Here is a 72089-nt window from a genome sequence, read left to right as displayed (position 1 = left end):
GCTCCCTTTGGTTCCCCTCTGTTCTGCATTCTTCAACACGGTTCCCCACTTTTCCGAACAGTACCCCCTGCTCCCTTTGGTTCACCTCTGTTCTGCAGTGTTCCAAACGGTTCCCCACTTTTTCCAATCTGTTCCCCCTGCACCCTTTGATTCACCTCTGTTCTGCAGTGTTGCCCACTGTTCTCAACTTTTTCCAATCTGTTCCTCCTGCTCCCTTTGGTTCCTCATTGTTCTGCAGTGTTCCTCACGGTTCTCCACATTTTTTCCAACCTGTAGCCCCTGTTCCCTTTGTTTCCCCTCTGTCCTGCAGTGATCTGCACGATTCCCCACTTTTTCCAATCAGTTCTCCCTGCTCCCTTTGTTTCCGCTCTGTCCTCCAGTGTTCCCCATGGGCCCCACTTTTTGCAATCCGTTCCCCCTACTCCTTTGGCTCCACTCTGTTCTGCAGTTTTCCCCATGGTTCCCCACATTTTGCAATCCATTCCCCCTGCTCCATATGTTTCCCCTCTGTTCTGCAGTGTTCCCCACAGTTCCCCACTTTTTCCAATCAGTTCCCCCTGCTCTCTTTGATTCCCCTCTGTCCTGCAGTGTCCCCCATGGGCCCCACTTTTTCCAATCCGTTCCCCCTGCTTCCTTTGGTTCACCTCTGTTCTGCAGATCTCTCCACGAATCCCCACTTTTTCCAATCTGTTCCCCCTGCTCCCTTTGGTTCCCCTCTGTTCTGCATTGTTCCCCACGGTTCCCCACTTTTCCAAACTGTACCCCCTGCTCCCTTTGGTGTCCCTCTGTTCTGCATTTTTCCACACGGTTCCCCACTTTTTCCAATCTGTTACCCCTGCTCACTTTGGTTCCTCACTGTTCTGCAGTGTTCCTCACGGTTCTCCACATTTTTTCCAACCTGTAACCCCTGCTCCCTTTGCTTCCCCTCTCTTCTGCAGTATTCCCCAGAGTTCTCTATCTTTTCCAATCCGTTCCCCCTGCTACCTTTGGTTCATCACTGTTCTGCAGTGTTCTCCACGGTTCTCCAAATTTTTTCTAATCTGTTCCCCCTTCTCCCTCTGGTTCGCCTCTGTTCTACATTTTTCCACAAGGTTCCCCATTTTTTTCCAATCCGTTCCCCCTGCTTCCTTTGGTCCACCTGTTTTCTGCAGAGTTCCCCACGGTCCACTTTTTCGAATCCTTTCCCCCTGATCCCTTTGGGTCCCCACTGTTCTGCAGAACTCCCCACGATTCCCCACTTTTTCCAATCTGTTCCCCCTTCTCCCTTTGGTTCCTCTCTGTTCTGCATTGTTCCCCTCGGGTCCGCACTTTTCCGAGCTGTTCCCCCTGCTCCCTTTGGTTCTGCTCTGTTCTGCAGTTTTCCCCACGGTTCTCCAAACTTTTTCTAATCTGTTCCCATGCTCTGTTTGGTTCCCGTCTGCCCTGCAGTGTCCCCCATGGTTCCCCACTTTTTCCAATCCGTTCCCCCTGCTACCTTTGGTTTCCCTCTGTTCTGCAGTGTTCCCCACAGTTCCCAACTTTTTCCAATCGGTTCCCCCTGCTCCCTTTGATTACCCTCTGTCATGCAGTGTTCGCCATGGGCCCCACTTTTTGCAATCCGTTTCCCCCTCACTTTGGTTCCCCTCTGTTCTGCATTGTTCCCCACGGTTCCCCACTTTTCCAAACTGTACCCCCTGCTCCCTTTGGTGTCCCTCTGTTCTGCATTTTTCCACACGGTTCCCCACTTTTTCCAACCTGTACCCCCAGCTCCCTATGGTTCCCCTCTGCCCTGCAGTGTCCCGCATGGTTCCCCACTTTTTCCAATCCGTTCCCCCTGTTCCCTTTGGTTCGCCTCTGTTCTGCAGTGTTCCCGACGCTTCCCCACTTTTTCCAATCCGTTCCCCCTGCTCCCTTTGGTTCCCCTCTATTCTGCAGTGTTCCCCACGATTCTCCACATTCTTTTCTTTCCTGTACCCCCTGCTCCCTTTGGTTCCCCACTGTTGTGCATTTTTGCACACGGTACCCCACTTCTTCTAATCTGTTCCTCCTGCACCCTTTGTTTCCCCACTGTTGTGCATTTTTACACACGGTACCCCACTTTTTCCAATCTGTTCCCCCTGCTTCCTTTGGTTCACCTCTGTTCTGCAGAACTCCCCACGATTCCCCACTTTTTCCAATCTGTTCCCCCTGCTCCCTTTGGTTCCCCTCTGTTCTGCATTGTTCCACACGGTTCCCCTCTTTTCCGAACAGTACCCCCTGCTCCCTTTGGTTCACCTCTGTTCTGCAGTGTTCCAAACGGTTCCCCAGTTTTTCCAATCTGTTCCCCCTGCACCCTTTGATTCACCTCTGTTCTGCAGTGTTGCCCACTGTTCTCAACTTTTTCCAATCTGTTCCTCCTGCTCCCTTTGGTTCCTCACTGTTCTGCAGTGTTCCTCACGGTTCTCCACATTTTTTCCAACCTGTAGCCCCTGCTCCCTATGGTTCCCCTCTGCCCTGCAGTATTCCCCATGGTTCCCCACTTTTTCCAATCAGTTCCCCCTGCTCCCTTTGATTCCGCTCTGTCCTCCAGTGTTCCCCATGGGCCCCACTTTTTCCAATCTGTTCCCCCTGCTCCCTTTGGTTCCCCTCTGTTCTGCATTCTTCAACACGGTTCCCCACTTTTCCGAACAGTACCCCCTGCTCCCTTTGGTTCACCTCTGTTCTGCAGTGTTCCAAACGGTTCCCCACTTTTTCCAATCTGTTCCCCCTGCACCCTTTGATTCACCTCTGTTCTGCAGTGTTGCCCACTGTTCTCAACTTTTTCCAATCTGTTCCTCCTGCTCCCTTTGGTTCCTCATTGTTCTGCAGTGTTCCTCACGGTTCTCCACATTTTTTCCAACCTGTAGCCCCTGTTCCCTTTGTTTCCCCTCTGTCCTGCAGTGATCTGCACGATTCCCCACTTTTTCCAATCAGTTCTCCCTGCTCCCTTTGATTCCGCTCTGTCCTCCAGTGTTCCCCATGGGCCCCACTTTTTGCAATCCGTTCCCCCTACTCCTTTGGCTCCACTCTGTTCTGCAGTTTTCCCCATGGTTCCCCACATTTTGCAATCCATTCCCCCTGCTCCATATGTTTCCCCTCTGTTCTGCAGTGTTCCCCACAGTTCCCCACTTTTTCCAATCAGTTCCCCCTGCTCTCTTTGATTCCCCTCTGTCCTGCAGTGTCCCCCATGGGCCCCACTTTTTCCAATCCGTTCCCCCTGCTTCCTTTGGTTCACCTCTGTTCTGCAGATCTCTCCACGAATCCCCACTTTTTCCAATCTGTTCCCCCTGCTCCCTTTGGTTCCCCTCTGTTCTGCATTGTTCCCCACGGTTCCCCACTTTTCCAAACTGTACCCCCTGCTCCCTTTGGTGTCCCTCTGTTCTGCATTTTTCCACACGGTTCCCCACTTTTTCCAATCTGTTACCCCTGCTCCCTTTGGTTCCTCACTGCTCTGCAGTGTTCCTCACGGTTCTCCACATTTTTTCCAACCTGTACCCCCTGCTCCCTTTGCTTCCCCTCTGTTCTGCAGTATTCCCCAGAGTTCTCTATCTTTTCCAATCCGTTCCCCCTGCTACCTTTGGTTCATCACTGTTCTGCAGTGTTCTCCACGGTTCTCCAAATTTTTTCTAATCTGTTCCCCCTTCTCCCTCTGGTTCGCCTCTGTTCTACATTTTTCCACAAGGTTCCCCATTTTTTTCCAATCCGTTCCCCCTGCTTCCTTTGGTCCACCTGTTTTCTGCAGAGTTCCCCACGGTCCACTCTTTCGAATCCTTTCCCCCTGATCCCTTTGGGTCCCCACTGTTCTGCAGAACTCCCCACGATTCCCCACTTTTTCCAATCTGTTCCCCCTTCTCCCTTTGGTTCCTCTCTGTTCTGCATTGTTCCCCTCGGGTCCGCACTTTTCCGAGCTGTTCCCCCTGCTCCCTTTGGTTCTGCTCTGTTCTGCAGTTTTCCCCACGGTTCTCCAAACTTTTTCTAATCTGTTCCCATGCTCTGTTTGGTTCCCGTCTGCCCTGCAGTGTCCCCCATGGTTCCCCAATTTTTCCAATCCGTTCCCCCTGCTACCTTTGGTTTCCCTCTGTTCTGCAGTGTTCCCCACAGTTCCCAACTTTTTCCAATCGGTTCCCCCTGCTCCCTTTGATTACCCTCTGTCATGCAGTGTTCGCCATGGGCCCCACTTTTTGCAATCCATTTCCCCCTCACTTTTGTTCCCATCTGTGCTGCAGTGTTCTCCACGGTTCCCCACTTTTTCCAACCTGTACCTCCTGCTCCCTTTGGTTCCCCTCTGTCATGCAGTGTTCCCCACGGTTCCCCACTTTTTCCAACCTGTACCTCCTGCTCCCTTTGGTGCCCCTCTGTTCTGCAGTGTTGCCCACGGTTCCCCACTTTTTCCAATCTGTTACCCCTGCTACCTCTGGTTCCCCTCTGTTCTGCACTTTTCTACACTGTTCCCCACTTTTTCCAATCCAATCCCCCTGCTTCCTTTGGTTCACCTCTGTTCTGCAGAACTCCCCACGATTCCCCACTTTTTCCATCTGTTTCCCCTGCTCCCTTTGGTTCCCCTCTGTTCTGCATTTTTCCCCACGGTCACCCACTTTTCCGAACTGTGCCCCCTGCTCCCTTTGGTTCACCTCTGTTCTGCAGTGTTCCAAACGTTTCCCCACTTTTTCCAATGTGTTCCCCCTGCACCCTTTGATTCACCTCTGTTCTGCAGTGTTGCCCACTGTTCTCAACTTCTTCCAATCTGTTCCTCCTGCTCCCTTTGGTTCCCCACTGTTCTGCATTTTTGCACACGGTTCCCCACTTTTTCAAAACTGTTCCCCCTGCTCCCTTTGGTTCCTCACTCTTCTGCAGTTTTCCTCACGGTTCTCCACATTTTTCCAACCTGTACCCCCTGCTCCCTATGGTTCCCCTCTGCCCTGCAGTGTCCCCCATGGTTCCCCACTTTTTCCAATCCGTTCCCCCTGTTCCCTTTGGTTCGCCTCTGTTCTGCAGTGTTCCCGACGCTTCCCCACTTTTTCCAATCCGTTCCCTCTGCTCCCTTTGGTTCCCCTCTATTCTGCAGTGTTCCCCACGATTCTCCACATTCTTTTCCTTCCTGTCCCCCTGCTCCCTTTGGTTCCCCACTGTTGTGCATTTTTGCACACGGTACCCCACTTCTTCTAATCTGTTCCTCCTGCACCCTTTGTTTCCCCACTGTTGTGCATTTTTACACACGGTACCCCACTTTTTCCAATCCTTTCCCCCTGCTACCTTTGGTTTCCCTCTGTTCTGCAGTGTTCCCCACAGTTCCCAACTTTTTCCAATCGGTTCCCCCTGCTCCCTTTGATTGCCCTCTGTCATGCAGTCTTCGCCATGGGCCCCACTTTTTGCAATCCGTTTCCCCTGCTCACTTTTGTACCCATCTGTGCTGCAGTGTTCTCCACGGTTCCCCACTTTTTCCAACCTGTACCTCCTGCTCCCTTTGGTTCCCCTCTGTCATGCAGTGTTCCTCACGGTTCCCCACTTTTTCCAACCTGTACCTCCTGCTCCCTTTGGTGCCCCTCTGTTCTGCAGTGTTGCCCACGGTTCCCCACTTTTTCCAATCTGTTACCCCTGCTACCTCTGGTTCCCCTCTGTTCTGCATTTTTCTACACTATTCCCCACTTTTTCCAATCCAATCCCCCTGCTTCCTTTGGTTCACCTCTGTTCTGCAAATCTCTCCACGAATCCCCACTTTTTCCAATCTGTTCGCCCTGCTCCCTTTGGTTCCTCACTGTTCTGCAGCGTTCCTCACGGTTCTCCACATTTTTTCCAACCTGTAGCCCCTGCTCCCTATGGTTCCCCTCTGCCCTGCAGTATTCCCCATGGTTCCCCACTTTTTCCAATCCGTTCCCCCTGTTCCCTTTGGTTCCCCTCTGTCCTGCAGTGTTCTGCACGATTCCCCACTTTTTCCAATCAGTTCCCCCTGCTACCTTAGATTCCGCTCTGTCCTCCAGTGTTCCGCATGGGCCACACTGTTTGCAATCCATTCCCCCTGCTCCTTTGTCTCCACTCTGTTCTGCAGTTTTCCCCATGGTTCCCCACATTTTGCAATCCATTCCCCCTGCTCCGTTTGTTTCCCCTCTGTTGTGCAGTGTTCCCCACAGTTCCCCACTTTTTCCAATCTGTTACCCCTGCTCCCTTTGGTTCCTCACTGTTCTGCACTGTTCCTCACAGTTCTCCACATTTTTTCCAACCTGTACCCCCTGCTCCCTTTGGTTCACCTCTGTTCTGCAGTGTTCCAAACGTTTCCCCACTTTTTCCAATCTGTTCCCCCTGCTACCTTTGGTTCATCACTGTTCTGCAGTGTTCTCCACGGTTCTCCAAATTTTTTGTAATCTGTTCCCCCTTCTCCCTCTGGTTCGCCTCTGTTCTACATTTTTTCACAAGGTTCCCCATTTTTTTCCAATCCGTTCCCCCTGCTTCCTTTGGTCCACCTGTTTTCTGCAGAGTTCCCCACGGTCCACTCTTTCGAATCCTTTCCCCCTGATCCCATTGGGTCCCCACTGTTCTGCAGATCTCCCCACGATTCCCCACTTTTTCCAATCTGTTCCCCCTGCTCCCTTTGGTTCCCCTCTGTTCTGCAGTGATCCCCACGGTACCCCACATTTTCCAAACTGTTCCCCCTGCCTGCTTTGGTTTCATACCGTTCTGCAGTGTTCCCCACGGTTCCCCCAGTTTTTCCAATCTGTTCGCCCTGCACCCTTTGATTCACCTCTGTTCTGCAGTGTTGCCCACTGTTCTCAACTTCTTCCAATCTGTTCCTCCTGCTCCCTTTAGTTCCCCACTGTTCTGCATTTTTGCACACGGTTCCCCACTTTTTCAAAACTGTTCCCCCTGCTCCCTTTGGTTCCTCACTCTTCTGCAGTTTTCCTCACGGTTCTCCACATTTTTCCAACCTGTACCCCCTGCTCCCTATGGTTCCCCTCTGCCCTGCAGTGTCCCCCATGGTTCCCCACTTTTTCCAATCGGTTCCCCCTGCTCCCTTTGATTGCCCTCTGTCATGCAGTCTTCGCCATGGGCCCCACTTTTTGCAATCCGTTTCCCCTGCTCACTTTTGTACCCATCTGTGCTGCAGTGTTCTCCACGGTTCCCCACTTTTTCCAACCTGTACCTCCTGCTCCCTTTGGTTCCCCTCTGTCATGCAGTGTTCCTCACGGTTCCCCACTTTTTCCAACCTGTACCTCCTGCTCCCTTTGGTGCCCCTCTGTTCTGCAGTGTTGCCCACGGTTCCCCACTTTTTCCAATCTGTTACCCCTGCTACCTCTGGTTCCCCTCTGTTCTGCATTTTTCTACACTGTTCCCCACTTTTTCCAATCCAATCCCCCTGCTTCCTTTGGTTCACCTCTGTTCTGCAAATCTCTCCACGAATCCCCACTTTTTCCAATCTGTTCGCCCTGCTCCCTTTGGTTCCTCACTGTTCTGCAGCGTTCCTCACGGTTCTCCACATTTTTTCCAACCTGTAGCCCCTGCTCCCTATGGTTCCCCTCTGCCCTGCAGTATTCCCCATGGTTCCCCACTTTTTCCAATCCGTTCCCCCTGTTCCCTTTGGTTCCCCTCTGTCCTGCAGTGTTCTGCACGATTCCCCACTTTTTCCAATCAGTTCCCCCTGCTACCTTAGATTCCGCTCTGTCCTCCAGTGTTCCGCATGGGCCACACTGTTTGCAATCCATTCCCCCTGCTCCTTTGTCTCCACTCTGTTCTGCAGTTTTCCCCATGGTTCCCCACATTTTGCAATCCATTCCCCCTGCTCCGTTTGTTTCCCCTCTGTTGTGCAGTGTTCCCCACAGTTCCCAACTTTTTCCAATCTGTTACCCCTGCTCCCTTTGGTTCCTCACTGTTCTGCACTGTTCCTCACAGTTCTCCACATTTTTTCCAACCTGTACCCCCTGCTCCCTTTGGTTCACCTCTGTTCTGCAGTGTTCCAAACGTTTCCCCACTTTTTCCAATCTGTTCCCCCTGCTACCTTTGGTTCATTACTGTTCTGCAGTGTTCTCCACGGTTCTCCAAATTTTTTGTAATCTGTTCCCCCTTCTCCCTCTGGTTCGCCTCTGTTCTACATTTTTCCACAAGGTTCCCCATTTTTTTCCAATCCGTTCCCCCTGCTTCCTTTGGTCCACCTGTTTTCTGCAGAGTTCCCCACGGTCCACTCTTTCGAATCCTTTCCCCCTGATCCCATTGGGTCCCCACTGTTCTGCAGAACTCCCCACGATTCCCCACTTTTTCCAATCTGTTCCCCCTGCTCCCTTTGGTTCCCCTCTGTTCTGCAGTGATCCCCACGGTACCCCACATTTTCCAAACTGTTCCCCCTGCCTGCTTTGGTTTCATACCGTTCTGCAGTGTTCCCCACGGTTCCCCCAGTTTTTCCAATCTGTTCGCCCTGCACCCTTTGATTCACCTCTGTTCTGCAGTGTTGCCCACTGTTCTCAACTTTTTCCAATCTGTTCCTCCTGCTCCCTTTGGTTCCCCACTGTTCTGCATTTTTGCACACGGTTCCCCACTTTTTAAAAACTGTTCCACCTGCTCACTTTGGTTCCTCACTGTTCTGCAGTTTTCCTCACGGTTCTCCACATTTTTCCAACCTGTACCCCCAGCTCCCTATGGTTCCCCTCTGCCCTGCAGTGTCCCCCATGGTTCCCCACTTTTTCCAATCCGTTCCCTCTGTTCCCTTTGGTTCGCCTCTGTTCTGCAGTGTTCCCGACGCTTCCCCACTTTTTCCAATCCGTTCCCCCTGCTCCCTTTGGTTCCCCTCTATTCTGCAGTGTTCCCCACGATTCTCCACATTCTTTTCCTTCCTGTACCCCCTGCTCCCTTTGGTTCCCCACTGTTGTGCATTTTTGCACACGGTACCCCACTTCTTCTAATCTGTTCCTCCTGCACCCTTTGTTTCCCCACTGTTGTGCATTTTTACACACGGTACCCCACTTTTTCCAATCTGTTCCCCCTGCTCCCTTTGGTTCCTCACTGTTCTGCAGTGTTCCCCACGGTTCCCCACTTTTTCCAATGCGTTCCCCTGCTCCCTTTGGTTCCCCTCTGTTCTGCAGTGATCCCCACGGTACCCCACATTTTCCAAACTGTTCCCCCTGCCTGCTTTGGTTTCATACTGTTCTGCAGTGTTCCCCACGGTTCCCCACTTTTTTACAATCTGTTCGCCCTGCTCCCTTTGGTTCCCCTCTGTCCTGCAGTGTCCTCCACGGTTCCCCACTTTTTCCAACCTGTACCTCCTGCTCCCTTTGGTTCCCCTCTGTCATGCAGTGTTTTCAAAGTTCCCCAATTTTTTCCAATCTGTTCCCCCTGATCCCTTTGGTTCCCCTCTGTCGTGCAGTGTTCCCCACGGTTCCCCACTTGTTTACAAACTGTTTGCCCTGCTCTCTTTGGTTTCCCCTGTTCTGCATTGTCCTCCACGGTTCCAAACTTTTTGCAATCCATTCCCCCTGTTCCGTTTGTTTGCCCTCTGTTCTGCAGTGTCCCCCACTGTTCCCCACTTTTTCCAATCAGTCCCCCCTGCTCCCTTTGATTCCCCTCTGTCCTACAGTGTTCCCCATCGGTGCAACATTTTACAATCCGTTCCCCCTGCTTCCTTTGGTTCACCTCTGTTCTGCAGAACTCCCCACGATTCCCCACTTTTTCCAATCTGTTCCCCCTGCTCCCTTTGGTTCCCCTCTGTTCTGCATTGTTCCACACGGTTCCCCTCTTTTCCGAACAGTACCCCCTGCTCCCTTTGGTTCACCTCTGTTCTGCAGTGTTCCAAACGGTTCCCCAGTTTTTCCAATCTGTTCCCCCTGCACCCTTTGATTCACCTCTGTTCTGCAGTGTTGCCCACTGTTCTCAACTTTTTCCAATCTGTTCCACCTGCTCCCTTTGGTTCCTCACTGTTCTGCAGTGTTCCTCACGGTTCTCCACATTTTTTCCAACCTGTAGCCCCTGCTCCCTATGGTTCCCCTCTGCCCTGCAGTATTCCCCATGGTTCCCCACTTTTTCCAATCAGTTCCCCCTGCTCCCTTTGATTCCGCTCTGTCCTCCAGTGTTCCCCATGGGCCCCACTTTTTCCAATCTGTTCCCCCTGCTCCCTTTGGTTCCCCTCTGTTCTGCATTCTTCCACACGGTTCCCCACTTTTCCGAACAGCACCCCCTGCTCCCTTTGGTTCACCTCTGTTCTGCAGTGTTCCAAACGGTTCCCCACTTTTTCCAATCTGTTCCCCCTGCACCCTTTGATTCACCTCTGTTCTGCAGTGTTGCCCACTGTTCTCAACTTTTTCCAATCTGTTCCTCCTGCTCCCTTTGGTTCCTCATTGTTCTGCAGTGTTCCTCACGGTTCTCCACATTTTTTCCAACCTGTAGCCCCTGTTCCCTTTGTTTCCCCTCTGTCCTGCAGTGATCTGCACGATTCCCCACTTTTTCCAATCTGTTCCCCCTGCTCCCTTTGGTTCCCCTCTGTTCTGCAGTGTTCCTCACGGTTCCCCAATTTTTCCAATCTGTTCTTCCTGCTCCCTTTGGTTCCCCACTGTTTTGCATTTTTCCACATGGTTCCCCACTTTTTCCAATCTGTTACTCCTGCTCCCTTTGGTTCCTCACTGTTCTGCACTGTTCCTCACAGTTCTCCACATTTTTTCCAACCTGTACCCCCTGCTCCCTTTGGTTCACCTCTGTTCTGCAGTGTTCCAAACGTTTCCCCACTTTTTCCAATCTGTTCCCCCTGCTACCTTTGGTTCATCACTGTTCTGCAGTGTTCTCCACGGTTCTCCAAATTTTTTGTAATCTGTTCCCCCTTCTCCCTCTGGTTCGCCTCTGTTCTACATTTTTCCACAAGGTTCCCCATTTTTTTCCAATCCGTTCCCCCTGCTTCCTTTGGTCCACCTGTTTTCTGCAGAGTTCCCCACGGTCCACTCTTTCGAATCCTTTCCCCCTGATCCCATTGGGTCCCCACTGTTCTGCAGAACTCCCCACGATTCCCAACTTTTTCCAATCTGTTCCCCCTTCTCCCTTTTGTTCCTCTCTGTTCTGCATTGTTCCCCTCGGGTCCGCACTTTTCCGAGCTGTTCCCCCTGCTCCCTTTGGTTCTGCTCTGTTCTGCAGTTTTCCCCACGGTTCTCCAAACTTTTTCTAATCTGTTCCCATGCTCTGTTTGGTTCCCGTCTGCCCTGCAGTGTCCCCCATGGTTCCCCACTTTTTCCAATCCGTTCCCCCTGCTACCTTTTGTTTCCCTCTGTTCTGCAGTGTTCCCCACAGTTCCCAACTTTTTCCAATCGGTTCCCCTTGCTCCCTTTGATTACCCTCTGTCATGCAGTGTTCGCCATGGGCCCCGCTTTTTGCAATCCGTTTCCCCCTCACTTTTGTTCCCATCTGTGCTGCAGTGTTCTCCACGGTTCCCCACTTTTTCCAACCTGTACCTCCTGCTCCCTTTGGTTCCCCTCTGTCATGCAGTGTTCCCCACGGTTCCCCACTTTTTCCAACCTGTACCTCCTGCTCCCTTTGGTGCCCCTCTGTTCTGCAGTGTTCCCCACGGTTCCCCACTTTTTCCAATCTGTTACCCCTGCTACCTCTGGTTCCCCTCTGTTCTGCATTTTTCTACACTGTTCCCCACTTTTTCCAATCCAATCCCCCTGCTTCCTTTGGTTCACCTCTGTTCTGCAGAACTCCCCACGATTCCCCACTTTTTCCATCTGTTTCCCCTGCTCCCTTTGGTTCCCCTCTGTTCTGCATTGTTCCCCACGGTCACCCACTTTTCCGAACTGTACCCCCTGCTCCCTTTGGTTCCCCTCTGTTCTGCAGTGTTCCAAACGTTTCCACACTTTTTCCAATCTGTTCCCCCTGCACCCTTTGATTCACCTCTGTTCTGCAGTGTTGCCCACTGTTCTCAACTTCTTCCAATCTGTTCCTCCTGCTCCCTTTGGTTCCCCACTGTTCTGCATTTTTGCACACGGTTCCCCACTTTTTCAAAACTGTTCCCCCTGCTCCCTTTGGTTCCTCACTCTTCTGCAGTTTTCCTCACGGTTCTCCACATTTTTCCAACCTGTACCCCCTGCTCCCTATGGTTCCCCTCTGCCCTGCAGTGTCCCCCATGGTTCCCCACTTTTTCCAATCCGTTCCCCCTGTTCCCTTTGGTTCGCCTCTGTTCTGCAGTGTTCCCGACGCTTCCCCACTTTTTCCAATCCGTTCCCTCTGCTCCCTTTGGTTGCCCTCTATTCTGCAGTGTTCCCCACGATTCTCCACATTCTTTTCCTTCCTGTCCCCCTGCTCCCTTTGGTTCCCCACTGTTGTGCATTTTTGCACACGGTACCCCACTTTTTCCAATCCTTTCCCCCTGCTACCTATGGTTTCCCTCTGTTCTGCAGTGTTCCCCACAGTTCCCAACTTTTTCCAATCGGTTCCCCCTGCTCCCTTTGATTACCCTCTGTCATGCAGTGTTCGCCATGGGCCCCGCTTTTTGCAATCCGTTTCCCCCTCACTTTTGTTCCCATCTGTGCTGCAGTGTTCTCCACGGTTCCCCACTTTTTCCAACCTGTACCTCCTGCTCCCTTTGGTTCCCCTCTGTCATGCAGTGTTCCCCACGGTTCCCCACTTTTTCCAACCTGTACCTCCTGCTCCCTTTGGTGCCCCTCTGTTCTGCAGTGTGCCCCACGGTTCCCCACTTTTTCCAATCTGTTACCCCTGCTACCTCTGGTTCCCCTCTGTTCTGCATTTTTCTACACTGTTCCCCACTTTTTCCAATCCAATCCCCCTGCTTCCTTTGGTTCACCTCTGTTCTGCAGAACTCCCCACGATTCCCCACTTTTTCCATCTGTTTCCCCTGCTCCCTTTGGTTCCCCTCTGTTCTGCATTGTTCCCCACGGTCACCCACTTTTCCGAACTGTACCCCCTGCTCCCTTTGGTTCCCCTCTGTTCTGCAGTGTTCCAAACGTTTCCACACTTTTTCCAATCTGTTCCCCCTGCACCCTTTGATTCACCTCTGTTCTGCAGTGTTGCCCACTGTTCTCAACTTCTTCCAATCTGTTCCTCCTGTTCCCTTTGGTTCCCCACTGTTCTGCATTTTTGCACACGGTTCCCCACTTTTTCAAAACTGTTCCCCCTGCTCCCTTTGGTTCCTCACTCTTCTGCAGTTTTCATCACGGTTCTCCACATTTTTCCAACCTGTACCCCCTGCTCCCTATGGTTCCCCTCTGCCCTGCAGTGTCCCCCATGGTTCCCCACTTTTTCGAATCCGTTCCCCCTGTTCCCTTTGGTTCGCCTCTGTTCTGCAGTGTTCCCGACGCTTCCCCACTTTTTCCAATCCGTTCCCTCTGCTCCCTTTGGTTGCCCTCTATTCTGCAGTGTTCCCCACGATTCTCCACATTCTTTTCCTTCCTGTCCCCCTGCTCCCTTTGGTTCCCCACTGTTGTGCATTTTTGCACACGGTACCCCACTTTTTCCAATCCTTTCCCCCTGCTACCTATGGTTTCCCTCTGTTCTGCAGTGTTCCCCACAGTTCCCAACTTTTTCCAATCGGTTCCCCCTGCTCCCTTTGATTGCCCTCTGTCATGCAGTGTTCGCCATGGGCCCCACTTTTTGCAATCCGTTTCCCCTGCTCACTTTTGTACCCATCTGTGCTGCAGTGTTCTCCAAGGTTCCCCACTTTTTCCAACCTGTACCTCCTGCTCCCTTTGGTTCCCCTCTGTCATGCAGTGTTCCTCACGGTTCCCCACTTTTTCCAACCTGTACCTCCTGCTCCCTTTGGTGCCCCTCTGTTCTGCAGTGTTGCCCACGGTTCCCCACTTTTTCCAATCTGTACCTCCTGCTCCCTTTGGTGCCCCTCTGTTCTGCAGTGTTGCCCACGGTTCCCCACTTTTTCCAATCTGTTGCCCCTGCTACCTCTGGTTCCCCTCTGTTCTGCATTTTTCTACACTGTTCCCCACTTTTTCCAATCCAATCCCCCTGCTTCCTTTGGTTCAACTCTGTTCTGCAGAACTCCCCACGATTCCCCACTTTTTCCAATCTGTTCCCCCTTCTCCCTTTGGTTCCTCTCTGTTCTGCATTGTTCCCCTCGGGTCCGCACTTTTCCGAGCTGTTCCCCCTGCTCCCTTTGGTTCTGCTCTGTTCTGCAGTTTTCCCCACGGTTCTCCAAACTTTTTCTAATCTGTTCCCATGCTCCCTTTGGTTCCCGTCTGCCCTGCAGTGTCCCCCATGGTTCCCCACTTTTTCCAATCTGTTCGCCCTGCTCCCTTTGGTTCCTCACTGTTCTCCAGCGTTCCTCACGGTTCTCCACATTTTTTCCAACCTGTAGCCCCTGCTCCCTATGGTTCCCCTCTGTTGTGCAGTGTTCCCTACAGTTCCCCACTTTTTCCAATCAGTTCCCCCTGCTCCCTTTCATTCCCCTCTGTCCTGCAGTGTTCCCCATGGGCCCCACTTTTTCCAATCCGTTCCCCCTGCTTCCTTTGGTTCACCTCTGTTCTGCAGATCTCTCCACGAATCCCCACTTTTTCCAATCTGTACCTCCTGCTCCCTTTGGTTCCCCTCTGTCATGCAGTGTTCCCCACGGTTCCCCACTTTTTCCAACCTGTACCTCCTGCTCCCTTTGGTGCCCCTCTGTTCTGCAGTGTTCCCCACGGTTCCCCACTTTTTCCAATCTGTTACCCCTGATACCTCTGGTTCCCCTCTGTTCTGCACTTTTCTACACTGTTCCCCACTTTTTCCAATCCAATCCCCCTGCTTCCTTTGGTTCACCTCTGTTCTGCAGAACTCCCCACGATTCCCCACTTTTTCCATCTGTTTCCCCTGCTCCCTTTGGTTCCCCTCTGTTCTGCATTGTTCCCCACGGTCACCCACTTTTCCGAACTGTACCCCCTGCTCCCTTTGGTTCACCTCTGTTCTGCAGTGTTCCAAACGTTTCCCCACTTTTTCCAATCTGTTCCCCCTGCACCCTTTGATTCACCTCTGTTCTGCAGTGTTGCCCACTGTTCTCAACTTCTTCCAATCTGTTCCTCCTGCTCCCTTTGGTTCCCCACTGTTCTGCATTTTTGCACACGGTTCCCCACTTTTTCAAAACTGTTCCCCCTGCTCCCTTTGGTTCCTCACTCTTCTGCAGTTTTCCTCACGGTTCTCCACATTTTTCCAACCTGTACCCCCTGCTCCCTATGGTTCCCCTCTGCCCTGCAGTATTCCCCATGGTTCCCCACTTTTTCCAATCCGTTCCCCCTGTTCCCTTAGATTCCGCTCTGTCCTCCAGTGTTCCGCATGGGCCACACTTTTTGCAATCCGTTCCCCCTGCTCCTTTGTCTCCACTCTGTTCTGCAGTTTTCCCCATGGTTCCCCACATTTTGCAATCCATTCCCCCTGCTCCGTTTGTTTCCCCTCTGTTGTGCAGTGTTCCCCACAGTTCCCCACATTTTCCAATTAGTTCCTCCTGCTCCCTTTCATTCCCCTCTGTCCTGCAGTGTTCTCCATGGGCCCCACTTTTTCCAATCCGTTCCCCCTGCTTCCTTTGGTTCACCTCTGTTCTGCAGATCTCTCCACGAATCCCCACTTTTTCCAATCTGTTCCCCCTGCTCCCTTTGGTTCCCCTCCGTTCTGCAGTGTTCCTCACGGTTCCCCACTTTTTCCAATCTGTTACCCCTGCTACCTCTGGTTCCCCTCTGTTCTGCACTTTTCTACACTGTTCCCCACTTTTTCCAATCCAATCCCCCTGCTTCCTTTGGTTCACCTCTGTTCTGCAGAACTCCCCACGATTCCCCACTTTTTCCATCTGTTTCCCCTGCTCCCTTTGGTTCCCCTCTGTTCTGCATTGTTCCCCACGGTCACCCACTTTTCCGAACTGTACCCCCTGCTCCCTTTGGTTCTGCTCTGTTCTGCAGTTTTCCCCACGGTTCTCCAAACTTTTTCTAATCTGTTCCCATGCTCCCTTTGGTTCCCGTCTGCCCTGCAGTGTCCCCCATGGTTCCCCACTTTTTCCAATCTGTTCGCCCTGCTCCCTTTGGTTCCTCACTGTTCTGCAGCGTTCCTCACGGTTCTCCACATTTTTCCAACCTGTACCCCCTGCTCCCTTTGGTTCCCCACTGTTGTGCATTTTTGCACACGGTACCCCACTTCTTCTAATCTGTTCCTCCTGCACCCTTTGTTTCCCCACTGTTGTGCATTTTTACACATGGTACCCCACTTTTTCCAATCTGTTCCCCCTGCTCCCTTTGGTTCCCCACTGTTGTGCATTTTTGCACACGGTACCCCACTTCTTCTAATCTGTTCCTCCTGCACCCTTTGTTTCCCCACTGTTGTGCATTTTTACACATGGTACCCCACTTTTTCCAATCTGTTCCCCCTGCTCCCTTTGGTTCCTCACTGTTCTGCAGTGTTCCCCACGGTTCCCCACTTTTTCCAATGCGTTCCCCTGCTCCCTTTGGTTCCCCTCTGTTCTGCAGTGATCCCCACGGTACCCCACATTTTCCAAACTGTTCCCCCTGCCTGCTTTGGTTTCATACTGTTCTGCAGTGTTCCCCACGGTTCCCCACTTTTTTACAATCTGTTCACCCTGCTCCCTTTGGTTCCCCTCTGTCCTGCAGTGTCCTCCACGGTTCCCCACTTTTTCCAACCTGTACCTCCTGCTCCCTTTGGTTCCCCTCTGTCATGCAGTGTTTTCAAAGTTCCCCAATTTTTTCCAATCTGTTCCCCCTGATCCCTTTGGCTCCCCTCTGTCGTGCAGTGTTCCCCACGGTTCTCCACCTTTTCCAATCCGTTCACCCTGCTCCCTTTTGTTCCCCTCTATTGTGCAGTGTTCCCCATGATTCCCCACTTTTTCCAACCAGTTCCCCCTGCTCCCTTTGGTTCTGCTCTGTTCTTCAGTGCTCCCCACGCTTCCCCACTTTTTCCAATCCATTTCTCCTGCTCCCTTTGGTTCTACTCCATTCTGCAGTGTTCCCCATGATTCCCCAGTTTTTCCAACCTGTACCCCCTGCTCCCTTTGGTTTCGTCCTGTTCTGCAGTGTTCCCCACTGTTCCCGACTTTTTCCAATCTGTTCCTCCTGCTCTCTTTGTTTCCCCACTGTTCTGCATTTTTCCACAAGGTTCCCCACTTTTCCAATTTGTTCCACCTGCTCCCTTTCGTTCCTCACTGTTCTGCAATGTTCCCCACGGTTCCCCACTTCTCTCCAATCCGTTCCTTGTGCTCCCTTTGGTTCCACTCTGTTCTAAATGTTCCCCACAGTTCCCCACTTTTTCCAATCTGTTCCGCCTGCTCCTTTATCTCCACTCCGTTCTGCAGATTTCCCAATGGTTCTCCACATTTTTTCCAATCCATTTCCCCTTCTCCCTTTGGTTCCCCTCTATTGTGCAGTGTTTCCCACGATTCCCCACTTTTTCAAACCTGTACCCCCTCCTCCCTTTGGTTCCGCACTCTTCTTCATTTTTCCACATGCTTCCCCACTTTTTCCAATCCGTACCCCCTGCTCCCTTTGGTTCCCCTCTGCACTGCAATATTGCCCATGGCTCCCTACTTTTTCCAATCCGTTCCCCCTGTTCCCTTTTGTTCCCCTCTGTTCTGCAGTGTTCCCCCCGGTTCCCCACTTTTTCCAATCTGTTCCCCCTGCTCCTTTGGCTCCACTCTGTTCTGCAGTTTTCCCCATGGTTCTCCACATTTTTTACAATCTGTTCTACCTGCTCCCTTTATTTCTCCTCTGTTCTGCAGTGTTTCCCACGCTTCCCCTCTTTTTCCAATCCATTTCCCCTTCTCCCTTTAGTTCGCCTCTATTGTGCAGTGTTCCCCACGATTCCCCACTTTTTCCAACCTGTTCCCCCTGCTCCCTTTTGTTCCCCACTCTTCTTCATTTTTCCACACGCTTTCCCACTTTTTCCAATCCGTTCCCACAGCTCCCTTTGGTTCCCTTCTGTCCTGCAGTGTCCTCCACGGTGCCCAACTTTTTGCAATCCATTCCCACTTCTCCGTTTGTTTCCCCTCTGTTCTGCAGTGATTCCCACGTTTCCCCACTTTTTCCAATCTGTTCCCCCTGCTCCCTCTGTTTCCTCTCTGTTCTACAGTGTTCCCCATGTTACCCCACTTTTTCCAATCCGTTCCCCCTGCTCCCTTTAGTTCGCCCCTGTTCTGCAGTGTTCGCCACAGTTCTCCACCTTTTCCAATCCGTTCACCCTGCTCCCTTTTGTTCCCCTCTATTGTGCAGTGTTCCCCATGATTCCCCACTTTTTCCAACCTGTTCCCTCTGCTCCCTTTGGTTCTCCTCTGTTCTTCAGTGCTCCCCATGCTTCCCCACTTTTTCCAATCCATTTCTCCTGCTCCCTTTGGTTCTCCTCCATTCTGCAGTGTTCCCCACGATTCCCCAGTTTTTCCAACCTGTACCCCCTGCTCCCTTTGGTTTCGCCCTGTTCTGCAGTGTTCCTCATGGTTCCCCACTTTTTCCAATCTGTTCCCCCTGCACCCTTTGATTCCCCTCTGTTCTGCAGTGTTACCCACTGTTCCCGACTTTTTCTAATCTGTTCCTCCTGCTCCCTATGTTTCCCCACTGTTCTGCATTTTTCCACAAGGTTCCCCACTTTTTCCAATCTGTTCCACCTGTTCCCTTTCGTTCCTCACTGTTCTACAGTGTTCCCCACGGTTCCCCACTTCTCAACAATCCGTTCCTTGTGCTCCTTGGTTCCACTCTGTTCTACAATGTTCCCCACAGTTCCCCACTTTTTCCAATCGGTTCCCCCTTCTCCCTTTCATTCCCCTCTATTCTGCAGTTTTCCCCACGATTCCCCACTTTTTCCAATCTGTTCCGCCTGCTCCTTTGGCTCCACTCTGTTCTGCAGTTTTCCCCACGATTCCCCACTTTTATCCAATCTGTTCCGCCTGCTCCTTTGGCTCCACTCTGTTCTGCAGATATCCCAACGGTTCTCCACATTTTTTCCAATCCATTTCCCCTTCTCCCTTTGCTTCCCCTCTATTGTGCAGTGTTTCCCACGATTCCCCACTTTTTCCAAACCTGTACCCCCTCCTCCCTTTGGTTCCCCACTCTTCTTCATTTTTCCACATGCTTCCCCACTTTTTCGAATCCGTTCCCCCTGCTCCCTTTGGTTCCCCTCTGCACTGCAATGTTCCCCATGGCTTCCTACTTTTTCCAATCCGTTCCCCCTGTTCCCTTTCTTTCCCCTCTGTCCTGCAGTGTTCCCCACGGTTCCCCACTTTTTCCAATCTGTTCCCCCTGCTCCTTTGGCACCACTCTGTTCTGCAGTTTTCCCCACGGTTCTCCACATTTTTTACAATCTGTTCTAGCTGCTCCCTTTATTTCTCCTCTGTTCTGCAGTGTTCCCCAAGCTTTCCCACTTTTCCAATCCATTTCCCCTTCTCCCTTTGGTTCGCCTCTACTGTGCAGTGTTCCCCACGATTCCCCACTTTTCCCAACCTGTTCCCCCTGCTCCCTTTGGTTCCCCACTCTTCTTCATTTTTCCACACGCTTTCCCACTTTTTCCAATCCGTTCCCACAGCTCCTTTTGGTTCCCTTCTGTCCTGCAGTGTCCTCCACGGTTCCCAACTTTTTGCAATCCATTGCCACTTCTCTGTTTGTTTACCCTCTGTTCTGCAGTGATCCCCACGTTTCCCCACTTTTTCCAATCTGTTCCCCCTGCTCCCTCTGATTCCCCTCTGTTCTGCATTTTTCCATATGGTTCCCCAATTTCCAATCCGTTCCCCCTGCCTCCTTTGGTTCACATCTGTTCTGCAGTGTTACCCACGGTTCCCCACTTTTTCGAATCCTTTCCCCCTGCTCCCTTTGGTTCCTCACTGTTCTGCAGAACACCCCACGATTCCCCACTTTTTCCAATCTGTTCCCCCTGCTCCCTTTGGTTCCCCATTGTTCTGCATTGTTCCCCACGGTTTTCCACATTTTTTTGTAATCTGTTCCCATGCTCCCTTTTGTTCCCCTCTGTTCTGCAGTTTCCCCACGGTTCTCTACATTTTTTCCAATCTGTTCCCCCTGCTCCCTTTGGTTCCCCTCTGTTCTGCAGTGTTCCCCACAGTTCTCCACCTTTTCCAATCCGTTCCCCCAGCTCCCTTTGGTTCCCCACTCTTCTTCATTTTTCCACACGCTTTCCCACTTTTTCCAATCCGTTCCCACAGCTCCTTTTGGTTCCCTTCTGTCCTGCAGTGTCCTCCACGGTTCCCAACTTTTTGCAATCCATTGCCACTTCTCTGTTTGTTTACCCTCTGTTCTGCAGTGATCCCCACGTTTCCCCACTTTTTCCAATCTGTTCCCCCTGCTCCCTCTGATTCCCCTCTGTTCTGCATTTTTCCATATGGTTCCCCAATTTCCAATCCGTTCCCCCTGCCTCCTTTGGTTCACATCTGTTCTGCAGTGTTACCCACGGTTCCCCACTTTTTCGAATCCTTTCCCCCTGCTCCCTTTGGTTCCTCACTGTTCTGCAGAACACCCCACGATTCCCCACTTTTTCCAATCTGTTCCCCCTGCTCCCTTTGGTTCCCCATTGTTCTGCATTGTTCCCCACGGTTTTCCACATTTTTTTGTAATCTGTTCCCATGCTCCCTTTTGTTCCCCTCTGTTCTGCAGTTTCCCCACGGTTCTCTACATTTTTTCCAATCTGTTCCCCCTGCTCCCTTTGGTTCCCCTCTGTTCTGCAGTGTTCCCCACAGTTCTCCACCTTTTCCAATCCGTTCCCCCAGCTCCCTTTCGTTCCCCACTCTTCTTCATTATTCCACAAGGTTACCCACTTTTTCCAATCTATTCCCCCAGCTCCCTTTGGTTCCCCACTCTTCTTCATTATTCCACAAGGTTCCCCACTTTTTCCAATCTGTTTCCCCTGCTCCCTTTGGTCCCCCACTGTTCCTCAGTGTTTCCCAATTCTAGACTTTTTTCCTATCTGTTCGCCCTGCTGCCTTTGGGTCCCCTCTGTTCTGCAGTATTCCCAACAGTTCTCCACCTTTTCCAATCCGTTCCCCCTGCTCCCTTTGGTTCCCCTCTGTTCTGCATTGATCCCCACGTTTCCCCACTTTTTCCAACCCGTTCCCCCAGCTCGCTTTGCTTTCCCACTGTTCTGCAGTGTTCCCCATGTTTCCCCACTGTTTTCCAATCTGTTCGTCCTGCTCCCTTTGGTTCCCCTCTGTCCTGCAGTGTCCTCCACTGTTCCCAACTTTTTGCAATCCATTCCCATGCTCTATTTGTTTCCCCTCTGTCCTGCAGTGTCCTCCACGGTTCCCAACTTTTTGCAATCCATTCCCCCTGCTCTGTTTGTTTCCACTCTGTCCTGCAGTGTCCTCCACGGTTCCCAACTTTTTGCAATCCATTCCCCCTGCTCTATTTGTTTCGCTTCTGTCCTGCAGTATCCTCCACGGTTCCCCACTTTTTCGAATCCTTTCCCCCTGCTCCCTTTGGTTCCTCACTGTTCTGCAGAACACCCCACGAGCCCCACTTTTTCCAATCTGTTTCCCCTGCTCCCTTTGTTTCCCCACTGTTCTGCATTGTTCCCCACGGTTTTCCACATTTTTTTCTAATCTGTTCCCATGCTCCCTTTGGTTCCCCTCTGTTCTGCAGTTTCCCCACGGTTCTCTACATTTTTTCCAATCTGTTCCCCCTGCTCCCTTTGGTTCCCCTCTGTATTGCAGTGTTCCCCACGGTTCCCCACTTTTTCAAATCCATTCCCCTGCTCCCTTTGGTTCCCCTCTGTTCTGCAGTGTTCCCCACAGTTCTCCACCCTTTCCAATCCATTGCCCCAGCTCCCTTTGGTTCCCCACTCTTCTGCATTTTTCCACACTGTTCCCCACTTTTTCCAATCTGTTTCCCCTGCTCCCTTTGTTTCCCCACTGTTCCTCAGTGTTTCCCAATTCTCCACTTTTTTCCTATCTGTTCACCCTGCTCCCTTTGGTTCCCCTCTGTCCTGCAGTGTTCCCCATGTTTCCCCACTTTTTCCAATCCGTTCCCCCTTCTCCCTTTAGTTCCCCCTTGTTCTGCAGTGTTCCCCACAGTTCTCCACCTTTTCCAATCCGTTCACCCTGCTCCCTTTTGTTCCCCTCTATTGTGCAGTGTTCCCCATGGTTCCCCACTTTTTCCAATCTGTTCCCCCTGCACCCTTTGATTCCCCTCTGTTCTGCAGTGTTCCCCATGGTTCCCCACTTCTGTCCAATCCGTTCTTTGTGCTCCCTTTGGTTCCACTCTGTTCTACAATGTTCCCCACAGTTCCCCACTTTTTCCAATCGGTTCCCCCTGCTCCCTTTCATTCCCCTCTGTTCTGCAGTTTTCCCCACGATTCCCCACTTTTTCCAACCTGTTCCCCCTGCTCCCTTTGGTTCTCCTCTGTTCTTCAGTCCTCCCCACGCTTCCCCACTTTTTCCAATCCATTTCTCCTGCTCCCTTTGGTTCTCCTCCATTCTGCAGTGTTCCCCACGATTCCCCAGTTTTTCCAACCTGTACCCCCTGATCCCTTTGGTTTCGCCCTGTTCTGCAGTGTTCCTCATGGTTCCCCACTTTTTCCAATCTGTTCCCCCTGCACCCTTTGATTCCCTTCTGTTCTGCAGTGTTCCCCACTGTTCCTGACTTTTTCCAATCTGTTCCTCCTGCACCCTTTGTTTCCCCACTGTTCTGCATTTTTCCACAAGGTTCCCCACTTTTTCCAATCTGTTCCACCTGCTCCCTTTCGTTCCTCACTGTTCTACAGTGTTCCCCACGGTTCCCCACCTTGTCCAATCCGTTCCTTGTGCTCCCTTTGGTTCCACTCTGTTCTACAATGTTCCCCACAGTTCCACACTTTTTCCAATCCGTTCTCCCTGCTCCCTTTGGCTCCACTCTGTTCTGCAGTGTTCCCCACGATTCCCCACTTTTTCTAATCTGTTCCGCCTGCTCCTTTGGCTCCACACTGTTCTGCAGATTTCCCAAAGGTTCTCCACATTTTTTCCAATCCATTTCCCCTTCTCCCTTTGGTTCCCCTCTATTGTGCAGTGTTTCCCATGATTCCCCACTTTTTCAAACCTGTACCCCCTCCTCCCTTTGGTTCCGCACTCTTCATTTTTCCACACGCTTTCCCACTTTTTCCAATCAATTGCCACAGCTCCCTTTGGTTCCCTTCTGTCCTGCAGTATCCTCCACGGTTCCCAACTTTTTGCTATCCATTCCCACTTCTCTGTTTGTTTCCCCTTTGTTCTGCAGTGATCCCCATGTTTCCCCACTTTTTCCAATCTGTTCCCCCTGCTCCCTCTGGTTCCCCTCTGTTCTGCATTTTTCCACATGTTTCCCCAATTTCCAATCCGTTCCCCCTGATTCCTTTGGTTCACCTCTGTTCTGCAGAGTTACCCACGGTTCCCCACTTTTTCGAATCCTTTCCCCCTGCTCCCTTTGGTTCCTCACTGTTATGCAGTGTTCCCCACGGTTCCCCACTTTTTCCAATCTGTTTCCCCTGCTCCCTTTGGTTCCCCACTGTTCCTCAGTGTTTCCAAATTCTCCACATTTTTCCTATCTGTTCGCCCTGCTCCCTTTGGTTCCCCTCTGTTCTGCAGTGTTCCCCATGTTTCCCCACTTTTTCCAATCCGTTCCCACTGCTCCCTTTAGTTCCCCTCTGTTCTGCAGTATTCCCCACAGTTCTCCACCTTTTCCAATCCGTTCACCCTGCTCCCTTTGGTTCCCCATTCTTCTTCATTTTTCCACAAGGTTCCCCACTTTTTCCAATCTATTCTCCCTGCTCCCTTTGTTTCCCCACTCTTCTGCATTTTTCCACACTGTCCCCACTTTTTCCAATCTCTTTCCCCTGCTCCCTTTGGTTCCCCTCTGTCCTGCAGTGTTCCCCATGTTTCCCCACTTTTTCCAATCCGTTGCCCCTGCTCTTTTTCGTTCCCCCCTGTTCTGCAGTGTTCCCCACAGTTCTCCACCTTTTCCAACCTGTTCCCCCTGCTCCCTTTGGTTCTCCTCTGTTCTTCAGTGCTCCCCTCGCTTCCCCACTTTTTCCAATCCATTTCAACTGCTCCCTTTGGTTCTCCTCCATTCTGCAGTGTTCCCCACGATTCCCCAGTTTTTCCAACCTGTACCCCCTGCTCCCTTTGGTTTTGCCCTGTTCTGCTGTGTTCCTCATGGTTCCCCACTTTTTCCAATCTGCTCCCCCTGCACCCTTTGATTCCCCTCTGTTCTGCAGTGTTCCCCACTGTTCCCGACTTTTTCCAATCTGTTCCTCCTGCTCCCTTTGTTTCCCCACTGTTCTGCATTTTTCCACAAGGTTCCCCACTTTTTCCAATCTGTTCCACCTGCTCCCTTTCGTTCCTCACTGTTCTGCAATGTTCTCCACGGTTCCCCACTTCTCTGCAATCCGTTCCTTGTGCTCCCTTTGGTTCCACTCTGTTCTACAATGTTCCCCACGATTCCCCACTTTTATCCAATCTGTTCCGCCTGCTCCTTTGGCTCCACTCTGTTCTGCAGATTTCCCGACGGTTCTCCACATTTTTTCCAATCCATTTCCCCTTCTCCCTTTGGTTCCCCTCTATTGTGCAGTGTTTCCCACGATACCCCACTTTTTCAAACCTGTCCCCCCTCCTCCCTTTGGTTCCCCACTCTTCTTCATTTTTCCACATGCTTCCCCACTTTTTCCAATCCATTCCCCCTGCTCCCTTTGGTTCCCCTCTGCACTGCAATGTTCCCCATGGCTCCCTACTTTTTCCAATCCGTTCCCCCTGTTCCCTTTCATTCCCCTCTGTCCTGCAGTGTTCTCCACGGTTCCCTGCTTTTTACAATCCGTTCCCCCTGCTCCGTTTTGCTCCCCTCTGTTCTGCAGTGTTCCCCACGGTTCTCCACATTTTTTACAATCTGTTCTACCTGCTCCCTTTATTTCTCCTCTGTTCTGCAGTGTTCCCCAAGCTTCCCCACTTTTTCCAATCCATTTCCCCTTCTCCCTTTGGTTAGCCTCTATTGTGCAGTGTTCCACACGCTTTTCCACTTTTTCCAATCGGTTCCCCCTGCTCCGTGGTTCCCCTCTGTTCTTCATTGTTCCCCATGGTTCCCTACTTTTCCGAGCTGTTCTCCCTGCTCCCTTTGGATCCGCTCTGTTCTGCAGTATTCCCCACAGTTCTCCACCTTTTCCAATCCGTTCACCCTGCTCCCTTTGGTTCCCCACTCTTCTTCATTTTTCCACGCGCTTCCCTACTTTTTACAATCCGTTCCCCATACTCCCTTTGGTTCCCCTCTGCCCTGAAGTGTTCCCCATAGTTGCCCACTTTTTCCAATCCGTTCCCCCTGTTCCCTTTGGTTCCCCTCTGTTCTGCAGTGTTCTCCACGGTTCCCCACTTTTTCCAACCTGTACCTCCTGCTCCCTTTGGTTCAGCCTCTGTCCTGCAGTGTTTTCACAGTTCCCCTATTTTTCCAATCTGTTCCACCTGCTCCCTTTGGTTCCCCTCAGTCATGCAGTTTTCCCCACGGTTCCCCACATTTTCCAATCCGTTCCCACTGCTCCCTTTGGTTCCCCTCTGTTCTGCAGTGTTCCCCACAGTTCTTCACTTTTGCCAATCTATTCCCCCTGCTCCCTTTGTTTCCCCACTCTTCTGTATTTTTCCACACTCTTCCCCACTTTTTCGAATCTGTTTCCCCTGCTCCCTTTGATTCCCCACTGTTCTGCAGTATTCCCCAATTCTCCACTTTTTTCCAATCTGTTCGCCCTTCTCCCTTTGGTTTCCCTCTGTCCTGCAGTGTTTCCCACGGTTCCCAACTTTTCCAATCCATTGCCCCTGCTCCCTTTGGTTCCCCTCTGTTCTACAGTTTTCCCCACAGTTCTCCACCTTTTCCAATCCGTTCCCCCTGCTCCCTTTCGTTCCCCACTCTTCTTCATTTTTCCACACGCTTCCCCACTTTTTCCAATCCGTTCCCCCTGCTCTCTTTGGTTCCCCTCTGCCCTACAGTGTTCCCCATGGATCCCCACTTTTTCCAATCCATTACCCCTGTTCCCTTTGGTTCCCCTATGTCTTGCAATGTTCTCCATGTTTCCCAACTTTTTACAATCCGTTCCCCCTGATCCGTGTGGTTCCCCTCTGTTCTGCTGTGTTCCCCACGGTTCCCCACTTTTTCCAATCTGTTCCCCCTGCTCCTTAGGCTCCACTCTGTTCTGCACTTTTCCCCACAGTTCTCCACATTTTTTTCCTATCTGTTCCACCTGCTTCTTTTGGTTCTCCTCTGTCCTGCAGTGTTCCCCACGCTTCCCCACTTTTTCCAGCCCGTGCACCCGGCTCCCTTTGGTTTCCCACTGTTCTGCAGTGCACCCCACGTATCCACAATGTTCCCCATCTGTTCCCCATTGTTCCCACTGTTCTCCACTGTCTCCTACCTGTTACGCACTGTTCCCCATGGTTCCCCACTGTTCTCCATCATTTTCCCATTTGTTCTCCAGCAGTTGCCGATCTGTTCCCCACTGTTCTCCAGCTGTTTCCGAACTGTTTCCCAGAGTTACCCATTTGTTCCACATTTTCCCTCCTGTTCCCTACTGTTCCTCACTGATCCCCACTTTTCCACATCTGTTCCACACTGTTGCCCATTTTCCCAAATGTTCCCCTCTGTTCCCCAAATCTTCCCAATTCTTCCTCACTGTTCCCCACCTGTTCTCCAAATTTACCCACTGTTACACCCTCTGTTCCCCACTGATCTTCAACTGTTCCACAAATTTTCCACACTGTTCTAAACAATCCCAATTGTTCTCCATTTGTTCCCCATTTTTCCCACTCTTTTCCACTGTCTCAAAACTGTTACCGTCTGTTCCCAATGGTACACCAATGTTCTCCCTCAGTTTTCCATATGTTCCCAACTGCTCTCCAGCAGTTGCCGATCTGTTCCCCGCTGTTCTCCAGCTGTTCCCAAACTGTTCCCCACTTTAACCCATCTGCTCTACCTTTTTCCTACGGTTCACTCCTGTTCTTCCGTGTTCCCCACTGTTCCGCATCTGATCCGCACTGTTGCCCATTATCCCAAATATTCCCCACTGTTTCCCAACTCTTCAAATTGTTCCGCACAGTTCTCCACCTGTTCCCCAAATTAACCAACTGTTACACCCTCTGTTCCCTTCTGTTCTTCACCTGTTTCCGAACTTTTCCCACTGTTGACAACAATTGCAACTCTACCCCACGGTGCCCCACAGTTCTACAGTGTTCAGCATTGTTCTACACTGTTCCCAATGGGTCCACCCCATTCACAATCTGCTTCCCACTCTTCCTAATTTCTTTACCCTCCTCCCTATTGTTCCCCTCTGTTTGGCAGTTTTCCAAACTGTTCCCCTTTCCTCATTGTTCCCACTTTCCCCATTTCTTCCCTCCACTCCACATTGGTCTGCAATGAACCCCACATATCCACAATGTTCCACATCTATTCTCCACTGTCTCACAACTGTTACCCTCTGTACTCCATGGTACCCCAATGTTCTCCCTCAGTTTCCCATATGTTCCCCACTGCTCTCCAGCAGTTGCCAATCTGTTCCCCGCTGTTACCCATCTGCTCTACCTTTTTCCTATGGTTCCCTCCTGTTCTTCAGTGTTCCCCACTGTACCGCATCTGTTCTGCACTGTTGCCCTTTTTCCCAAATGTTCCCCACAGTTCCACAACTCTTCCCAATTGTTCCTCACAGTTCCCCACCTGTTCTCCAAATTAACCAACTGTTACACCCTCTGTTCCCTTCTGTTCTTCACCTGTTCCCCAACTTTTCCCACTGTTGACAACAGTTGCAACTGTACCCCATGGTGCACCACAGTTCCAGTGTTCAGCATTGTTCTCCACTGTTCCAATTGGGTCCACCCCATTCCCAATCTGCTTCCCACTCTTCCTAATCTCTTCACCCTCCTCCCTATTGTTCCCCTCTGGTCGGCAGTGTTCCCCACTGTTCCCCTTTCCTCATTGTTCCGCAGTCCCCAATTCTTCCCTCCACTCCCCATTATTCAGAAATGAACCCCACGTATCCACAATGTTCCCCATCTATTCCCCATTTTTCCCACTGTTCTCCACTGTCTCACACCTGTTACCCTCTGTTCCCCATTGTTCCCCACTGTTCTCCATCAGTTTCCCATATGTTCTCCAGCAATTGCTGATCTGTTCCCCACTGTTCTCCAGCTGTTTCTGAACTTTTTCCCACAGATACCCATCTGTTCCACATTTTTCTTACTGTTCCCTACTGTCCCTCAATGATCCCCACTGTTCCGCACTGTTGCCCATTATCCCAAATGTTCCCCTCTGTTCCCCAAATCTTCCCAATTCTTCCTCACTGTTCCCCACCTGTTCTCCAAATTTACCCACTGTTACACCCTCTGTTCCCCACTGATCTTCACCTGTTCCCCAAATTTTCCCCTCTGTTCTCAACAATCCCAACTGTTCCCCATCTGTTCCCCATTGTTCCCACTGTTCTACACTGTCTTACAACTGTTACCTTCTGTTCCCCATGGTACCCCAATGTTCTCCCTCAGTTTCCCATATATTCCCCACTGCTCTCCAGCAGTTGCCGATCTGTGCCCTGGTGTTCCCCAGCTGTACCCGAAATGTTCCCCACTGTTACCCATCTGCTCTACCTTTTTCTTACGGTTCCCTCCTGTTCTTCAGTGTTCCCCACCGTTCCGCATCTGTTCCACACTGTTGCCCATTTTCCCAAATGTTCCCCACTATTCTCCAAATCTTCCCAATTGTTCCTCACTGTTCCCCATTTTTCCCACTCTCCTCCACTGTCTCACATCTGTTACCCTCTGTCCCCTCTGTTTTCTATCAGTTTCCCATATGTTCCCGCTGATCTCCAGCAGTTGCCAATCTGTTCCCCGCTGTTCTCCAGCTGTTCCCGAACTATTCCCCACTGTTATCCATCTGCTCTACCTTTTTCCTACAGTTCCCTCCTGTTCTTCAGTGTTCCCCACTGTTCCGCATCTGTTCCGCACTGTTGCCCATTTTCCCAAATGTTCCCCACTGTTCCCCAACTCTTCCCAAATATTCCTCACAGTTCCCCACCTGTTCCCCAAATTAACTGACTATTATACCCTCTGTTCCCTTCTGTTGTTCCCCTGTTCCCCAACATTTCCCACTGTTCATGACAATCCCAACTGTTCTCCACGGTGCCCCACTGTGCCATAGTGTTCAGCATTGTTCTCCACTCTTCCCCATGGATCCACTCCATTCCCAATCTGCTTCCCACTGTACATCATCTGTTCCCCCTGCTCCCTATTGTTCCCTCTGTTCTGTGGTGTTCCTCACTGTTCCATTTTCCTCAATGTACCCCTGTTCCCCAATACAATTCCTCCATTCTCCATTGTCTGCAGTGAACCCCACATGTCCACAATGTTCACCATCTGTTCCCCATTTTTACCACTGTTCTCCACTGTCTCACTCCTGTTACCCTCTGTTCCCCATGGTTCCCCACTGTACTCCATCAGTTCCCATATGTTCCCACTGCTCTCCAGCAGTTTCTGATCTGTTCTCCACTGTACTCCAGCTGTTCCCGAAATGTTCCCCAGTTACCAATCTTTTCCACATTTTTCCTACTGTTCCTCATTGTTCCCCACTCCTACCCATCTGTTCTACATTTTTCCTACTGTCTTCACAGTTCCCCACTGTTCCTCATTTGTGGTGCACTGTTGCCCATTTTCCCACATGTTCCTCTCTGTTCCCCAACCCTTCCTAATTGTTCCTCACTTTTCCCCACCTGTTTCCAAAATTTACACACTGTTACACCCTCTGTTCCCCATTGTTCTTCACCTGTTCCCCAACTTTTCACAACTGTTCACAAGAGTCCCAACTGTTCCCCACGGTGCCCCACTGTTCTACAGTGTTCAGCATTGTTCTCCACACTTCCCCATGGGTCCACTCCTTTCCCAATCTGCTTCCCACTGTTCCTCATCTGTTACCCCTCCTCCCTATTGTTCCCCTCTGTTCGGCAGTGTTGCCCACTGTTCCCCTTTCCTCATTGTTCCCCCGTTCCCCAATTCTTCCCTCCACTCCCCATTATTCTGCAATGAACCCCACGTATACACAATGTTCCCCACTGTTCCCCATTGTTACCACTGTTTTTGACTGTCTCACACCTGTTCCCGTTTGTTCCCCATGGTTCCCCACTGTTCTCCATCATTTTCACATATGCTCCCACTGCTCTCCAGTAGTTTCCGATCTGTTCTCCATGCTACTCCAGCTGTTCCCGGAATGTTCCCCAGTTACCAATCTTTTCCACATTTTTCCTTCTGTTCTTCATTGTTCCCCACTGTTCCTCATTTGTGGCGTACTGTTGCCCATTTTGCCACGTTTCTCATTGTACCCCAACCCTTCCTAATTGTTCCTCACTGTTCCCCACCTGTTCTCCAAATTTACACTGTTACACCCTGTTCCCCACTGTTTTTCACCTGTTCCCCAATTTTTCCCCACTGTTCACAACAATCCCAACTGATCCCCATGGTGCCCCACTGTTCTACAGTGTTCAGAATTGTTCTCCTCTCTTCCCCATAGGTCCACTCCTATCCCAATCTGCTTCCCACTGTTCCTCATCTGTTACCCCTCCTCCCAATTGTTCCCCTCTGTTCGGCAGTGTTCCCCAATGTTCCCCTTTCCTCATTGTTCCCCCGTTCCCCAATTCTTTCCTCCACTCCCCATTATCCTGCAATGAACCCCACATATCCACAATGTTCCCCATCTGTTCCCCATCTGTTCCCCATAGTTCCCACTGTTCTCCACTGTCTCACACCTGTTATACTCTGTTCCCCATGGTTCCCCACTGTTCTCCATCAGTTTCCCATTTGTTCTCCAGCAGTTGGCGATCTGTTCCACACTGTTCTCCAGCTGTTTCCGAACTGTTTCCCTCAGTTACCCATCAGTTCCAAATGTTTCCTACTGTTCCCTACTGTTCCTCACCGATCCCCACTGTTCCGCATCTTTTCCGCACTTTTTCCCATTTTCCCAAATGTTCCCCACTGTTCCCCAAATCTTCCCAATTGTTCCTCACAGTTCCCCACCTGTTCTCCAAATTTACCCACTGTTACACCCTCTGTTCCCTACTGATCTTCACCTGTTCCCCAAATTTTCCCCACTGTTCTCAACAATCTTAACTGTTCCCCATCTGTTCCCCATTGTTCCCACTGTTCTCCACTGTCTCACACCTGTTACACTCTGTTCCCCATGATTCCCCACTGTTCTCCATCAGTTTCCCATTTGTTCTCCAGCAGTTGCCGATCTGTTCCCCACTGTTCTCCAGCTGTTTCCGAACTGTTTCCCTCAGTTACCCATCAGTTCCACATTTTTCCTACTGTTCCCTACTGTTCCTCACTGATCCCCACTGTTCTGCATCTGTTCCGCACTTTTTCCCATTTTCCCAAATTTTCCCCACTGTTCCCCAAATCTTCCCAATTGTTTTTCACTGTTCCCCATCTGTTCTCCTCCTTATGTCTGGGGCTGAATTTGTAACGAAATTCGTTAATTCTAATTGTTCCCCTGCTGGGGATTCTATATCCAGACCCTCATATTGCTGTATAGCCGCACACAATCTATTCAAAAATGCCGAGGGGGTCTCCTCGGGTCTCTGAGGAACTTCGAATGCCTTTTTAAAGTTCTGTCCCTTCGGAACAGATTCCCTGATTCCTTTAATCGGATTAGCCCTATACTCTTCCATTAATACCCGACCATCATTGGTATTTTTATCCCAATTAGGTCTAGCCAAGGGGAATTTAGCTTCTCCAGGTCCCCCTTGGTGATCCCGATCCCAGACTCTAATCCCTGCCTGGCGAATCATTCCACACTCATCCAGGGTAAACAGAGTCCTAAATATAGCCGTTAATTCATCCCATGTATATATATTCGGTCCTAACAATTGATCTAATTGTTCAGCGCATCCCTGGGGATCCTCTATCAGGGAAATCATTTCCCTGTTAAAATTACACACCTCCGTACTGGTCAAGGGCACATTTACAAAACCAAGACCCCCTCGCCCGGGAACCTCCTGCAGGGGTCTCATCCAGCTAACTTATAGCTTATTATTTCTGAAATCCTGCTCTTCAGAAACTGACTCACAGTATCCTGCCCTTTCTTCCAGTAGGTTCTCACTCTGCTCAAAACTAACCTTGCCTCTGTCTCTCGTAGGCAATCTAATACTTTGCGAACGGGTTAACAAGCCACCCCTATTCTCTTCTTCTTTCGTTAGTTGCGGGGGAGGAGGGGAAGGTGCGGAAGGGTAGAGCACAGGAGGGGGGGATAGATAGGAACCTGTAAAGGAGGGGCATAGGGTGGAGGAAAGGAATGTAACACATCCCATCCTTGCGTCTCAGGTACAAGGGGTTCCTCATCCCTCTTGTCCTCACTTCTCTTTTCGTTCAGGACCAGTTGATCAACCGATCCCCTGAGCCAGCAGGTGGCATATTCCGCCTTTGATTCTTATACAGCCAGATGTTAAGTTCCTGACACATCCAGTCATCCTCGTATCTGAGCCTCGGCCAATATAGCGAGCACCCTTTAATAGGGCCTTTAATCCATTCCAGACAACAGTACTTAATCAAGATAAGTTTGTCTTTTCCTCGGGTTCTCCCCGAACCCCAGTCAGATAACATTACACCTAACGGACTCTGTTTGGTTATCTGATCATCCAATCCTTCACTAGGATTCTCTTTCTTACTGCCCATACCTCCCATACTGACAGGTATAAAAATTTCTCTTACCAGATCCAGTAGCTATACTTATCGCGCTTCCTTAACGTTCTCCCATCGTTTGTTCTCAATGCCTCTTCTCGGATATCACTCACTTCTTCCACTGACTAGCCACCCGTCGTTCGTGAGTCCAGCTGAATCAGCTGGGGTGCACCTACCCCCGTCGTCGGGCACTCTGTCAGTGGAGGGAGTGTGATCCCGGAAAAACCCCCATTTGTTAGAAAAAGAAGTACCTTAACAGAAATTTCTCGAGACAAAAATTGAGAACAAAGAACATTTATTATAACAACAATGCAAAGTTGGGTGCTTCCCCTTACCCTGGGAATACACATATACACTGGGGCTCACCCAACTTTTATACAGTAAATTACAGTATCAGAATACATTCTTCTGCCTCCTGGATGGGTTTGGCATTAGGCAATCCTTCCTGCCTACGTGCAGTTTCTGTGAACTTGGAGGACCAGGGGCTATCCTGTCAGTGTCTTCTCATGTCATTATCCTCATTGTCCTTATTCACAACCTTGCCCTTATCCCCATTCACACCTTTCCGACTCTCAGAGCTACAGTCCCTTCTATGCAGAGTTCGCTAATCGTGTTTAGGGTTTACTAATTTAATATGCAATACTTGATAAATCTGTGTATGGCTTACTAATTATATATGTAGAACTTGGTACTTCTGTCTAGGGCTAGGAGACCCTTATCTCATCCAGACTATCTCAACTTCCTACATTCTATTATTCCTTACCTCCCCTTATCTTATTCATACGGTGGGCTCACTGATCCTGTCGAAAAGACTAGAAGATTCTAATCTTACATAGGCTGACTCTGCTTCCGGCATTCTAATTTCCATGCTTAACCTGTTCATACTGGTTTAATCCATCACTCCACATGTCTGCACTAGTTTCCCCATCTTTCATATTTTTATGTCAAGTTTCCTCATCTCTCACAGTATAGAGTTTGACTGTGTGACATTGTTATATGTGAGATTCCTACCGTGTAAACTTGTTATGTGGGTGAGTTTCACAGTGTTACCTTGTAATTTCGCTTAATTTGATTTTGAAAATGTTATGTTAGTGAGTTCTTCAGTGTAACCTTTTTAGGTGAATGAGTTCCACAGTATAACCTTGTTATGTGAGTGAGTTCCACAGTGCAAACTTGTCATATGAAAGAGTTACACAGTATACTTTTGTTTACTTAGTGAAACCCATATTCTAAACTATATGTTAGTGTGTCCCACAGTGTAAACTTGTTGTGTGAGTAATTTACACAGTGTGACCTTGTTTTGTGAGTGATTCCCACCATGTAAACTTGTTATGTGTCTGAGTTTCACCGTTTAACCTTGTAATTTTGCTCCATTCAATGTTGAAAAAGTTATGTGAGTTTCTCAGGGCAACTTTTTTAGGTGAGTGAGTCCCACAGTGTATACTTGTTATGTCAGTCAGCTCCACAGTGTAACTGTGTTATGTGAGTCAGTTCCACACTGTAACATTGTCATGTTAATGTAACAATGTAACAATGTAACATTGTCTTGTAATGTCAGTGAGTTTGAAAGTGTGACATTGTTATGGAAGTGAATTCCACAGTGTCAACCTGTCTAGTTAGTGGGCCTCAGAGTGTAACATTGGTATAGAGTGAGTTTGACTGTGTGACATTGTTATGTGTGAGATTCCCTCCGTGTAAACTTGTTACGTGTCTTAGTTTCACAGTGTAACCTTGTAATTTCGCTAAATTCGATATTGAAAATGCGATGTTAGTGAGTTCCTCACTGTAACTTTTTTAGGTGAGTGAGTTCCACAGTGTAACCGTGTTATGTGAGTCAATTCCACACTGTAAACGTCAAGTGAGAGAGTTGCACAGTATAATTTTGTTCATTTCCGGAATCCCATATTGTAAACTTGATGGTAGTGAGTCCCACAGTGTAATTTACACAGTGTGACCTTCTTCTGTGAGTCCCACAAATTGACCTTATTATGTGAGAGATTCCCACAGTGTAAACTTGTTTTGTGAGTGAGTTTGAAGGTTTGACATTGTTATGGAAGTGATTTCCACAGTGTGAACCTTTCTACTTGGTGAGTCTCAGGGTCTAACATTGGTATGGAGTGTGTTCGATCATGTGACATTTTTATGTGTGAGATTCCCACAGTGTAAATTTGTTATGTGTCTGAGTTTCACAGTGTAGCCTTGTAATTTCGCTAAATTCGATATTGAAAATGTTATGTTACTGAGTTCCTCAGTGTAACCTTTTCAGGTGAATGAGTCCCACAGTGTAAATTTGTTATGGGAGTCATTTACACAGTGTGACCTTATTATGTGAGTCCCAAAATTTGACCTTGTTGTGTGAGAGATTCCCTCCGTGTAAACTTGTTATATGTCTGAGTTTCACTGTGAAACCTTGTAATTTTGCTAAATTAGGTTTTAAAAATATTATGTTTGTGAATTCCTCAGTGCAACTTTTTTAGGTGAGTGTGTTCCACAGTGTGAGTGAGTCCAACCATTTGACCTTGTTATATGAGAGAATTTAAAAGTGTGATGTTATTATGGAAGTGAATTCCACAGTGTCAACCTGTCTAGTTAGTGAGCCTCAGACTGTAACATAGGTATGGAGTACGTTTCACTGTGTGACATTGTTATGTTTGAGATTCCCACCATGTAAACTTGTTATGTGGGTGAGTTTCACAGTGTAACCTTGTAATTTCGCTAAATTCGGTATTGAAAATGTTATGTTAGTGAGTTCTTCAGTGTAACTTATTTAGGTGAGTGTGTTCCACAGTGTAAACTTGTCATGTGAGAGAGTTGCACAGTATAATTTTGTTCACTTAGGGAATCCCATATTGTAAACTCCATGTTAGTGAGTCCCACAATGTAAACTTGTTATGTGAGTCATTTACACAGTGTGACCTTATTATGTGAGTCCCAAAATTTGACCTTGTTTCCTTAGTGAAACCCATATTCTAAACAATATGTTCGTGTGTCCCATTGAGTAAACTTGTTGTGTGAGTAATTTATACTGTGTGACCTTGTTATGTTAGTGATTCCCACCATGTAAACTGGTTATGTGTCTGATCCAACAAATCTCTCTCTGCAAACCCTACGGAACTTTCCTGAGTGGCAAAGCCTGGTGAACTTTATACATGTTCAATTCCGTGCACAGTATCAGAATTGCCTACAACCATTGAACTTGGAAGAATGAGAAGTGAGATTGAACTGTGAACCAAATAACTTTTCTAAAATTTATGCTTCAGCAAACTCAGCCCCCACTCAGCCCCCACGATGCAGAGTTTGAAATTTAGATGCAAAGTTAATAACATCCATGATGGTAGGCATGTATTATTTAAGAAAAATTCTCTGTAAAATTCAGGAGATCAACCATTTCCCTTTGTGATTTATTCGATTGTAGTGAGCCTAGGTCCTTTTCAATTTCTTCTTGAGTGGCTCTGATGGATATAAATTTGTATAAATCTGTCATTAATTTCTATTGGATTATATGAGAGTTAACTTGCTCCAGTTTGAATTGCATCAGTTGTCCTTCACCTTTCTTCTGTTCTCAGTTGCCAGGACAAGACCATGTGGCTTTCTCTCATCAGGTCGTTTTCAGCTCTAGAAGGATGTGACCTATTGGAGCTTTTTTTGTTTAAAAATTCCTTGGAACCAGACTGTTGGAACTCCTTTTCCAATTTCCAAATTTGTTTCCAGCTCTTCTATTTCTCCCATGTATTTCTTCTTCATCCCTTTTGTATGTGATATTGTTTGTCCCCATAAAATATAAAACTATTGGGAGAGGAGGCACAGTTTGACTCGCAGAATAACTTTATCTGGTCGCTTACATCCTTGCCAAAATCTGGTTTTTGAAGATGGGTGGGGTTCGAACGCCATCTCTGTGACTTAGTTGTTTTTTCTGGCATCGAGATAGACAGGGTCAAAGGTTCAAGATAAGTATTCAGACGAATGTTCTCCGAATTTGCTGTGTTGATAACAAAGAAAGGCCAATCCGAGTCGAGGAAAAATGGAGGCATTGGCCTCCACACATCTGTCAAATTTTAATCTTTCAGGAAAGCCAAGGTAGTTTTGCCTGCTTTTATTCGGGATATTCTCGAGGTGACTTGTCCAGAACAGGATCCAAGCAAAAACTAAAGCCACCCCCTCCAAGTATATTTTGTCGTCCCCTGATACCTTGAGAAAAATATTCTGAATAAAGGAATCATTTTCACTGTTAGGTGGTGGGAGATTTAAAAGTCTCCAGGGTTCTGAGTAAATCTGACCATCAACTAATACATATCAGCCTTGTGGATCAATCATCGTCTCTCAAAGTGTTGTTATTGATTACCCTGGCCTTGGTGTGAACGGATGATGTTAATACCTGTCCTATCGATTCTTTCCTCAGTTTCTTAGGCTCCTGTGTGAGAAGATGGATTTCTTATAGAAAGGCAATATCAATTTGCAGTTTTTTTTCCTGTCAGGTGGGCTGGCCTCCGACTTCACTGGCAGGCCTTGAAGTGGCCCCGCCATTTTCATCACCATAAGGCCCCTCGATCTGTTCTGGAGGTTTCCACGTTGATTCCTTGTTGTTTTTGCTTGCAGATTTACTTTTTATGTCATTCTGCTGATCCCGGAGCATTCCCTCATCACTTGTAAGTATTTTGACTCTTTTTTCTCCTGGAAATAATTGTCTCGACAGACAACTGTCAGAATTAGCTCAATAGCTGAATCTAGTTGCTTCGACTTTGGTCTCTGGTCCATACTGCAGCTGTCTGACCAAAAGTGGGTTTGGGGGTTTTTAATAGATGTAAAATGTTTGCGTTTGGAGAGCCCCTGGGCCAGCGTCCATCTCACTTCACTACATCATGCGACCCTCACTAGGAGTTCATAAGGAAAGTTTGCTTGAATGGAAATTTGTGGTGGTACATCATCGGCCAACTGCAAGGGGGAACCTCTGTACCTGAAGAAGTGCAAGGAGACAGGACAACACCTGGTCAGCTGTCAATCAGTCGGCCTGAAGGGATCAAGCCCAACCCGGTTGGGTGTCAATCACCCTCCAGGATAAAACCCTGCGCTGGCCTCCCGAGGCCTCACTCAGAGTTACTGCAGCTACCCCCAGCCTGGCTCTGTGGAAGTCTTTGTGGATTAAAGCCTGTTGTACTGTCTTTACCTTGTGTGCATCTGATTCTGGCTAACAGCGCACCACAATTTAATCCACAAAATGTTCCCATGCCTGTCATGGAAAAACTCCTGAGCTCAGGGAGCTTCGAAGTTGACCCACACCACCCAGAAGCCCAGACACGCTTTGAGATATGGCAGCACGTGGTCGACTCAGATCGGAAGAGGCCGGTCCTACTCCGGTCAAAGATGGGTCCCCACGCCTTCCAGGCAACCAAAGGCTGCTCCATGTGCAAGAGCACAATGGACACCTTTGAGAAATTGTACAAGACCCCCATTAATGCGGTCTGACCAAGGTACCTCTTCAACACCCAAGCAGAGCAACCCAGGGAGATGGCTTACTTGGGACACCTGCGAGAGTTGGCCCGACCGTGTCTGGCTGAACCCGGGGAAGGCTGACCCGGGACGCCTTCGTCCGAGGGCTACGCTTGTGGGCCATCCAGCAGAAGCTGGTGGAAGATAATATCTACGCCCTGAACAAGACAGGGCAAGTGGTCCGAACCCTGGAAACTGCAGCCATGCACATCGAAGCCTTTGATTCTAAGTTCACCCTTGTTCCCTAATGGCCCTCTCACACTGCAGCTGCAGCCATAGACCGAGCTGGGGAGGAGATCGTCGCTGCATCAGGTGCCTGGCATTCCTGTAAGTACTGTGGGTCCTGGTGTGGGTCAGACTGACTATCATGCCAACACTGCTCAGCTAGGAACCAGTACTGTTCCCGATGCGGCAAGAAAGTTGACTTTACTAAAGTGTGGCTCTCAAAATCAGCCGGCAGCTCAGTGGCCCTCTATGACCTCCCCACTTCCCCGCGGACCCCTCCACATGCGCGAGCGGGGCGGTGCCAATTTTCCCGCTACAACTTCTGCCTTCCACAACTCTGACGGTGCAGCATCTGGCTCTGCCAGTGACGATTGCAGCATGTACCCCGAGTACCTGGACTAGCCACAGCGCTCGCCAGCATCACTTCTGTCTCATGGTGTGACATCAATTCTGGCTGACATAATGACGTTACTGCCACCGGCCCCAACGATGTCACTTCCTCCGACACAATGAACATAGCTGGGGGGAGCACCCATGTGACGCCACCATCTTGGGCCAAGCAGCGGCCGACACAGCAGGCCCCCGATGATGATGAGAATGACATAGTCAACACAGGTAATGTTTAGGCCACCCAGCTGATGCTCTCCATGACTCCGGACACCATCAGCTGCTGCATGCCACACCCCATAACCAACGTCGATGTGGTCAACATGAGCAATGACCAGGACACCCTCCCGATGCTCCCCAAGCCTCCAGATGCCATAACCGGAGAGCGATGTCTCTGACCCTGAGATGGTCCTGGCTGCCACCACTCCGACCAGTGACATCCCTCATGACCTCAGGAGCTCTATGAAGGTCGTGCAAGTCAACGGGCAGGTAACAAAGAGCCTGTTCGACAGTGGCAGCACAGAAAGCTTCATTCTCCCGAGTGTGGCCCACTCCCCGACATTAAAAGTCCACCCCACCACATGCTCGATCGCCCTCGCTGCCAAGAATAAGACTGTTGGTACCCTCAGGCGCTGCTTGGCCGATATAACTGTGGGAGGGGAGACATACACAGGGTTCAGGTTCCTGGTCATGCCCAAACTCTGCGTCTCAGTCCTCCTGGGCCTCAATTTCCATTGCCACATGCAAAGTATCACCTTTGCCTTCGCGGGCGCCAACCTCCACTCACGTTACACAGTATGCCAACCTAGCAGTCCTGCCAACCTACGGCCTCTCGCATCACCCCACCGGCACTCTTCCCACATCTTATACAAAGGCTGCAAGCCGATTGGTGCCAGAATTAGGCGCTATTGTTCCGCAGACAGAGACTTCATCAAGGCGGAGGTGCGGCGACTCCTGGTAGAAGGTGTCACAGAGCCCAGTAACAGCCCTTGGAGAGCCCAAGTCCTGGTGGTTGAAAGGGGTAGTAAGCCGAGAATAGCCTTGGATTACAGCCAGACTATTAACCGGTACATCAAACTGGATGCCTACCCCCTGCCGAGGATCGTTGACATGGTCAACGAGATAGCCCGCTACCAGGTTTTCTCCATGATTGACCTGAAGTCGGCGTATTACCAAATCCCCATCCACCTGAAGGACAAACCCTACATCACCTTCAAGGCAGACGGGAGCCTGTACCCGTTCTGCCGAGTTCCCTTTGGGGTCATGAACGGGATCTCCATCTTCCAGCAGGAGATGGATCGCAAGGTAGACAGCACAAGCTAAAGGTGACGTTCCTGTATATGGATAATGTCACTATATGCGGCCGTAACCAGTAGGACCACGATGCTAACCTGGAAAAATTCCTCCAGATGGCTGGGGAGCTGAACCTCACTTACAACAAGAAGAAGTGTGTGTTTAGCATCACCCACCTCGCCACCATGGCCCATGGTGTCCTCAGCCCAGATCCAGAAAGAATGCGCCCATTAATGGAGTTACCTCTCCCCCACACGCTAATAGCCCTCTGCAGGTGCCTTGTCCTATTCTCCTATTACTCGCAGTAGGTCCCTCGCTTCTTGGACAAGGTCCACCCACTAGCCCAAGCTACAACTTTTCCCCTCCCACCCGAGGCACAGGCAGCCTTCATTCGCATCAGACACGACATCGCAGACGCCATGATGCAGGCCGTGAATGAGGAATCCCCATTCCAGGTGCAGAGCAATGCCTCTGAGGTATCTTTCACCACTACCCTCAACCAAGGGGGGCGCCTCATCACTTTCTTGTCTAGCACCCTCCACGGCTCCAAGCTAGGGCATTCCGCCATTGAAAAGCAGACCAGGCGATTGTGGAAGCAGTCCGCCACTGGCGCCACCACCTGGCCAGCAGGAGATTCACTCTCCTCATGGACCAGCGGGCCGTGGCGTTCATATTTAACACTACCCACAAGACCAAGATCAAGAACGACAAGATCCTGCGCTGAAGAGTCGAGTTGGCAACCTACAGCTATGACATCCAGTACCTCCCCGGGAGGTTTAACGACTCCCCAAATGCTCTCTCTCGGATCTGTGCATCTATGCACAATGACAGGCTGCAGACATTGCATGAGTCCCTCTGCCATTCGGGTGTCACCAGGTTGTACTACTTCATTAAGTCCCGGATGCTGCCATATACCATCAGGGACGCCAAGGACATGACCAAGGCCTGCTGGGTCTGTGCAGAGTGTCAGCCCCATTTCTTCCGTACACCACAGGCCCATATTGTAAAGGCCACTCGGCCCTTTGAGTGTCTTGGCATGAACTTCAAAGGACCTCTGCCTTCCACGAACCAAAATGTCTTCTTCCTCACGGTCGTGGACGAGTACTCACACTCCCCTTTCATTATCCCTTGCACGGACACCTCCACAGCCACCGTCATCAGGGCCCTGGGGCAGATCTTCACCATGTTTGGCTACACACCTTTCATCCACAGTGACTGGGGGTCTAGTTTCATGAGTGACGAGCTGTACAAGTACCTGACAGCGAAGGGTATCGCGACCAGACACACGACAAGTTATAACCCAAGAGGTAATGGGCAAGTTGAACACAAAAATAGGGTAGTCTGGAAGGTGCCCTGGCTGCGTTTGAACAAATTAGAGGAGACATCGCTAAGGCCACTATGCATGCCATGGATGAATCTGTCCCCTTTCAGATGGAGAGCGATGCCTCCGATGTCGCAGTTGCCAACACGTTAAACCAGGCAGGCCGGCCGGTAGCATTTTTCTCGCACTGCTCAGTCCCAAACTCCGGCACTCTTCCGTCGAATAGGAAGCTCAAGTGATCGTTGAGACAGTGTGCCACTGGCGACACTACCTGGCCACTAAAATATTTACCCTGTTGACTGACCAGAGGGTCATGTTCAGTGTCAAACAATGGGGTAAAATAAAGAATGGCAAGATTCTGAGGTGGAGGATAGAATTGTCCAACTACAACTATGACATCTTTACCAGCCGGGCAAGCTCAATGACCCCCCGGATGCTCTAGCCCAAGGGACGTGAGCCAGCACGCATCTCAACCATCTCCAGATCCTCCATGACCACCTATGTCACCCCAGAGTCACGAGGTTGTATCATTTGGTTAAAACGCGAAACCTCACGTACTCCGTAGAGGATTTCCGGTCCACGACCAGACGTTACCAAATCTGCGCCGAGTGTAAGCCTCAGTTCTACCGGCCAGAAAAGGCACACCTCATCAAGGCTGCCCACCCTTTCAAATGGGTGGGCACAGGATGGCGAAGGGAAAATGTGAGTACTCATCTATCTCTGCGAGGAAGTAGATATGACACCTGCATTGATTTCAAGGGCCCCTCCCGATGATAAATAGGAACGTCTACTTCCTGACGGTAGTGGATGAATTCTCCAGGATCCCCTTTGCAACCCCCTGTCCAGATATGATCTCATCTATGGTCATCAAAGCCCTAAGCAGTATCTTCATTCTGTTCGGGTACCCCGACTACATTCATATTGACCGGGGGAGCTCGTTCATGAATGAGGAGCTGCTACAGTACTTTTTGGCCAGAGGCATAGCCACCAGCTGGACCACCAGCTATAACCCCAGAGGTAATGGCCAGGTGGAAAGGGAGAATGGCACCGTCATGAAGGCGACATCCCTGGCCCTCAGATCTAAAAATTTGCCAATATCCCGCTGGCAGGACATCTTGCCCAAAGCCATTCACGCCATCTGATCTTTACTTGGCACCACTACAAACACAACCCCGCATGAATGCCTCCTTGCTTTTCCTAGGACATCAGTGAATGGTTCCTCCTCCCTTCCTGGCTGACCACCCCAGGGCTGGTTCTGCTTCGGAAGCACATCAGGGACCCTGGTTGCAGTGGTTAACCTCATACATACAAACCCTCAATACGCCTTTGTGAGGTATCCGGATGGCCACGAGGACACTGTGCCAATTCGAGACCTGGCAAGGGCTGGAGACCCTGAGACCGCCTTGCTGGCTACTGACCATGCCGCGTACCCGATCGTGCAGCATTAGAGCACAACACTGGAGCCTGAGCTGCTTGCCTTGCAGCCAGACGTCCAGGCATCTACCCCCCATGCAACAGTGGAAGAGCTCCCAGCAGTCCGGGAGTTCACCGCTGACACCCCTTTTCAGACAGTCCCTGCAATGGATGCTTCCCTGTCGGTCCCCTCCCCGGAGGAGCACCATATGGACATGCCGGCCCTACAGCGGTCCGGCAGACAGAGGAGGGTGCCTGAGCAGCTTAACCTCAAGCTCAAGGGTAGCCAAACTTGCTTAATGTAAGAGCCACAAACAATAAAGCTCAGATGCTTGAGAGTCAGTCGCAGATGAACAAAATTCCCACAGACGTTTTCATTGTTACATCCACATTTTGTAACAAAAATATTATAGCAATGTTCAGAAATGGATGTTAAATACCATCATATTTATTCATGCCTGCAGTTTCTAAACTGTTAATTTGTATTAGTTTCAGTTATCATAAAGACACAAACATGTTAAAAAAGGAGAGATATTTTAATCAGATTCCACCCTACAAAATTAGTCATTAAAATCATATCTTTTTATGACTAAAATAAAATTCTACAAATATCAGGCTATTAAAGACGCAAGTCGGGCAAGCGAGGGGGTGGGGTAATCGCCAGTGCGAGTCGGCGAATTGAAGGTGGGGGGAAGAAACCGGCAGCGCGTGTAGGCCGGGCGAGAGGGGTGGAGACCAGCAGTGAGAGTTGGCCGGGCGAGGGTGGGAGGAGACCAGCAGCACAAGTCATCCAGGTGAGAGGGGGGGACCTGCATCACGAGTTGGCTGGGCGAAGGGTGGGGGAAACGGCAGCGCGAATTGTGTGGGCAAGGTGGGTGGAGATCAGCAGTGCGGGTCGGGGCGGGGGTGTTGGGGAGACCGTCAGCACGAGTTGGGGGGTGGGAGACTGGCAGCGAGTCGCATACATGTGGCTCGCTAGTCGCGGTTTGGCCACCCCTGCTCGAGCTGATGGTGGGGCGGGGGGGTGGGGTTTGGTGGGTTTTGTCCTGCTGCTGTTGTGTTACTGTACTGTTGCTGTTACTATGGTTGTGGGGTCACCCTCGGGTGTTGTGTTCCAGTGGGTTCCATTTTTTTAAAGGGGGGTAATTGTACTGATATGATGGTATGCGCTGGCTGCCCCTCCCTTCGGGTGTCCTTCTACCTTGGGTCCTCCCTTAGTCCTGCCCATGTGACTCTGGCCCATAAAAGTCGAGTCCCCTCTCCTTCCCACTCATCTAGCCTTGGACCCGGGCCAGAAGTCTCTCATGCAATAAATCCTATCGTTCCCCTCAGTCTTTGTCCGAGTCATTATTGGGGCAACTGAGACCGCCCAACAATGATCTTTTAAAAAGACTGGAAAGAACGGGAACATGTGACAAAGTATCTTACCAAATAAAGATAAAAATAAATAAAGAGTTGGGGTCGCAAAATCAGGTGAATGGGAGAAGTAAACAAGGACGGGTTTTAAGATGATGAGTGGAACAGCTTTTGATAGGTTAAATAAACAGTTGCTCAGTTAAATGACCAGATAAATTAACAAAGGAGTGGTTATGAACACAAAGAAATGCATAAAAAAGGTCGTTGTACATCAGTGGGTCTGCCTTCTCTGAAGGAGACCTGATCTTGCAAGAAAGTTGAATAAAAGGTTTTATCACTTCACCCACTGTGAGATGATTTCATCAGTAAGCTGGGTTTCTCACAGGAATCAGTTACAATTTAATTCTCTTTTCTTCTTCAAATATAATTAAAAACTACTTTTCTTTAAGTAACCCAGTGCTGTGGTGCCTATCTTTTATTGATGGTTTTTGGGGTCCTCTGGACTCCGTAACAATATGTACTATAACCATATAACCACTTACAGCACAGAACAGGCCAGTTCCGCCCTACTAGTCCATGCCGTAACAAATCCCCACCCTCCTAGTCCCACTGACAAGCACCCCTCCAGTCCTCTCCTATCCATGTAACTATCCAATCTTTCCTTAAATGTAACCAATGATCCCACCTCGACCACGTCTGTCAGAAGCTCATTCCACATCCCTACCACCCTTTGCATAAAGAAATTTCCCCTCATGTTCCCTTATAATTTTCCCCCTTCAATCTTAAACCATGCCCTCTAGTTTGAATCTCCCCCATTCTTAATTGAAAAAGCCTATCCACGTTTACTCTGTCTGTCCCTTTTAAAATCTTAAACACGTCTATCAAGTCCCCTCTCAATCTTCTACGCTCCAGAGAAAAAAACCCCAGTCTGCACACACTTTCCCTGTTACTCAAACCTTGAAATCCTGTCAACATTCTCATGAACCTTCTCTGCACTCTCTCTATTTTGTTTATATCTTTCCTATAATTTGGTGACCAAAACTGTACACAGTACTCCAAATTTGGCCTCACAAATGCCTTTTACAATTTCATCATAACCTCCCTACTCTTGAATTCAATACTCCGATTTATGAAGGCCAACATTCCAAATGCCTTCTTCACCACACCATCTATCTGAGTATCAGCCTTGAGGGTACGATTTACCACAACTCCTAAATCCCTTTGTTGCTCGGCACATCTCAATAGCCTACCATTTAATGCATATGACCTATTTAGATTTGCCTTTCCAAAATGTAACACCACACACTTATCTGTATTAAATTCCATCAGCCATTTCTCAGCCCACACCTCCAGCCTTCCTAAATCACCTTTTAATCTACGGTAATCTTCCTCACTGTCCACAACACCACCAATCTTTGTATCATCCGCAAACTTGCTTATCCAATTCTCCACCCCTACTTCCAGATCGTTAATATATTTTACAAACAATAGTAGACCGAGGACCGATCCCTGAGGAACTCCACTCGTCACCGGCCTCCAATTGGACAAACAATTTTCTACCACTACTCTCTGACACCTCCCATTCAACCATTGCTGAATCCATTTCACTACCTCCTCATTTATACCTAATGCCTCCACCTTTTTTCCTTACCTCCTGTGGGGAACTTTGTCAAAAGCTTTACTAAAGTCTAAATAGACAACATCCACAGCTTTCCCTTCATCAACCTTTTTTGTAACCCCCTCGAAATACTCAATCAGGTTTGTCAAGCATGATCTACCCCTGACAAAACCATGCTGATTACTCCCTAGCAATCCCTGTACCTCCAAATATTTGTAAATACCATCCCTCATGTGAGAGATGAGAAAACTGATCTAAAATTATGAACATGAAGGAAACTAAAATTCATACATCAGTTAATGGCTGTAACCAGTACAAACAGGATGAGCTTGGGGATTAGGATGCAGGAAAGCAGAGTCAGCACGATTAACATAAGAATCTTCTAGTCTTTGTGACAAGAGCCACCATAAGACTAAGATAAGGAGTGGTAAGGAACAATAGAATGTAGGAAGTTGAGGTAGTCTGGATCAGATAAGGGTCTCCTAGCCCTGGACAGAAGTACCAAGTCCTACATATCTAATTAGCTAACCTTACACAGATTTATACATGTTAAATTAGCCAACCCTAGACAGGATGAGCCAACTCTGCATACCAAGAGACTGTAGCCCCAAGAATCAGGAAGGTGTGAATAAGGACAATAACATGAAGGGACACCGACAGGATACCCCCTGGTCCTCCAAGTATACTGAAACTGCACGTAGGCAGGAAGGATTGCCTAATGCCAAACCTCTCCAGCAGGAGGCAGAAGAATGTAAGGGGGAGGGTATTCCTATACTGAAATCAACTGTATAAAAGTTGGGTGAGCCCCAGTGTATGTGTGTATTCCCAGGGTAAGGGGAAGCACCCAACTTTGCATTGTTGTAAAATAAATGTTCTTTGTTCTCAATTTTTCTCTCGAGCAATTTTTTTAAAGGTACTTCTATTTCTAACACTCAGAACACTTTCCATCAACTTGCCCACCACAGACGTCAGACTCACGGGCCTATAATTCCCAGGATTACATTTGGACCCTTTCTTAAACAGCGGAACCACACATGGAGTAATTCATGTTCTGTTCTGGGATTTTAAATAAATATTAAGAAAGAGAGAAAGTGTTCAGCCTGGACTAGAAGGGCCAGGCTGCCTGCTTCAGTGTGTCATTGTGAGATGGTTCTAGGAATGGTGCATCTTTGAATATCTGTACCATGTCTAAAGTCTAGTAACTTGTCGTGTAGAACTGTAAGGTCAGGCAGCTTTTACACCTTAAAAGGAGATTTTCTTTGGGGGTTTCCTCAACATAATCATATAATTAATAATATATCAACATCAGGCAGCTTTTACACCTTAAAAGGAGATTTTCTTTGGGGGTTTCCTCAACTTATAATCATATAATTAATAATATATCAACATCAGGCAGCTTTTTCACCTTAAAAGGAGATTTTCTTTGGAGGTTTCCTCAACTTCTAATCATGTAACTGATAATAGATCAACATCAGGCAGCTTTTACACCTTAAAAGGAGATTTTCTTTGGGTTTTCATTGGTTGGTTTGAGTGACATCACAATCCCCATTCACTATATAAACATCATGCAGTGGGCAAGTGATCGGATTATCTGATTGATTTTCAGCTATATTCAACGACTCTCGCATCTAATTATGCTTCAAAAAAATAAAATTACCCCAATATATTTCCCATCTCACCACCCCACTAGAAAAATGGATACGATCATAGAAGAAGACGACGAAGATTTCACAATCGTCCTGAAAGACTCAGGGAGTTCAGGTCACTGTCACCCCAGAGAACATCCAGTTCGCATTGCATGGGAGGAGGATACGCCGATAAGACCATGGCGGATCCTCCTTAGAAACATCTTGAACCGGGTGGCAGTGACCTGGAGAATGTGCTGCTGTCTTCAATGAAGAACCATCCTTGGGCATCTCCAATGCCCCATCCTTGGGCATCTCCATCGCCTGCCCGAGAACATCAACATTATGGTGCTCATCATCTCTGCATAGAAAGGATAATTGTCTAAAATGCCTATTTTAACCTTTAATAAAATATGGAATGTTAACTTTATAAAACCGAGTGCAGGTGTCATATCTGCTTTTACCTCTATGTCTGGCAGTTCATGCTCTGCGCAAAATCAAAACTCTGCCTGCACATCTCCTTTAAACTTTCCATTCTCTCCCCCTCTCTCATCTTCATGCTGTGCCCTCTAGAATGGAACATCATTATTGTGAGGACAAAGGTTCTGACTGTCCACCCGATCTGTGGTATTGGTTGACAATGTAATGAAGTGAATGTGCTGGGTAGAAGAGTTAAGATGTTATGATAACCCTATTCTGAAAGATAGAGCAGACTTTTAAATGATTATCACCTCTTCCATAAATAAAGCCAGCCCCTGGTCTTCTGCACAAATAACACTATTCCCTGCTGTTACACATAACCAGCTGTCAGACGCAGCCCATTCATAAACGGGTTCCCACCCAAAAACAACTGATGGCACAACAAGCTTGTCAAAGAGAATGTGGAAACATCAAAAGCCTGCAGAGGGAGCAGAGCAAAGGCCCTAATGACTTTGCTCCAGTGTCTTTAATTTAACTAACCCTGTTCAAAATCATGATCACTGGGGAAGCAACATTGACATGTGCCAAGTGCTAAGCTCACACTGTCTTAAAGGCCCCTTTTGATCATATCTGCCACAAATCCATATCTTTTCATTCTAGAAAGCCAATTCTATGATAACCATTTTCCTGTCTTTAGAAATAAGAAAACACTGTAACACCTCAGCTTGAAACAGAACCCTCGAAGAAATGGTCACTTAATCAAATGCACCAAAATGTCTTCAATATTGTATTCAGTAACCTTGTACTTTGAATGAGGTTCAACAGTACTGGGGAGGTGACCTTGTCGACCCAACCCTAATTACTGCTCATTCCCACTAGTAGGACTCGAATCAATTCTCTGTGTGTTGGACTTTGTGGTTTGGTTGGACTTCTTGTACCTTGACAGGACTAAAGTGTAACATTGGCGGAGTCGGTAGTCTCTCGCTGGGAAGATCACTATGTATGGTGTAAGTGGCCAGAAGGTCACTGGGACATCGGACGGAGCAGCAGTGCACCTTGGGACCCTTGAGCCCGAACTCTTTCCCATTGTGGTCCCTCATACGAGGTTGATCTGGGTCCCTGCCGAGAGAAAAAGAACCAGGCAAAGAATCCAAGACAGCGCATATGGTGCCAAGGGCTTATGCTGAGATTACCTACAGTGTTTCCATTGGAAGGAGATTATCTGACTCTTGGGAATCGTTTTAGGGCAGCTGGTTGCGTTTCAACCAAGTCAATTTTAAACTATTTGAACATATGGTGCTTTTCGGGCACTAAAAACATCCCCAACCTCTGCCCCGGCTGTGGGATGCCCACGATTTGACCGTCCATTTCAACTGTTTGTCACCTTAAAAGAGGAAAGTGTGACAGCGGTTCGGACACAGTATCGTGGGAAGGAACGGAGACTGGTGGCATATTTTTCTTTTCAACTAGACCCCGTAGCCCAGGGGCTCCCTCCGTCACCCAGATCCTACCTGCCTTACCTGCCATGATTACGGTTGCCCAAACACCACGTTCTATCAGCAAGTTAAAGTTTATCCACGGCACTGGGTGGCTTCATTGCTGACATCGACATAATCACGGCACCTTACACAAGGTTGCAAGGTGTACACCTTACACCTTACAAGGCTGAACTGCTACAAAATATCACTTCTGTCAAACCCCGACCTGACTTTTTACAATTGCACTACGATCAACCCTTCTGCCTCACTCAGCACCCACCCCCACCCCCCACCCCCACCACCCCCACCCCCCACCCCCACCACCCCCCACCCCCACCACCCACCACCCCCCACCCACCCCCACCCCCCACCCCCACCACCCCCACCCCCACCCCCACCCCCACCACCCCCACCCCCACCCCCACCACCCCCACCCCCCACCCCCACCACCACCCACCCCCATCACCCACCACCCCCCACCCACCCCCACCCCCACCACCCCCACCCCCACCCCCCACCCCCACCCCCCACCCCCACCACCACCAATGGAACTGGACAACCCTGAACAAAACGGTCTCCACAGGAATAAACTTCTCGCAATGAGACCTGATTTAAAGGACACACCAATACCAAGAGCAGAACCCTGGTTTGTGGAAGATGAGAGTGGGAGAGAGGATGGAAAGTTTCAAGGAGATGTGCGGGCAAAGTTTTGATTTTGCAGAGAGCATGAACTGCCAGACGAGGTAAAAGCAGATATGACACCTGCACTTGGGTGTTTTCACCCAGTTGCGAAAAACAAAAAATTCTGGGTGTCCTACTACATAAGGGTCATCTAAAATCATAGAAGCAGCCACCTTCCAGGCAGACACCTCTGCTCAGCAGGCAGAACTATTCGACCCGATATGCTTTGGGGTGGCATATGATTTGGGGCTCTATGGCAATACAGGGGATTCCTCACAACCTCAGTCAACCCAATAAAAAATTCACTCTGAAATGAACAGAAACCATTTCCCTTTCCAATTCCCTGGATGTCATTAAATGTGACGCCCATACGAGTGGGTGAGGATCCTGTCACCCTGGGTAATGCATTTGCAGACAAAGCGGCAAAAGATGCAGCACGAGGACAACATCTCTTCACCCCACAGGAGACAACAAACAACTGGTCAATAGACAGGCTATAATAGACAGAGAAGAAGAGATCATCAAAATGCAGGGGGACGGCCCTGCACAGCAATGCAATGAATGGAAATAGTTGCCCTCCCCATCAACCACGCCCTCCCCATCAACCACTCCCTCCCCATCACCCCTCCCTCCCCATCAACCATACCCTCCCCATCAACCACTCCCTCCCACCACCCCTCCCCATCAACCACTTCCTCCCCATCACCCCTCCCTCCCCATCAACCACTCCCTCCCCATCAACCACTCCCTCCCCATCACCCCACCATCCCCATCACCCCCTCCCTCCCCATCAACCACTCCCTCCCCACCACTTCTCCCTCCCCATCACCCCTATTTGTCCACCAACCCCTCCCTCCCCATCACCCCTATTTGTCCACCAACCCCTCCCTACCCATCACCCCCTCCCTTCCCACCACACTTCTCTGCCCACCAACCCAGGGTGAACACTGGAAGGGATGCTGGAGTCAGAGAGAAACTTCTGACAACACAATTTTCTCATGGCTGCACTCTCACATAGTTTGCCATGAGGATGTTACACTGCCACACAACCCCACCCATCCCCTCAGAACTGGCTACGCATCCTGTTGATTAGGCGGCCGAACCCGGAGCTTGGGCACAGCCATTTGCAATGGCTGTGACATCTCCAGATGGGCCACCTACAGGCAGTCCACCGTAAAAACTTCCTCTCTCCCCCCAATGTCCAGGGTGAAGGTTCCGCCGGCTTGTTGCAAGACTTTGTATGGCCCCTCATACGGTCGCTGTAGTGGTGCACCTTGTGGTTCCTTCCGCACAAAAATGAACTGGGCTCAGTCGAGCTCTTTGGGAGATGAAATGGCCGGGTGCCATGGCGTACAGGTGGTGGGGGAGCTAGGAAGGCCAGTTGCCTGCGTAGGTTTGCCAGCAGGTTTTTGTCGGTGGCTGTGATGTCAGGGTCTGGGCTGAAAAACTCACCCTGCAGGGAAAGCAGTGCGCCATAGATCATCTCCGCTGCTGAAGCTTGCAGGTCCTCCTTGAGGGCCGTCCTAATCCCGAGGATGACCCTGGGTAGTTCGTCCGCCCAGTTTGATCCAGAGACCTTGGCCATATGCGATGCCTTCAGGTACCTGTGGAACCTATCTACCAACCCTTTGGACTGCGGATTGTATGCTATGGTGTGGTAGAGCTTGACCCCCAGGAGCTTCGCCATCTGAGTCCACAGGGCAGACCTGAACTGCCTCTCTGTCGCTAGTGACATGCGCTGGAACTCCGAAATGGGTGATCTATTGGCTGACCAGATTCCTGGCGCATGTTTCCGCGAGGCCTTCTTAATCGGGAAGGCCTCCGGCCACCTTGTGGCCTGATCCACCACCCTGAGGAGGTAACGAGCCTCCTTGGACACTGACAGGGGCCCAACGACATCAATGTGGATGTGCTGGAATCTGCTAGCTGCCGGGTCGAAGTTCTGGATGGGGGCTCGTGTGTGTCACTGGACCTTGGATATCTGGCACCTGGTACAGTTCCTGGCCAGTTCTGCCACCTCCTTCTTCAGCCCGTGCCACACAAACCACTCTGTGACCAACCGCACGGTTGTCTTTACTGCTGGGGGAGCGAGGTCATGGATCAGACTGAAGACCTACACCCTCCACTGCGGCGGGACCACTGTTGAGATGTCGCAGAGCAATGTATCCGGGCTGCTGGACACCTGGATATCCTTGAGTTTGAGGCCCGACATGGTGGTCCACAAGGCCTGTGACTCTCCATCATTCCTCTGTGCCTGAGCGAGTTGCTCGTAATCCAGGCCAGCCACGACAGTGTTGATGGCTGGACGGGAGAGCACATTTGCCACTACATTGTCCTTGCCAGCCCTGTGTCGGATGTCGGTCATGAACTCAGACACGTACGAGAGGTGGCACTGCTGTCTGGTGGACCACGGATACTTTGGCATCTCCAGAGCTTTGTATGGCCCCTCGTACGGTCATCAGTGAGGGGCTTGTGATCTGTGAAGGCTGTGAACAGACTACCCTCGAGGAAGTAGTGGAAATGCCAAATGGCCAAATACAGCACCACGAGCTCTGGGTTAAAGTCACTGTATTTGAGCTCTGGTGGGCATAGCTGCTTGCTGAAAAAGGCCAGTAGGCACCATTGTCCATCGAGCCACTGTTCCAGAACCCACCACTGCCATAGCTGATGCATCCACGGAGAGCACCGTGTGTGCTTCCAGCCATGGGTGGACCAGCGCTGGCTAGAGCTTCCTTTGTCATGATGAAAGCCCTGTCCGCCTCCTCTGACCACAATAAAGTCTTTTCTTTTGTGGCCATGAGTGCAAACAATGGGCTCATGGTGCGCGCGACTCCAGAGATGAAACGATTGTAAAGGTTCACCATCCCCGTGAACTTCCTTCAATCTGCTGCTCCAGAACTCCACCAATCGCTGTTCCTGAGGTATCAACTGTGAGGGCTGTGGGTGCATTTGGCCTGGGTGGACTGGAGCGCAGCTTCCACGAATACTCATGCAGAGTCGTCCCAGGTCAAGTCTTTCGCCTTGCCAGTCATCAGGGTGAAAAGTGGGCGTATCACTCGAACAGCTGCAGGGATGAACCTCTGAGAAAAGTTCACCATCCCCATGAACTCCTGCAGTCCTCTGGTCATACTGAGCCTCGGGGATTTGCGGATGGCCTCCACCTTGCTGAGTAGTGTTGTGGCCCCGTCTTTGGTAATCCTGTGACCCAGGAAGTCAATCGTGCTCAGTCCGAACTACCATTTGGCCAGGTTGATTGTAAGGCCCAACTCACAGAGGTGATTGTAGAGTCTCCTCTGCCTTTATTGAGGCTGGAAAGGCTACTTTTATACAGTTGGAGTTCCCGCATGAATACGTTAAACGGGATTCCCGCCCGCGGGAACGTTCTTGCATACGACTCCCCTTCTTCCCCAGCCTGGTGTTGCTTTGTTAGCTGGGCAGCCCGGCCAGCCCCATTTTAGGGCTGCCGGTCTTGCACTGCCCCAGCTTCCAACCGCGCTGGTTCCCAACGCTGGGGATCACGTTAGTGAGTTATGCCGCTGTTTATTACCGCGTGTTGTGCTGGTTGATCTCCGCACTTGTGGGCTACCATTATCTTTATATAATATTTTCCAATCATTTAGATCTATTTTTCTGCCCAAAACATTTTCCCACTTTCATCTTGGTTTTTGCAATTGTGTGTGAGAGTCATTAGTGAGTACATGTGCATGCGTACATGTTTGTGCGCGAGTTCATGAAAATGCAGGCGTACGTTCATGTGTGTGTGTGCACGTGTGTGTGTGTGTGTGTGTGTGTGTGTGTGTGTGTGTATATGTCCATTTGTGTGTGCACATGAACGTGCGTGTGCATGTGTGCATGTGGGTGCATGTGTGCAATAAGCCGGCATGCCTGTGTGCGAGTGTGTGCACGAGTGGGTGAGTGTGTGCATGTATGCATGTTTACATCTGTGTGATTGTATGTGTGTGCACGTTTGTGTATTCACATGTGTGTGTTTGTAATGGAGAGGGGTTCATGAGGGGTCTCATTGGTAGCCGTACACAGCATCGACCGAATTATGTGGGGCATCTCAGTCTGGGCATCCTGACAGTACTCAATGGCCCACCCTTTCGACGAGAGCCAGGAGGATTTCCTTCCAGAGCATCCCATTTTTGTGTTCAACTTGCCCATTACCTCTTAGGTTATAACTTGTCATGCGTCTGGTCGCGATACCCTTCGCTGTCAGGTACTTTCGCAGCTCGTCACTCATGAAACTAGACCCCCAGTCACTGTGGATGAAAGCGGTGTAGCCAAACATGGTGAAGATCTGCCCCAGGGCCCTGCTGACGGTGGCCGTAGAGGTGTCTGTTCAAGGGATAGCGAAAGTGAAGCCTGAGTACTCGTTCACTACTGTGAGGAAGTAGACGTTTCGGTTCCTGGAAGGCAGGGGCCTTTTGAAGTCCATGCCAAGATGCTCAAAGGGCCGAGTGCCCTATACAACATGGGCCTGTGGCATACAGAAGAAATGGGTTTGATACTCCATGCAGACCCAGCAGGACTCAGTCATGTCCCTGACGTCCCTGATGGTATATGGCAGGTTCTGGGACTTAATGACGTAGTACAACCTGGTGACACCCGAATGGCAGAGGGACTCATGCAATGTCTGCAGCCTGTCATTGTGCAGACAAGGCCTGTGTCCCTCGGCAAGGGCGACCATTTGGCTCAGGAGGGTGGATGGGACTCTGTCCGTGGGAACCCAAAGATGGGGGTTAATCACTCCTTGAGTGTATCGTATTTGCCTTCTTTGGTTCACAGTTCAATCTCACTTCTCCTTCTTCCAAGTTCTCTGGATGCACGCAATTCTTATGTTGTATATAAATTTCACCAGGCTTTGGTGCTTGAAAGGTAAATGTTTACCACTCAGGACGGTTCTTGTAGGGATTTTAGAGAGAGATTTGTTGTTCCAGGATCTCCACAACTGAGGTACCACCATTAGTCACCTCAATGTCTCACTGATGAAACTTGCCCCGTCAGGGTTTTCCAGATGGTAACTTCTTTCTTCAAGCTACCACAGAGTCCCATTCCTCTTACTCCAAACAACAGGAGTTCTTTCTTCTGCTCAAGCTGTTGTTAGATAAACAGAACCGGGGTGTGACTTTCCTGTAAGCACCCTGCAGAAAGGTACTTGTAGTCATCCTGGCTCCATTTCCAAACAATGGTCATTCATTTTATGACATCAGTTCGATTAACACCTACTTGTGAATGTGCATAATATTCTCCAGAGAGCTTCAATCTTTCTTTAGTCTTTCAAATAAGATCTGTTTTAAAATGTGTGTGTATGTATGTAACCTACACTAAATTTCAAATCTTACCAAATTCTCCAAATATATTTATCCATTACAATATCACGTAAGGAGCATTTAAGAGACTCCGAGACAGGCATACATGGGTGAAAGAAAAACAAGGTTGTAGCAGGCGCACAGCGCGGTATTATGAACCGCGTCCGTCAGATCACAGACTTACATGACACATCGCGGGCTAACAGTGCTGGGCACCAAAGTACAGCGAGTGGATCAGATGAAGCACCTGCCTAAAGGCTCAGGGCGCTAATGGCTCGTAGCTTTAACCTGCTGGTTCTGTGGACCGGAAGGTGTTCACTAACGAGCTCATTAACAGGCAGGGTATAAAAGGTCTGTGCATGTCTGCAATAAAGTACTATTGAGTTGACTACCTTTGTGTGTGTTTGCCTTTATTTAGTAGCATCTACAGCAGTAGCTGCTACACGGTATTATTTTTTTGTCAGAAATATCTAGATCAACATAACATCGTGGGCCAAAGGGCTTGTACCGTGCTGTAATATTCTGTCATTTCTTGACTTTGAATATCTGTAGTAGGCGGTGTGAGACTTCAATAATGAGCACAGCAACATTGCAGTCAGGAGTTTGTATCTCCTGGTTGACTTGAGCTTTTCTCTTTTGTACACAATGCTTTATTGTTCTGGTCAGTAAGAAAAGAAGTATCGTGCATGTTAAATATGTCATTATGTCTGCAAGTAACATTGGAAAGACTCAGTAACACCAAGGTAAATAGCACCCTGTAGTGGCTGGTGCAGTTTCCTGATGGGAAGAAGTTATCCCTCAGTGGCTACAGTGATGTGAAAATGTGGGTAAATTATTTTGTATATGATTTATACATGGACAAATTAGCTGTTGTTTGTTCCAATTTCAGGTAGGTGTGGTTGCAAAGTGGGTAAGGATAGAAAATAGTTGGGGATCAACAACTGGGGCTTGTGATTGATGGTGTGAAAGTTGATATGGATACTCAGAATAAGGCTAATCTGATTAGGTAAGCCACTGGCTCTTATACTTCCACCAGACGTGAATCTAGAATTGAATTTTGTGTCATTTATGGTGGGTAACTTCAGTCTATTGATTGTAAAACTAAATTAAGAGCCCTTTTGCCCCTGGCTGTGCTAAAAGATTGTTTTGTTTATTAACTAAATTTTTCTGAGAGGGAGAATAGACTGAAGCTGCTTTCCAACTCGTTGGTGATGAATTTTGCAGTAAGATCTTTCAACTAATGACAGACTCCTAATTACCACATGCAATCCCCAGTAACTTTATCATTTCTCCCACCTTCGACATTGTGAGAGATGGGAAAATTGACCTAAAATTATGAACATGGAAGAAACTAAAGTTCATCAGTAAAATGGCTGAAACCAGTTCAAACAGGATAAGTTTGGGGCTTAGAATGCAGGAAAGCAGAGTCAGCACGATTAACATAAGAATCTTCTATCCTTTGTGACAAGACCATAGGACTAAGATAAGGAATGGTAAGGTACAACAGAATGTAGGAAGTTGAGGTAGTCTGGATCAGATAAGGGTCTCCTAGCCCTGGACAGAAGTACCAAGTCATACATTTCTAATTAGCTAACCATACACAGATTTATACATATGAAATTAGCCAACCCTAGATAGAATGAGTCAACTCTGCATATCAAGAGACTGTAGCCCAGAGAATCAGGAAGGTGTGAATAAGGACAATGACATGATGGGACACCCACAGGATACCCCCTGGTCCTCCAAGTGTACTGAAACTGCACGTAGGCAGGAAGAATTACCTATGCCAAACCCATCCAGGGGGCAGAAGAATGTAAGGGGGAGGGCATTCTGATACTGAAATTGACTGTATAAAAGTTGGGTGAGCCCCAGTATGTGTGTGTATTCCCAGGGTAAGGGGAAGCACCCAACTTTGCATTGTTGTAGTAATAAATGTTCTTTGTTCTCAATTTTTGTCTCGAGCAATTTCTTTAAAGGTACTTTAATTCCTAACAAATGGGGGCTCGTCCGGGATCACACTCCCTCCACTGACAGAGTGCCCTGACGACGAGAGTAGGTGCACCCCGGCTGATTCAGCTGGACTCACGGGCGACGGGTGGCTGGTCAGTGGAAGAAGCGAGTGATATCCGAGAAGAGGCATTGAGAACAAACGGCGGAAGGACGCGCGCTAGAGCAGTACTGCCAGAACTCGGTAAGAGTATTTTACTTGTTCCTAAGTATGGGAATAGCGGGCAGTAGAGATGAGAGTCCTGACACAGGACGTGACCACCAGATAGCTACGTACAGCCCGCTTGGGATGATGTTATCTGAGTGGGGCACAGGAAAGACCCGCGGTAAAGACAAACTGACGATGGTCAGGTATTGTTGTAATGAATGGGTGAGATACCCGGTTAAAGGGAGCTCCGTGTACTAGCTAAAATTCGGATCCGAGGATGAATGGATGTGTGAAGCTTTGAACTTATGGCTCTATCAAAACCAGCCAGACAATGTTGAGAGCAGGGAATATGCAGCCTGCTGGCTCAAGGGATCCATTGAACAGCTGGTTTTGAATGAGAAAGAATTCAGGAATAAGAGAGAGGAGGAACCTCTTGTCCCTGAACCACAGGGTTGGGATGTGTTACATTCCCTCCCTCCACCTTATGTTCCTCCTATGCCGGCTCCTATCTTTCCTTCCCCTCCTATTGCCTACCCTTCTGCACCTCCCCCTCCTCCTCCCATACCACTAGAGAAGAGAGAGGAGAACCGGAGTGGTATGGTGACTCGCTCACAAAGCGCTCGATTACCACCCCCGTTAACAGTAGAGGTAGAGCATTGTTACTCCGAACAGCGTGAGACCCCTCAGGAAGAAGTGGCAGAACCTTGCGATGTATTCCTCAGGGAACAGGAAAACAAATCAAAGAAACCAGAAATTAGCTGGATGCGACCCCTACGGGAGGTTCCCGTAGGAGAAGGTCTTGGGTTCGTAAATGTGCCCCTGACCAGCACTGAAGTACGTAATTTTAAGAAAGAATTAATCTCCCTGATAGAAGATCCCCAGGGATGTGCCGAACAGTTAGACCAATTTTTGGGACCAAATTTGTATACTTGGGAGGAATTAACAGCCATATTTAAAACCTTGTTTACCTTAGATGAGCGGGGAATGATCCGACAGGCAGGCATTAAAGCATGGGATAAGGAACACCAAGGGGGACACGAGGCGATCCCTGGAGAAGCCAAATTCCCTCTCACAAAACCTAATTGGGACAAAAATACCAGTGCTGGCCGCGCACTGATGGATGAGTATAGGATAAATTTGATCAGAGGAATCAAGGATTCTGTCCCCAAAGGACAAAACTTTAAAAAAGCCTTTGAGGTTCCCCAAGGTCCTGAGGAGACCCCCTCTGCATTTCTCAATCGACTGCGCACGGCAATTCAACAATACGGGGGTCTCGACATAGAATCCCCAGCAGGGGAACAATTGGTTCTAACGGGTTTCGTTACCAACTCAGCCCCAGACATCCGAAGAAAGTTACAAAAGACAGAAAATTGGCATGAGCAAGGAATTACTCAGTTACTACAGATTGCTCAGAGAGCATTTGTACAGAGGGCAGAGGATAAACAAAAAGGGAAAGCTAAAATTCTATTACAGACAGTTAAAGGAATAGTAGCTGACCACCACCAAAAAGAAGGGAGCCAAGGGTGGGGAGGTGGAGACCCCAGCAGATGGAGGAGTAGAGGAGGATTCCGGGGACGACGTATACCCCCTAGAAGTTTTGGGAAAGATTGGGAAACGGGACCCCTCATTTGTTTTCGTTGTAAAAAGGAAGGGCACTTTAAAAAGGATTGCCCACTGCGAGCAATGGACACACGTTCCTATGCCTTGATGGAAGCTGATCACGAATAGGGGGGTCACGGTTCTCAATTAATACATACTGTGGGGCTGCAAGGAGAACCGTTAGTTAATTTATGCATAGGACCTCACGGGGATAAGATGACATTTCTGGTCGATTCTGGAGCTGCCCGATCTAGCGTTCTATACCAACCGAAGGGGGTGAAAATAGAAGGGACAGTCACAGTTTCTGGGGTAGGAGGTAGAGACTTTCCAGTCCCAGTATTGCGAGAAGTCAGTATTAAAATGGGAGATAAGATCATAACTGAGGATCTTCTATTACTTCCCCAAGCCGGAGTATGCTTGCTAGGGAGGGATCTACAGGACCAATTGGCTATCGGTACTCGACCTCTACAATCAGGCATTGGAGTTCAATTCTATGTTTTAAACGAAGAAGATCGCAAACTGATAAACCCAAGAGTATGGGCAGGGAAGGGAAATAGAGGAATCCTTGATATTCCTCCGCTACAAGTCACGCTAAAAGATCCTCAACGAATTGTTAGACAGAAACAGTACCCAATCCCGATGGCTGGCCGGAAAGGCTTACAGCCCGTAATTGACCAGTTGATTCAAGACGGTATACTCGAACCCTGTATGTCTCCCTTTAATACCCCGATTTTACCTGTTCAAAAGCCAGACGGCACTTACCGCCTAGTACAGGACATGAGGGAGCTTAACAAATTCATTCTTGCCCGTCACCCGGTTGTACCCAACCCGTATACCATCATGAGTAAAATTGACTCCCATAATCAATGGTTTAGTGTCATTGATTTAAAGGATGCATTCTGGACTTGCCCATTGGCCACAGAAAGCAGAGACATGTTCGCCTTTGAATGGGAGAACCCCTTTACTGGCCGTAAAAACCAATACCGGTGGACAGTCCTTCCCCAAGGCTTTACCGAATCACCCAATTTATTTGGTCAAGTCTTAGAGCGGGTATTAGATGAAGCTCCTAAGATTGAAAATTGCCAACTCATACAGTATGTGGATGACTTGCTAATTACTGCAAGAACACAGGAATTAGCTAAAGATTTTACAGTGGCACTTTTAAACTTTCTGGAGAAGAAAGGTCTGAGAGTCAGTGAGTCTAAATTACAATTTGTGCAAACTGAGGTCAAATACTTAGGTCATCTAGTTAGTCAAGGAACCAGGAAAATTAGCCCAGAAAGAATAACTGGTATTATACAGATCCCCCCCCCCCAAAAATACTCAAGAACTCAGGAAATTCCTTGGGTTAGTGGGATTCTGTAGAATATGGATAGAGAATTATTCGATTCTGGTCAAATTTCTTTATGACAAGATTTCCAGTGTAACATCCCAAACCCTTGACTGGACGGATGAAGAGATTGAAAAATTCAACTTTGTTAAACGATGCCTAACGAGTGCCCCAGTTTTAGCGTTGCCAGATCTGAACAAAACCTTTGATTTGTACACTAATACCAAAGCTGGAACAGCCACCGGTGTGCTCACACAGAGCAAGGCTGGCTATAGACAACCGGTGGCTTTCCTGTCAAAGCTTTTAGACCCCGTTTGTCGCGGCTGGCCAGAATGTATACAAGCCGTCGCAGCCACTGCAATTTTGGTAGAGGAAGGACGAAAGATTACTTTCGGTGCCCCTATGATAGTGCATACCCCTCATACAGTCCGCAATATTCTATTACAGCGGGCTGGAAGGTGGCTCACGGATTCGAGAATCCTAAAATACGAAACGATCTTAATGGACAGCAATGATTTGACCTTAATTACAACCAAAACTCTCAACCCAGCAACCTTCCTCATCTCCCCAGCTAATGACCAGCCTTTGGACAGTTTAGAACATTCGTGCTCAGAGGTTATCGACTTACAGACAAAAATTAGGGAAGACCTAACCGATGTCCCTTTAACTGAAGGGGAAAAACTGTTTATTGATGGTTCTTCACGTTGTATTGCAGGTACCCGCTATAGCGGGTATAGCGTAGTGGACGGTAAACAGGGACTTGTGATCGAAGCTGGTCGCCTCCCCGGCCATTGGTCAGCACAATCCTGTGAGTTATATGCCCTCTGTAGAGCACTCCACGAACTAGAAAACAAGGTAGGAACGATCTACACTGATTCTAAATATGCTTTTGGTGTAGTCCACACCTTCGGTAAGATATGGAAGGAAAGGGGGATGATAACTGGCAAAGGACAAAAGTTAGCTCACGAACAGTTAATCACCCGATCCCTGGAGGCTTTAGCACTCCCGTCCGATATTGCCATTGTACATGTACGTGGACATCAGACTGGTAACAGTCCTGAAGCTAGAGGAAACAGGCAGGCTGATGCAGCTGCCAAACAGGCGGCATTAGCAGAAAGGATTCATTTATACCAGCTCCTACCCACGCCAATAGAGATTAAAAAGAATCCCATCTTTACACGGGAAGAAGAGGTTGCAATGAGAGATCAGGGATTTTGCCAGACTGCCGACGGGTTGTGGTGGACAGCAGACGGACGGCAAGTTATTAACAAAGCCATAGCCCGCCAAATCATAGATCAGTTACATCAACAAACACATTGGGGAACCCAGTCCCTTATAGATGCTTTTACACGTTCCCTTCACTGCCTTGGCATATACAATATTACTAAATCTGCTACTCGATCTTGTCCCATTTGTCAAAGGGTTAATAAGAAATCGATGCGCCAAGTAATACCTGGCGGTCGCGACATTGCCGTCCGCCCGTTCCAGCGCATACAGATAGACTTTACTGAACTTCCTAAGATTGGCATTTACAAATTCCTCCTTGTCATGGTCGATCATTTCACAAGATGGGTTGAAGCTTTTCCTACCCCGAATGATCGTGCCAACACTGTCATCCGAATACTTATTGAAGGTATCATTCCACGATACGGTATGATGCAGACCATTGATTCAGATAGAGGTACGCATTTCACCTCTAAGATTCTACAGGGTGTCTGCAAGAGCTTAGGAATAGAATGGCAACTACATACCCCATGGCATCCCCAAAGCTCGGGGCGAGTCGAGCGTATGAATCAAACATTGAAACTCCAACTCACTCGACTTCATGAAGAAACTGGTCTGTCCTGGATTAAATCATTGCCGTTAGCGCTGATTAGAATTAGGACAGCACCTCGTAAAGACCTCGCAGTCTCACCGTATGAGATGATGTTTGGACTCCCATTTATGGGATATCACACTGATTCTCCCATTCCTGAAGCTAATGACCAATACATTTCTAAATTTTTACGAGGACTTTCTACTTCCATCCAAGATTTAAAGCAAAAAGGACTCTTAGCCCAAACACCACCCTTAGACTTTCCTATACATTCTATTAAACCTGGAGATTGGGTTTATATAAAAGCATGGCAAGAAGATCAACTAAAACCTGCCTGGGATGGTCCCTTCTGTGTACTTTTAATTACAGACACTGCAGTAAGAACAAGAGAAAAAGGCTGGACCCACATTCAAAGGGTTAAACCGGCTTCTGAACCACAACACCACGACACACAGATTCAAACCCCAACCTGGCGTGCAGTTCCTCATCCATCAGACCTGAAACTTACACTGCGCCGTGACAAAGTGCCGTAATGTTACTTTTTTATGATTATTCAGTTATTGTTGTTTTTTACTTGTCTTTTGATTATTCAGTTCTTATTGTATTTTATTGCAGTTTCCAATGAGTTTGACATTTATTGTGGTTTTATTCAGTTCTTCTTGCATTTTATTGCAGTTTTCAATGAGCTTTACATTTATTGTGTTTTATTCAGTTCTTATTGCATTTTATTGCAGTTTTCAATGAGCTTTACATTTATTGTGTTTTATTCAGTTCTTATTGCATTTTATTGCAGTTTTCAATGAGCTTTACATTTTTTGTGTTTTATTCAGTTCTTATTGTATTTTAATGAGCTTACATGTATTCTTCATTGTTGTTTACTAATTTCTTTGGAATATTGTTCGTTAATGTTTTAAGCCCCCCCTGGAATAGGGGCAGCAGAGGTTACAATTCAGCTCCTTTAAAATGTAGACAGGGCATAGATTTAATGTATAGTCATAATAGGATATAAGGGATCCCAATACGGACCAGGGGAATTAAACAGCTTTAGTGGAGTACTCTCGATGTTTCAAGTACCTCTGGAGAAGGGGTAGCAGAGGTTACAGATTGTACTGTTTTACAGGGTAGAGAGGACATAGAGGCAAGGTATTTAGAATACGAATCAGGGAAACACAGTGGGGATAGGCAGTCACACAGTGAGGCACCTGTCTACACAGACTAACCGCAAAACAAACAATGTACATTTCACACAAAGGGGGAAACTAACAAGCTAACCGCAAAACAAACAATAGACACTTCACACAACCACGAGACACATAATCCCCCACCTGGCTCTCTCTCTCTGATCATCCCTGAAGGGGAACACCTGTTTTCAGGGAGCTGCTGGTCATCTGGTGGTTATATAACGTGGAAAGGAGCGAAGTAGAGTGCAGGATGTCAAAATCCTCACAAAGGACATGGTGGGACAAAGACAGACAGAATGGTAGTCAGGATTGTACATGTAGCAGAGAGAGAGAGAGTTGACACATATGCTAATGTACACAGACAGGCTGCAACTCACAAGTTCAATGATACATATGCTAATGTTAGCAGACAAGCTGCAACACACAGTTAAATCACAAGAAACAATCCCCCCCCAGCTTGCTCTCTTTTCATCACCCCATGAAAGGGAGCACCAGTTTCCAACAACGTGAGCTGCTTGACACTTTAATATCAGGCTCCAAACAGCCTTCGGTGATCGGTGGCCCTAGGGTTCGGGGCTGAAGAGGACATCAGATACTAGCCACAATCAAACGGAACCGCCTGACTACTGCTACTCGTTCGCTGCTGAAGGCAGCACTTCTCATAGACTGCGACTCGTTCGCTGCTGAAGGCAGCGCCTCTCATAGACTGCGACTCGTTCGCTGCTGAAGGCAGCGCTTCTCATAGACTGCGACTCGTTCGCTGCTGAAGGCAGCGCCTCTCATAGACTGCGACTCGTTCGCTGCTGAAGGCAGCGCTTCTCATAGACTGCTACTTGTTCGCTGCTGAAGGCAGCGCTTCTCACAGACTTCGTCGGGACAACACTTACAAAGGTCGTGTGCTTCAAAGACACTGCTTCAATATTTCAACGTATGGGATGGACTAGACTCTTTACTGAGAACTGGAGCCTGATACTCCAAACCCTAATAAGCAGCTGCACTCACTCCCCTGACCTTCATGGTGCTCCCCTACCTAAAGACGTTACACAGACATTACAATTCGGTTATTGACCAGCTGGGTAAAACTACACCTTACACTTGAAAGATCAGTGTTACTGATCTAAAAGAAAAGTGAGGAAAGTGGGGGGGGGGGGGATCAGTCACACTGACACTAGTAACCAAAGATCAGTAACACTGATCATGGTGAAAGATCAGTATTACTGATCTAAAAGAAAAGTGAGGATTGTGAGAGATGGGAAAATTGACCTAAAATTATGAACATGGAAGAAACTAAAGTTCATCAGTAAAATGGCTGAAACCAGTTCAAACAGGATAAGTTTGGGGCTTAGGATGCAGGAAAGCAGAGTCAGCACGATTAACATAAGAATCTTCTATCCTTTGTGACAAGACCATAGGACTAAGATAAGGAATGGTAAGGTACAATAGAATGTAGGAAGTTGAGGTAGTCTGGATCAGATAAGGGTCTCCTAGCCCTGGACAGAAGTACCAAGTCATACATTTCTAATTAGCTAACCATACACAGATTTATACATATGAAATTAGCCAACCCTAGATAGAATGAGTCAACTCTGCATATCAAGAGACTGTAGCCCAGAGAATCAGGAAGGTGTGAATAAGGACAATGACATGATGGGACACCCACAGGATACCCCCTGGTCCTCCAAGTGTACTGAAACTGCACGTAGGCAGGAAGAATTACCTATGCCAAACCCATCCAGGGGGCAGAAGAATGTAAGGGGGAGGGCATTCTGATACTGAAATTGACTGTATAAAAGTTGGGTGAGCCCCAGTATGTGTGTGTATTCCCAGGGTAAGGGGAAGCACCCAACTTTGCATTGTTGTAGTAATAAATGTTCTTTGTTCTCAATTTTTGTCTCGAGCAATTTCTTTAAAGGTACTTTAATTCCTAACAACATGATGGAGTCCCACCTTCCCCTCCCCATTTTCTACTTTTGCCAGGAACTGCTTTCATCCTGACGTTCTAGTTCACTCATCTCTCTCCACACATTCCTCCCTGTCCTCGGGGATTTTCTCCTGCAATTTGCATCAGTCACCTCCATCCAGGGACCTAAACAGCCATTTTCATGCAGGGTAAAGTTTCACATGCCCCTCCTCCAACCATGTCCGTACCCTCTATGGCAGGAAACCCAATGCAGAGTAAATGACAGATTGGCTGAGCACCTGGACGTTAATCACAATGGCCATCTTGGCTCATGGTCACAAGCCGTTTTAAGTTCCATTCCATTCCTACACTGACCCTTGTCTTCTCCCTCCTCCATTGTCAGGGTGAGGTCAAATCCAGAGGAACCATCTCTTATTGCATTTCTGTAGTTTAATACTCGATGGTATGAATATGGAATTTTCCAAGTTCTTGTAACCTGACCATCACCCCCCCCACCCCCCCAACCAGGTTTCACTCTCTCTCCTGCTGATTCACCCAGTTCCCCTCGTATTCTCCCTTCAAAACCAGATGACTTATAAATGTGGGCAGAGAAATGGCAGATGGAGTTTAATCTGGACAAGTGTCTTGCACTTTGAGAGGACTTGTAGTCGTGTTGCAAAGAGGGATCTTGGGGTGCAAGCGCTAGCTCCTTGAAAGTGGCAACACAAGTGTAGGGCGTTAAAGAAAGTATTCTTCATTGAGCAGGGCATGAAGTATAAATGTAGTTAGGCCACATTTCAAGTGTTTTCCGCAATTCTAGTTGCTGTATGCCAAAAGGAGTTTATCAGGAGGTTGCTTGGGTTAGAGCATTGGCTCTGAGGAGAGGTTGGACAAATTTGGATAGTTTTCTCTGGAGGATTGGAGGCTGAGAGATGACTTGGTTGAAATTTATACAATTATTGTAGTCCTGGAGATGGTCGCTGTCTTCTTCCCCTGCCCCCATGGGAAATGTAAAAATACTACGATGCCTATATTGAACATGAGAGGGGTAAAGGAGAGAAATGAGGCAGGTTTTTGTACAGTGCAGTGGGGGTCTGGCCCACGCTGCCAGGATAATGGTGAAATCGCCACGATTTAAGAGGCATTTGGTTGGGCACATGAACAAGAGGGAATGGGTAATGTTTATGGACCATGTGCTGACAGATGGGATTAATTTAAATGCGCTTCTTGTTCACCACAGACAATGTTTGCCAAATGGCCTATTCCTGAGCTCCACTGTTGTGGGATGATTCACCTGTTTTCAAGGATTGTTGCCGATGGGCAGTAAACTTTTCACAGAGATCTATCTCCAATGAATGTATTTAGAACATTTCCATTAGTTAATTCCCTGTAGAAACAGCAATTTATAATTCAAGCTGTGTAGCCACAACAATAATGCAAAATTTGAAGGCCATCATTACTGAATCCATTTTAATCAGCCTTCACCTTGGACAATGTTCAATTGAGACCAGAAAAACAAAATGCAGCTTTTAACCTCTAGGAAAGATTAGTAATCCTCTGTACCACAGAATTATTTCTGAAAAAATATTTGGAACATTTTGTGAATTCAACTTGCAAAGAGATGATGAAAAGGAACGACAACAAGATTTTAAAAAATTAAACCCAGAACATTTATTAGAAGATGTTCATCACAATAAACATGTTTAGGTTCAGAAATGATCGATTCTGGAATGTCATGTGGCAGGAATAAAAGGAATGAAGGATAGATATATTCCAAGGAAAAAGAAATGAATGATTTGGATTGTGGTTTAAATGGTTTTGTGGCCAAATTTTCAAAGGTCACCAAGATAGATGACAGAGTAGGAAATGTAGAAACCGTAAAGTTGCAGAAGGATACAGACAGATTAGGAAACTGGGCAAAATTATGGCAGATGAGATTGAACACCTTTGGCAGTGGAAATAAACAGGAAGCATACTATTTGGATGGGATGAAAATTCAGACCTTGGATGTGCAAAGGGACCTGGGTGTCCTTGTGCAAGGAAACCTAAAAGTGAATGACCAGGTGATATTGGTAATGAAGAAAGCGAATGCTATGTTGGCATTCATTTCTAGAGGAGTAGTGTACAAGAGTAAAGAGGTGTTGATGAGGGCTCTATGGGGCATGGATGTCTCCCTTGGTGGGTGAATCGAGGACAAGAAAATTAGAGGTTAATCATATGAAACAGAGATTAGGAAGAACTTCTTTAGCCAGAAGGTCATGGACCTGTGGAACTCGCTGCCGCATACAGCAGTGGATGCCAGATCATTGGGAGTATTTAAACAAGAAATAGACAAGTTTGTCGTTAGCGAGGGCATGAAGGGATATGGGGAAAAGGCTGGAAATTGGAAGGAGTGTAGAGTAGCTTAGTGTCAGTTTATGGAGCAGACTCGATGGGCCTAGTGGCCTGGTTCTGTCCTTTGTCTGTGATCTTGTTCTCATTTGAGAGACATTATTGAAGGCAACTGAGAAAAATGTAAAAATTCTAGGCGGTTGTTAGAGTAGGTTATTAGTTTGGCATCTCTATGTAAAACTCCAAAACTATCTGTCACTTTGGAGCGGTGCTGGTCCCTCTAATGCCTGAGGAACATAGACTTTCTAATATGTAATGTGTTCTTTCAGCTACAAATGATTCTCTTATTCAAACATGGCCAGAGGTCACTCGTATTTCATTTCAGTCTCACAATCGTTTTTAGTGGTTTTTCAGTTGTAAATGTGGCAAATTCCATTTTGGGAGTGGTTTCTTGTCACATTTTTCAGTGATGTATTTGGAAAAAAATGATGTTGTGTGGACTGCAGCTCTTGAATGCAAGTGAACTTCATTTGTTGTCCTTCCAATGCCATCTGCTGTCTGACGAGCCTTCAAGCTGGGTCCTGCCCTTTCCAAGCCTTGCTCAAGTGTTCCCTCACCTCGTGACCACATCATAACGGTGACAATAAGCCACCATATAAAGACAGTGTCTATGAGACGCAGGCTCGTAATACACCTGGATTATCTTAAAATCGCAAAATTGGAATGGCCAGAGTTGTGCGTAGTCCATAGATCTGACAGCTGCTCGGCTTCACAGTTATATATGGTTCTGAAAAAAAACTAGGGATTGGCGGCGTTGCAGAGATGATCGTGCCCTGAACAATTCCACCATGCCTTACTGATACAATATTCCAAATTTACAAGACTTCTCAGCAAACCTCCACGGCAAATATGCATTTTCCAAAATAGATCTAGTACGTGCTCACTATTAGATTCCATTTGAGTCTCCAGACTCACCGGAGATGCTCCTGTTCAGCATGTTTGAGTTTCTGAGAATACCATTCGGTCTATGGAATGCAGCTCAGACATTCCAGTGGTTTATGGACCACGAACTCACTGGCCTTGGGTTTTTTTGGTGCTTGTGTTGATCGAGGAGATTCTGGTTGTAAGTGTGGTTGAAGAGGAGCACAAGAGCCACCTTATCTCATTGTTTCCGAGGCTTGAGGAATGTGGCATCGTGATCAATCCCAGGAAAGTGTTTCTGGTGCTACTGATCTTGTATTTTTGGGACTGAGATTTATGCAACATGGTATTTTGCCTGATGAATGTAAAGTGTGTGGAATTTGAGAATTTCCTCCCCCCATTATGTTTGGCCAGTTGTGATGGTTTTTAGGCATGAGGAATTTTTATTGCTGTTTCCTGGTGAATGCCGCAGCATCTCTATTACCTCTTTCTGAACGACTCAAAGGATCTGATGTCTTTTTCCAAAAAGACCTTAACTTTGGGAGACGATGCTGTGTATGCTTTCCATGATGTGAACACTGTTCTTCCAAATGCCACTAAGCTTGTACATCAAATGCCCAAGGCCTTGCTCTCTTACCACAGATGCATCTGTCAGTGCTGTTGGAGCAGTGTTAAAACAACTAGTCTGTGGGCAAATGGAAACTGGTAAAGTATAGAATATTTGGGCAAGAACTCTTAGCTATCTATCTCGCAGTGAAACATTTCAGTTTAAAAAAATATTTATAGTTTTGTATATGGTACAATATAATAATATAATTGTATCCAAATGATACTTACATTGATCAAAAAATAAATATTGTACTGTACATAAAAGTGAGAAGAGTAAAAAGTTAAAAAAAATACACATCTAGGTGCAAAGCTACTGTGATAACTATTCCCTCCCAAAACGAAAGGCAGGATATTAATAAAATAGTAGAATTAAACCAACATGATAAGGTTCAACCATTAAGATTAATGAAAAGTGGTGGTGGGGTGGAGAAGTGAAAACATTAGATATCCAAACCCATATCTAAATATGGTTTCCATAGTTTGAAGTATGTATCATACCCAGTTCTAATATTATAAGTCACCTTTGCTAAGGAAATACAAGTTTGCATTTCCCCACAATCAATTTTAAGATGGGATTCAGATTTCCATGGAATTGCTTTTTATCTCCTGGCCCTGCCAATGCGATTTATTAAAATAATTAATTGGTTTTTTGAGAACTTGAATTAGGCTTCCGAATCATATACATTTCCCAAAAGTAAAAGCTCGGGTGTTAATGGTAAACAGTTTTATAATTTGTTCCAAAAAATTGCCCACATCTTTCCAAAATGATGTCACCTTGAGACATGATCACAGAGAATCTATAAACGTACCAATGTCTGTGCCACATTTAAAACATAAATGTGAAATATTTGGAATAAATTAATTGATGTGGCATTAAATATAATTGATGAAGAAATTTATCATTAACTAATCTATCGAAAACATTAATTACTGTCCCAACAAATGTCAGACCAGCAAAATGGGTCAATTTCAGTTCCCAAATCTAATTCCCATCTTTCTTTTGATTTATTCAAGTCTGGGTTTGGAGTTTCCTCTTGATGTCGAAGATACAATTTGGAAATAAGTTTCTTTGTAATTCCCTCATGAATCCCAATCTCCATCCAAAATTTTAGCTTTTTATTGGAAGGTCATCCTTTGACCATTTGTACAGAGCACCACCCTCTTCTGCATACTGCAAGTGTAAGCACACATCTCGACTTGCCCAGAGAGATTCAGCACTTGGACTTCATCCTACAATTTTCATTGGACACACACACATCTGAGGAAAGGCAAATGCTGTCGCTGGTGCCCTATCCAGTTGTGACATTACATGCAACTCCTGCCATCGATTTCACTGCCATGGCTCATGCACGACACACTGATCCTGATTTCATCTGGTGTAACCAGATCAACTCTGGTCTCCATCTTCAAGATGGGACCCTGGATGAACTGGGTGAAAAGTTGGTTTGTGATTTTTTTTCCCCCAACAGGAAGGACTAGGCCATTTGTGTGGGTGGCTGTGAGGTAGGAAATTTTCTCTTCACAATCTATCTCTTTCTTGAAAAGAGCATCAATCAAACTGGTTAAGGAACATTTTAGCTGGCTTCGTGTTAAACAGAATGTTGGATTATGGGCAAAGACTCGCTTGCTGGGTCAAAGCCTTAAAGTCTCCAGGCACATGAAATTCAATCTGGGGGATTTTGTTGTTTTGGATTCCCATTTCCAGCATGTGCACCTTGTGGCTTGGAAGGTCCACTTCCGCCATCTTGACAATATACTTATTTGCTCACGTGTGAGGACTGAACTACCAGTTGACAGGTTGAAATTTCTATCGTTGGTATCTCTGCAGAGACAATTCCTTGGGCTTTTGTGGATCATTGGATTCCATCTTTTGGTGTCCAGGCACTATTACAATAGCTCGAGGGTCTCAGTTCGAGTCAGCATTGGTCTGAGCTCTCACTGATCCTCTGGGCACGACCTGAATTACAGCTAAGTGTTTCAGGCCAACAGCTTCTTTGAGCATTTCCAACATTGGTTGCTTCAATAACGTCCCATTAAATGTTCACCGATAAGGGGTCTCTACATTATGCAAACCAGAAGATATGCAGGTATACAATCCTTTATCCAGAACCCTTGTGGGGAGGGGGGGGGGGTTTCACTGTGTTTCGAATTTCAGATTTTTCTGGATTTCGGAAAGCCAGATTTATGCCCACCCAAATTGTGCTGCTGTATCCACCTCCACTCCCTTCCAGTCACGCTGCCATTTTCCCCCCATCCCTCGCCCGCCTGACTCGCGCTTCCATCTCACTCCCCACTTGCTGGTGTTTGGAGCTTTCCGGATTTTAGATGTCGATACAAAGGATTGTGTAGTTCTACTTAACAATGAGGAATGATCAGACAAAATCCTACTCTTATATTCTGCATGTATAAATCTACACTGTAATTGGGCTGACGTTAAGCAAAAGTCGATTCTAGAAAAAGGATCATGTCTGGGTGAAAAAAAAAGTCTTTTTCTGTCAGATTTAATGTCCTCCAGATTTCCATCAAATTCAAATCTTTCATGGACTCTAACCTCCATTTAGCCATTTTGGTTCTTTGTACAGTTTTTGGAGATTTATCCAACGCACAATTAAAATCCCCACCAACCAAAATATTTTCATTAGCTTGACCCAGATTCAAAAAAAAGTTTCAGAAATAACTTCTTCATCATCTTCATTGGGTGGATAAACATTCATCAAAATCCATCCTTCAGCAAAGATTTTACAATTCACCAACAGCTCTCTACCCGATGTGGCAGAGAATGATCCCAACTGAAACAGTATCTCCTTATGAGCCGAAATAGCAACACCTCTAGCATTCGAATTAAATGAAGATGCCAAAACATGTCCGACCCAATCTCTTTTTAATTTCAGATGTTCTTTCTCAGACAAATGAGTTTCTTGCTATAAAGCAAGATCAACCTTCATTTTCTTTATATATGCCAATATTCCCTTCCTTTTAATCGGATTATTAAGTCCTTAAACATTAAAGATCACAAAATTTAAATGAGGCATCACTTAATTTCCTCCTGAGATTGACAC

The 72089-nt window shown here is 48.0% G+C and overlaps 1 long non-coding RNA gene across 1 annotated transcript; it reads right to left on the bottom strand.

Annotated features, from left to right (window-relative positions):
• Window positions 1-35954: 35954 nt before the first annotated feature.
• On the bottom strand, window positions 35955-47143 carry LOC138750431 (uncharacterized). The gene is made up of 2 exons (XR_011349336.1): window positions 47078-47143; window positions 35955-37526 (listed from the first exon to the last, which is right to left on the bottom strand). It is a non-coding gene; the product is annotated as an uncharacterized lncRNA (long non-coding RNA).
• Between the last annotated feature and the right edge of the window lie 24946 nt (window positions 47144-72089).

The sequence above is a fragment of the Narcine bancroftii genome, unplaced genomic scaffold, assembly GCF_036971445.1.
Source record: "Narcine bancroftii isolate sNarBan1 unplaced genomic scaffold, sNarBan1.hap1 Scaffold_149, whole genome shotgun sequence".
Lineage (NCBI taxonomy): Eukaryota > Metazoa > Chordata > Chondrichthyes > Torpediniformes > Narcinidae > Narcine > Narcine bancroftii.
Note: the sequence above shows the minus strand (reverse complement) of the source record. Positions and strands in the feature narration are given on the sequence as shown.